Raw genomic sequence first — 67,336 nt, 5'->3', positions numbered from 1 at the left:
CGCACATGCATACGCTGGGACTGCCTCTATCCTGTGACAGTGATGAAAATCTTAAAGGAAGGCCATGAGTCCCCCAAAGCCCCAAATACTCGTTCTCTAGACCCACCAGCGCTTCCCAGGGAACATAAGGTCCAGCACCATGGACAGCGCTCCAGCCGCCCTGTCATTGAAACTGGGATCGTCATTGAAATTGAAATTGAAATCTGAGATCTGTGCCTGGGATTGACATTGTCACCAAGAGAGATCCTTGGCCCAGAGTGGTCAGACTCAGGAAAGAGTCAGGCTTTTTGTTTTGATGTTTTTTTTTTTTTCTTTCTCCTAGTCCTTTTGAGTATTGGAAGACAGGCGGATACCCTGTACTTAGTTTGAACATCAGCGTGTTTCTTATTTCCCTGGGTGTGAGTGGGTGGTGGGAGGTCAAAGTGCTTGCCTGTAATTGGCACCTGCCAAGCCATCATCCTCACTCCATCCTGAGTTCTCTGCCCTCTCCCACTCTCAGCCCAGGGTATGGAATAGTGTTGACCCTGTAGATGAACACTGACCCAGGCTTATCCAGGTAGTATAACACACTAGATGTGATGTTTCCCATGGGTAATGCCAGCACTCGGGAGATGGAGACCGGGCAAGTAGGAGTTCAAAGTCACCTTAAGTTACATAGCAAGTTAAATCTAGTCTGGGCTATATGAAGTCCTGTCTCAAAACAAAATCTCCAAAACCAATTGGTATATTCTATCATGTCTTAGTGCTTGGCTCAGCAACAGGTGTGTGTGGCCAAAAGCAGACCAGTGTATGCCTGCACCGTGCATTGGGAACTACCTGGAAAAGAGTCATTCTCTTTCTTTGAAGATTTCAAATCTAACAGGATGGAAAGCTGGCTCTACCAGGAGATGTTTAGGGGAGAAATTCTGAGTCTAGTTGTGCCCGAAGACAATTCTAGCATTAGCTTTTCAGCTGAGCGGATCAAAGACATCCTTCCTCAGACCAGCGAGATGGCTCGGTGGGTGAAGGCACACATCATGAAAGTCTGGTGGTTTCCACAGAATTGTCCTATGACATTGGCATGTGCATCATGCATGCCCATCCATATATACACAAAATGCATGCACACATGACATTAAAAAAAACTAGCTCTTTTTTGTTGTTGTTTTTCAAGACAGGGTTTCTCTATAGCTTTTGAGCCCACCCTGGTACTAGCTCTTGTAGACCAGGCTGGTCTCAAACTCACAGAGATCCGCCTGCCTCTACCTCCCAAGGGCTGGGATTAAAGGCATGCACCACCACTGTCCGACAAAAAAAAAAAATTCTTAAAAATGCTTTCTTTCTAGCAACTTAACCAGTGTGGTGGAGATGGCTAATGGTCCAAGGAAACACATCCCTTCCTTCTCCCACAGTGTCAGAACTGTAGACAACAGCTCCCAGTCTCTGTGGCTAGACACAGCCATGTGATCATGTTCCCGCCAATCAGAAGAGAGCAGAGGGGAGGGTGGCCATTTCTGGGTCTCTCTGGTGCCTTCTTTCTCTGTCTTTCTCTAGCTGGTTGATCCCCCACCCCCGCTAAGCTGACCTAAGCCTGCAGACCCAAGTAATGGGTATATTAGAAAGTGACAGGAATCCAGGAAGAGAACCCTGGGTTCTAAGTCACTGGGTACAGTGGGACTCTACTTGGGCAGCTGCATAAGAAAGACCTCAGCCTTTTCCTTGGAGAAGATAGACTCCCACTATGTGGTCAAGGCTGGCCTTATACTCCCTACCCCACCTTCCTCCTCTCTGGCATGCACCATCATTCCTGGGTCAAGGTGTATCACTTTGGCTCCTCCTTCCACTGCATTGAGGCTGGGTCTCTTTGTCACAGCTGTGTATCCTAACTGATACGCACAGTAGGAGGTGGGTTTTCAGCCCAGGCAACCTGGTGATAATCTCCTCACCATTTGGACTTCATCTTAGAGGGGTCCCCAGACCCCAGCAGGGCCATAGGCTCTCTCCACCTCATTGTACTTGTGTCCAGGGAAAGCTGTGTCTTCATCTTCAATACCTGTGAAGGCTGGAGTTGGCAGACATTAGTATTGGGGAGGGAAAGTTCCCCTCAAAGGCTCATATGTTGGGGTTTAAGCAACGGTTAGTGGTGCTAGTCTGGGAGATATTGGAAACTTTCAGTGGAGGGAATGCCTGGCTGGACGAAGCAGGTCACAGGGATGTGTCCTTGGGGGGAGGGCTCTCTTGCCTCTGGTCCCCTTCCTGTCTGGCTCACTCTGCTTCCTGTCCACCATGAAATGAGCAGCTATCCTGGGCCACACAAACATGTAGCCAAGCAGCCATGGAGAGAACCCTCTGAAGTGAGGCAATAGAAACCTGGCCTCCTCGGCTGTCCTCTGAGGTATTTTGGTCATAATATACAGAAGTAGCTAACAGAGCTTGGAAGGAAAAGATATCAGAGGGCCAAGCTCAGATGTCAGGGTACCTGGAAACGGGGAGTCCTGGTGTGGTCATGACTCACCTTGGTGATAAGACACCTCTTCCAGTGTGGGGGGAAGCTGGGGGCTGAAGTCCCTCATGTAGTGGTAATGTGGTTCCACTTCTGTGCTAACCTGTCACACATACACATGCACACGCATGAACACACATGCACGAACACAAACATACACATGAACACACACATGAACACACATGAACACGCACACGCGAACACACACAAACACATACATGTGCGTGCACACACGCCCCGCAAACAAATACATGAGCACACACATGAACACACATACGAATACACGCATGTACATGCATGAACACATGCACACACATGAAAACACATGTACATGCATGAACTTGCACATGTGAACATGCACACATGCAATGCAATGCACAAACACATATATGAGCCACACATGAACATACAGACACACACAAACACATGCACACACGAACATGAACACATGCATGCACACACATGAATACATGCATGAGCATACATGCACACACATACACACAAACATGCACACATGAACATGCGTGCCCATGCACGCACACACATGAACACACACGAGCACACACATGAGCACACATGAACACAAGACACCTGAAAACACATGTGCAGACATTAACACATGCATGAACACACATGAACACACAAAACCAGGAAACAAGGTCATTTCCCTTGACTTGCTGGTTCCAGGAGATGACAGTGATTAGCTGAGCTGAGCTGGAGGCTGCCGGGCCACCCTCACTCACCATGGAGCTTCTTGTGTCCCGGTCCCCAGTCCACTGACTCTCCTCATACTCATTCCTAATTCGGTCTTCCTCCGACCTTCCAGGACGAAAGTGTAGGTGAAAATGGGCACTGAGTCTGCCACCCGTCCACACTCCTGAGCTCTCCCGCTTACCCCGCCTCTGTCTTCTCTGAGATCTCTGAAACAGGAAAAGGGGGCCTCAGAGACTCTGCTCATGCCCACGGACCTGCCTGGGCAGAGCTGTGCTGTCCCACCCATCGGGTCTCCAGCTTGGCAATTGGGGGGCCCTCTCCTCACCCTCAGCAAGGCGCCTCAATCTCCGCCGCCAGAGGAGTCCCCCGGCACAGGAGGCGCTGGACAGCAGTAGAAGACCACCAGCCGCAAACAGCACGGGCAGCAGGGGCAGCGTCAGGGGTCCTGGGAGTGAAAGATGCGCTTGTGAACCCCAACACCTGGATGCAGGGTTCTGAGAAAGCTGGTCCCTGACTGAAGGACCATCAGCGTTAACCTCCAGAAGATGGGTGCAGCAGAGCACTTTGGGGTGACAGCACTGTGTAATGGGTTAACTGAGGGGGGAGCCAGGCCTAGGTGTGTGTGGCACCATGCCCCCGGGCTGGGAACACAGAGAATCAGTAGAGGAAGGAGGAAGCTGCCCTGAGCATGGACATTCTTTCTCCCTTTGCTTTTTGTCCACCATGGTGCGAACTGAGCTGTGCCCCATGGTGAACTGACACCTCCAAAACCGTGAGCTGAAGCAAATCCTTCCTTCTCCTGAGTCCTCCTGTCAGGTACTGTCAAGTGAGCACAGCAGTAACTCACTGCCACCAGCAGAGGTCTCCACGGTCAAAGAAGGCAGGTCCAGGACTCCTGCTCCACCCCATCAAAAATGATCTGTTTGTGATGTGTGGGAGTGTATGCATGAGCGCATGTGCACTGTCCACGTGTGGGAGTGGAGGTCCGTGTTGGGTGTTTTCCTCTACTGCCCTCTGCCTTATTTTTAAAAAATATACACATACATAGATATACATACACACATACGTGCACAATACACATATACATACACATGTCATATACATATATACACACATAGCATATGCATACACACATACACATAACATATACACATATGTATACCCATATATACATATATACGTAAGCATATATATGTCAGATCAATTTATTTATTTCATATGTTTAAATGTTTTGCCTGCACATGTGTATGTGCATCATGAGTGTGTGTCATGTGCCTGAGGTCAGGAGAAGGCATCAGACTCCCTAGAACTGGAGTAATGGATTATAGTGAGCCACCATGTGAGTGGTTCTGGAAGAATAGCCAGTGGTCTTACCACAGAGCCATCTCTTCAGCTCCTAGTTTAGTTTTTTTTTCCCATTTATTTATTATATATAGTGTTCTGCTTGCAGGTATGCCTGCACAACAGAAGAGGGCACCAGATCTCATTATAGATGGTTATGAGCCACCAGTTGGTTGCTGGGAATTGAACTCAGGACCTCTGGAAGAGCAGTCAGTGCTCTTCACCTCTGAGCCATCTCTCCAGCCCCCCCCCCAGTTAGTTTTTAAGAGTTATTTATTTTTGTTTTATGTGGATGAGTATTTTGCCTGTGTGTAAGTGTGTACACAATGTGTGTGCAGTGCCCACAGGAGGCCAGAAGAGGGCACTGGATCCCATGGAACTGGAGCTATGGATGACTGTGAGCCACCTGATGTGGGACCAGGAACTGAACTTGGATTCTTTACTGTCTCCCTGGCTCCTGTCTTGTTTCTTTGGGACAGCGTCTCACTGAGGTTGAGAGCCACTGCTTTAGCTAAGCTGGATAGCCAGCAAGCCTTTGGGGTCTCCTGTCTCTGTTCCCCAGGCCCAGGTTACAGCTGTGCAGCCATGTCAGGATTTCACGCAGCTGCTAGCGATCTGGACAGCAGGTGCTTTACCCACCGAGCCATCCCCCAGTCCCTGCACCCTTCTTTCCATCCAAGGCAGGTGGCTTCTTCCTCAAGTCGAGCTGTTAGCAGTGGGTCCTTGCTCCAGTGGAGCCCTTCTGTGACAGGAATCCCCTGCACACCGGTCCATGTTAAGGCATGCCATTTGCCAGTGGGGGAGAGTGGCTAAAGGGCCGGAATTCAAAGCATGAGATAGCAGAGCTTGCCTTTCTTGCTGTTCTTGGAGCCCGTGACTATCTCCATGTGAGCACTCCAAGGAACAATTACCTCCATTGTCCCAACCATGAGGCAGATGACTGCTACACCCATGAGAATGGATCCATCTGAGATCAGTCACAGTCTAGAGGTCAGCTGACCATAGAGATGATTTAAGCGAGCCCAGGCCAGAACTATCCCAGCAGACTCATAGAATCATGGGAAATAATGTATGTTGCCAAGCTCCTCCATGTTTGGGCTAGTATGTTACACAGCTGAAGCTAACTGATACAGCCACCTCACAGAGAGAGCATGGATGTAGCCAGTTCTTTTTGGTTGTTTGCTTTTGGAGGTGGAAGTGTCTCTCTATGCAGCCCAGACTGACTTCAAGCTTGTGGTTCTCCTGTGAGCCTCTGGAGTGCAGGGATATGGGTGAGGACCAGCTAGCTGATGGCTTTAGAACTAAGACAAGGCTGGGAAGATGGTTCAGGAGTAAGAGCACAAGATTCAAACCCAAGTTTGAATCTCCAGCATCCACACAAAAGCTGGCTATGATGTCTGTGTGTGTGTGTGTGTGTTAGAGACAGAGAATATGTGCACGTGTGTGAGTGTGCCTTTAATCCTAATACTCAGGGAGACAAAGGCAGACAAATCTCTGTGATTTCAAGGCCAGCCTGGTCTATATAGCGAGTTCCAGGACAGCCAGAAATATGCTGAGAAACCCTGTCTCAAAGAAACAAAAGAAAAAAGAAAACAGCTATCTCTAGATTCACAGACCCTGTCTCAGGGGACCAAGGCAGAGAGTGATAGAGAACTTCCAATGTCGTCCTTGAGCGTCTGCCAGAGGACATTCTCTCTCTCTCTCTCTCTCTCTCTCTCTCTCTCTCTCTCTCTCTCTCTCTCTCTTTCTCTCTCACGCACGCATGCAAGCACACACCTGTGAGCCTATGCACAGACAGCATTAAACTAAATTATGCCAGGCACGAGGGTTCATACTTGTAAATCCAGCGTTGGAAGACTGGGGTAAGATTACTACAAATTCATGGCAAGACCCTGTCTCAAAAACAAAAAGAAACTGGGACTGGGGCTACACTGCAATGTGGTTGCGGTTGTGTGCAGGCACGGCACTAGGTTTGATCCCAGCGTTGCACAAAAAGAGCTAAACCAGCTTACAAAAGAAGAGTAGAAAGGGACCTGTGGGGACCTGCAGAGGGTCAGCTAAGTCTTTGGCAGTGATGGGCACAAGGGAGGAGGACGGGGGAGGGAGCACTTGCCTGGAGGCTGCTCTGTGGGTAGCTGGTGGTCTGTGTCTTCAAGAGTCTCGTCCAAGCCTGCGGTGGAGAGAGATTAAATTAATACCGGGAATCGGATCAGCCTGAAGGATCCTCTGCTTCCTAAGCTCTTCAGCTGACTTAAAAGATCATGGGAATGGCATGTGACTTCTTAGGGACGTTTTATTTTATTGCTTTTTTAAAAGATTTGTTTTTTATGTGTATCAGTGTTGTGCTTACGTGCATGTATATGTACCATGTGCATGTCTGGTGCTCAGATGGTTGTGAGTCACCATGTGGACCAAACCCAGACTCTCTGCAAGAGTAACAGGTGCTATTATTGATTGAATCAACTCCCCTGCCCTCTCAGTGACGTTTTAAAGACAACACACTACAGCAGTCCTGTGCCAATAATCACAGTGAATTATTAATTAGTGTTTTATAGTGAGCATGTTCCTTTAATGTGAATTACCAATTTGTCGAGTTAATAAAAAAGGGTGCTGGGAGAGGGGGAGATGGCTCAGTGGAGCGCTGTGCATTCTAGGCCAGCCTGGTCTACAGAGTGAATTCTGGGTTAGCCAGAGGTACACAGTTAGACCCTGTTTGAAAACAAAACAAGTATCTCCCTATTTTCCCATTCTCCAGTCGTTACAGACCAGTGGCTAAAAGTTGGTCCTAGAGCCCTTCCCTGCCTGAGTTCAAGGCTTTCATCTCCAGCTCCTCCTAGCCGTGTGACCTTGGCCCATTTGCTTAACTGCCCTGGGTCTCAGTTCTTTGATTTGTGAGTAGGAGAAATAACAGCTTCTACTTTGCTATACCTTCCCCAAAGTTGTCCAAAAACCCACAAAACTTTCCCCTGCTCAGGACTGCCTCTTCCCACCTGGGGTAGTGATGGAGACCTGGATCCCTTTGTCAGTCAATCCACTGTCGCCAAGGGCATTGCTGGCCAACAGCCAGATCCTGTACCGCGTAGAAGGCTTCAGTCCAGTCAGCGTGAAGGTGGTGGCCTGGGGTGGCAGGACATCCACTTAGAGGAAGCCTGGCGTCTCGAGGGCCTCATACCTGTGTGGGGGAACCGGTCAGCCAAGCGTCTCTCTCCACTGTCTGGCCCGCGTCTCCTGCCTCGGTGGAGGCCCCACCTGATCTGGAACCGCTGAGGCAGACCCCCGTCAAAGCCAGGCTTCCACTCCAGCCCTACGGAGTGAGGGGTTGTGCTCACCACCTTCAGTCCCCAAGGAGGGTCAGGGCGGCCTGGGAAAGAGGGGATTGTTAGGGGGTACAAAAGGAGTCTAGAAGCCTCCTTCCAGAGTCTCACAACCACCTGTAACTCTACAGTTACCTGGCACACAAGTAGTTCACAATATACATGGATACACAACACTCACACACAGAGAATTAAAACAAATGAACTTTAAAAAAATCACCTTGAACACTGAATCCAAAAACCCCAAGTTTTGCTTCCAGCCAAGTGCGTGGGGAAGGCAATCCTCCCCACCACATTTTCTTCCCTCCTTGTTTGTTTGTTTGTTTGAGACAGGGTCTCCCTCTGTAGCCCTGGCTGACCTGGAACTCACAGAGATCCACCTGCCTTTGTCTCCCCAGTGCTGGGATTAAAGGTGTGTGCCACCACACTCAGATTCAAACAATTTTTTTATTATATTCTATGTATTTCTCTCTCTCTCTCTCTCTCTCTCTCTCTCTCTCTCTCTCTCTCTCTTGTGGAGATCAGAGGACTATTTGTGGGAGTCAGTCCTCTTCTGTCACCATGAGGGCTCCAGTGGTGGAACTTGGGTCAGCAGCCTTGATAACAGAAAGCTTTTCCTACTGAGCCATCTCACTGGCCCAGGTGATTTTTAAAATTTTTCAATTTATTTGTGTACCTTTTAAAAAATATTTATTTATTTGTTATATATACAATATTCTGTCTGTGTGTATGCCTGCAGGCCAGAAGAGGGCACCAGACCCCATTACAGATGGTTGTGAGCCACCATGTGGTTGCCGGGAATCAAACTCAGGACCTTTGGAAGAGCAGGCAATGCTCTTAACCGCTGAGCCATCTCTCCAGCCCCCTATTTGTGTACTTTTTATGAGAGTGTTCTGTTTGCATGTACAGCTGCAAGCCAGAAAAGGGCAGCAGATCCCATTGTAGATGACTGTGAGCCACCACGTAGGTGCTGGGGATTGAACTCAGTTCCTCTGGAAAAGCAGTCAATGCTCTTACCCACTGGGCCATCTCTCCAGCTCCCCAACTGTTTTTTAAACTTCTATCTATCTATCTATCTATCTATCTATCTATCTATCTATCTATCTATCTATCGACAGGTCTATAGGCAGAGGTCTATAGATAGGGTCTCCATAGGTAGCCTAGGTTAGCCTGGAACATTTTGATCCTCTGGCCTTAGCTTCTCTGCTTCTGGGATTACAGGTGTGTATCCTTATACTGGTTCCACTCATAAATTTTAATTTTATATATGTTTCTGGTTTTTAAACAAGCCATCTTATCTAGTATATATTGCTGATTCACTCCCACTGAAGATGTGGCCAGCTGGAAGCAAACATGTGGCTCTGTTGGCAGGGTGTTTTTTAACATCCATATATGTTGCAGAAAGCCGATCTCTGAGTTTGATCCCCAGCCCTTCATAAACTCAGAATGGTGGTGCCCATCTGCAATCCTACTACCCAGAGGTGGAGACAGAAGGACCAGGAATTCAAAGTCCATCTCTGGCACCCAGCCAGTGAGGCCGCCATCACTCTCACTTGCTCTTCAGCAAAGGTCAGTCAATGCAAATTAATTCCTCCTTGAGGTATGACATAACCTCTTTCCTCTTCTTTCCCTTTAAAGATTTGCTACTTATTTTTACTTTATGTGCATGGGTGCTTTGCCTGCGTGTATGTGTGTGCAGCACATGCATGCAGTTCCTGTAGAGACCTGAAGAGGGCGTTAGATCCCCTAGAACTAGAGTTACAGATGCTGTGAGCCACCCTGTGGATGCTGGGAATTGAACCCGGGGTTCTCTGTAAGAGCAACCAGTGCTCTTAACCACTCAGACATCTCTCAAGCCGCCCACAAACTTCTTGAATTTAGGAACATGACAAGCTATTTTAGCCTTCTTCATGGTGACCATTTTAAATTACAAAAAATACCAACAAAATGAAAAACCAAGACAAATCCCACAGCCCTAAGTAGGCCACATAAAGAACACACATTGACATCATGACCTCTAGGACAAGGCAGAATGTCACTGGTTCACCATCAATAAGAACATGCCCCTTAAGCTGGGCAGTGGTGGCACACACCTTTAATCCCAGCACTTGAAAGGCAGAGGCAGGTGGATCTCTGTGAGTTCAAGGCCAGCCTGGTCTACAAAAGTGAGTTTCAGAACAGCCAGGACTGTTACACAGAGAAACCTGTCTCAAAACAACAACAACAACAACAACAACAACAACAACGTGCCCACCAAGCCACCCACATTCCATCTCTCTGCAACAATGGCTTTTCATGACCACAAAAGAACCATTAGTATGGGACACCGGACGCACACCTTTAACCCAAGCACATGGGAGGCAGGGGCAGGCGGGTCTCTATGAGTCTGAGTATAGCCTGGGCTACATAGTGAGTTCCAGGCCAGCCAAGGCTATTTAGTGAGACTCTATCTCAAAAATTAAAAACAAACAAAAAGGACCATAAGTACTGATTTAGAAGTCATGGATAAGTTTTAGTGAGTAGAAGAGCACACACACTCACACACACATGGCTTTTGTTCTAACCTCACATCTTTGGTGATGACACCTGAATTACCTTCCCTTCCACACTCTCAAACCACATGCTTCCGATGGAAACTGCCTCCCTCCAGCGGGAGGGACATGTGACAAGGCTTGTCAATCAGTATGGAGTTGAAAGGAACCAGTGAGGTATAAATCTAATATCTACACAGTCGTTCGAGGAGAAAGAGCTGTATCCCCAGGTTAAGGGGTAGCTCAGCAATAAGGAACTTACCCAAGTTTCTTAAGGCCCTGGATCTTACATCCTGCACCCTCCCTGCCCACAATAGAACAAACCAGCTACACCTGGTGACTCTCTCAACTGTAATCCCAGCCCTTTGGGAGTTAAGTCAGAAGGATTGCTATTTTGAGGCAGGGTTGGCTACATAGCAAACCTGAGGTTTTCCTGGGCTACCTGGGTTAACCTGGGTCTGAAGTTAACCTGAGTTATATATCAAGACCTTGTTTCAACAAAGCAAAACTCCATTCTCACGCATGAACACCTTTCAGAGATCAGAAACACTTCCTGGCTCTGCTCAACCAGGAATTTGGCAAAGCGCGGTCCCCAGCACTGCCCAGCTGCTCCCATCCCAGCATCCCCCCCCCCCCCCCCCCCCCCCCCCCCCCCCCCCCCCCCCCCCCCCCCCCCCCCCCCCCCCCCCCCCCCCCGCCACTCCCATCCCAGCATCCCCCCAGCCGCTCCTATCATACTGATGCTGACGAGCTGGATGTTGGTGTGGTCCGAACCGAGGTCATTGGTGGCCGTGCAAGTGAAGAGGGCATAGTCCTGGGCTGCGGACACGTTAGCAATGGTCAAGAGGCTGCTGTGGACAACACCCTGGTGGTACCTGTGCTCTGTGTACCTGAAGAGAGGGCTGCAGTTGGACTCAGAAAGGAAAACCAGGGCTGGATGACCAGAGCCGGGGCACGACCTGGCTATCCCCAGGTTCACCTGGGATCTTGGAGATCCAGAGGGACCCCGTTTTTGGTCCAAGTGAAGTCGATGTTGGGGACACCTCGGGCCCGACAGTGGAGGGTCGCTGAGCTGGTGCTGTCCCCAGCTGCAGCCACTTTCGTCAGGGGAGTTGGATGATCCACCTGAGGAGCGACTAGGACAATTGAAGGATCAATGTGGGAACTGTGGAAGGGTGAGAATGGCGGGCCACGGGCAGACCTTGAAGTTACCCACATCTGACAACCAGACGGACCAGCCCTCTTGCCACGGGTGCCACCCCATTGTCCACAATGCACTGGTAAGCACCAGCCTGTGACAGTTTGGCCTGGTGAATCCGCAGACGCCCAGTGGATCCCTTTGACACCATCTCCACGTCATCCAGGCTCAGATCTTCCTCCTCTTCCCCCTAGCATCCCAAGATACAGGAGCTCGTTCCCAGTCTGTCCTCAGAACAGCCTCCTGAAACTGTATCCCGTCTGTATCTTCATTCTCCCAGCTACAATCTCCTTCCGCAAAGTCAATGAGGTGATGATGTTTCTTGTCATCCACACAACCACTAATATAGTCCATCCACTCATCCACCAGTTCAGCCAATCATCCACCCGTACATTTGTCTAAACACTCATCATACTTGGAACCAACTGTAGACTTGGGATGCAGTTTAGTTGGGAAGCATTTGCTTGGCAATGCTCAAAGCACTGGGTTCAGTCTCAAGCAGTAAAAAATAAATTGACTGAAGCCGGGCAGTGGTGGCGCACGCCTTTAATCCCAGCACTCGGGAGGCAGAGGCAGGTGAATCTCTGTGAGTTCGAGGCCAGCCTGGTCTACAGGAGCTAGTTCCAGGACAGGAACCAAAAAGCTACGGAGAAACCCTGTCTCGAAAAATCCTAAATAAATAAATAAATAAATAAATAAATAAATAAATAAATTGGCTGAGCTGCATGTGGTGGTTTACTCGCTTTTGGGAGGAAGAGGCAAGAGAATCCCAAGTTCAGAGCCAAGTTTAGAGCCAAGTTCTAGGACAGCTTAGACTACATATCAAGACCCTCTCTCAAATATATATGTTCTAGAATCGTAGCACGGGCTTGTTGTCCTAGCACTGAAGGCTGGAGGCAGGAAGGTCAGGAGTAATTCAAGCCTGAGCCTCATAGCAAGCTTGAGGCCAACATGGGTTACAGCACCAGTGATTCCCAACCTGGGGGTCAAATGACCCTTTCACAGGGGTCGCACATCATCCTGCACACCAGATATTTACACTAAGATTCACAACAGCAGCAGAATTACAGTGTGAAGTAGCAACAACATGTTATGACTGGGGGGGGGGGTGTCACCACAACATGAGGAGCTGTACTAAAGGGTCGCAGCATTAGGAAGCTGAGAACCTCTGCATGAAACCCCGTCTCAAAAACAATGAGTCAGCTGGGCGGTGGTGGCGCACGCCTTTAATCCCAGGACTCGGAGGCAGAGGCAGGTGGATCTCTGTGAGTTCGAGGCCAGCCTGGTCTACAGGAGCTAGTTCCAGGACTGGAACCAAAAAGCTATGGAGAAACCCTGTCTCAAAAATCAAAAAACAAAACAAACAAACAAACAAACAAAAAAAAAACAATGAGTCTTCGAGATAGCTCGGGGGTAAAGACACCTCAGGCTGAACCTAACAATGTGAATTTGCTTCCTGCGAGCCAGTTATTAGAAGACCACTGATTTTCACAAGTGTCTTCTGACCTTCACACGTGTACTACAGCCCATATTCACTGCACACACACAATACAAAAATTTAAAACAGCAACAACAAAACGAGCAAATGGCAAAACAGAAAACAGAATCCGCCTGCCCACTCGTTTATCTCCATCCACTCACTCGCCTGTTCCACAAACCATGTGTTCTCTTCCTTTACAATTTTAAACATTCTTCTTCTTTTTTTTTTTTAATCCCCCTGAGACAGGGTTTCTCTGTAGCTTTAGAGCCTGTCCTGGAACTTGCTCTGTAGATCAGGCTGGCCTCCGAACTCACAGAGGTCCACCTGCCTCTGCCTCCTGAGTGCTGGGATTAAAGGCGTGCGCCACCGCCGCCCGGTGTAAACATTCTTTATTATTCATTGTGGGTATGTATGCACGATGCAAGAGTATGAGTACAACAGCACACAAGTGAGTTGCTGTTGAGAGTCAGTTTGCTCCGTCCACCATGGGCTCTGGAAATTGAACGCACGCCACTATGCTTGCACTGCCCACCTCATCTGCCCAGGTCAAGCTATCCACCCTGCAGCTCTCTGTACATTCGTGACATCTTCCCCTCCGCTGTGTGCACATCATAAGTATGTGCGCCTGCTTACTTGTATATACCCGCCTTCCCATTGATGTCAGTGCAGTCGGCATTCTTCCTGACCACCCCCCTCCACTCCCCTCCTTTCTAATCCTGAATCAGTCAAGCATGGAGTCACCCATCATCACCCTCCCACTTTTGGTTCATCTGTGCACACAGACACACAGACACACATACACATGCCATTCTCTCATTCACCTGACATTCACCAAAACCAGTTCTTTAAAGAGACCCTGACCGGCATAGTCACATACGGCTTCGCACGTGTGGCATCCCCTCCTAAGGCGCTCATAACCAAGAGGCTACACCGTCCTAGCTCCATGTCCAGTCGCCAAAGGCGAGGTACTTACCAGTCTCTCCCAGCTGAACATCTCTGGGAGCACGGGGTTGGCATCCACGGTACAGACTATGTCCACAGAACCCCCGACATTCACCTCGGTCGGGTCCCAGAGGGCACGGATGGTGGGAGCGTCTAGTGGGAGACAGGGACTTGGAGAAGGCACTTAGGCCCTGGCAGGTCCTGCTGAGGTGGGGGAGGACTCCGGGAGGAGTGGGTCTTAGAGGTGTCTGGAATGGTACGGAGGGGTACAGTTCTCAGAGTGATGAGGCTATCCTCACCCTAGTTGTGCCTTTGTGATTGAGTCTGGTGTGTGTGTGTGTGTGTGTGTGTGTGTGTGTGTGTGTAGGGGGTGGTGGTGTACCAGAACAGTGTTGGGATGGGGTTAGAGAGAACTTGGTTTCCTGGATGGAGGAACTCCCAAGTAAGTAGACCCCTCTCTCTATGCAGGTTCCACTTCGGGTCTCCCTAGCCTGCAAAGCAACAACTTTCCAAAGGGGAAGGCTCTAGGGTGGGTAGTTATCCCAGGTTGGGCGGGCCTTTCACAAGAAGGAGACTCCAGGTTGGGCAAGGTCCCCTGAGTGGGCGTGATTTTCACGTTAAGACCGGTTCCTGGAAACCCTGGGTTCCCAGGTTTCTGCGGGGGGGGGCTCACAATGCACGTCCAGCTTCAACAGCGCCTCGGCAGTGCCCTCAGAATTCTGGCAGTGTAGCTGATAGACGCCACCATCAGCTCGGGTCACATTCCACAGCTGTAGAGCTCCACCGGATAGGATGCGATGCCGGGGACCGCCAGCTGGGGAAGGCCAGCGTAAGGAGTGGAGCGTGGAAGGCCCGCCCATTCTCCCGAGTCAGCACCCTTCTCCAGGCCCACACCCCACCTGGGCTGAGGCGGTAGCCTCGGAAGGTCCAGTTGAAAGCCTCCGGCGCCGGGTTAGCAGACACCGACACAGGCAGTAGCGCCTGGCCCTGCTCCTCCACGGTCACTACCAGCACTTGCTCCCCCAGGAACTCTGGAGGGTCTTCAGAGGGGGCGCCCCAGGAAATCAAGAGTGTTGGTAAAGGGTTAAAGATAGGGTCGTGGCTAGGACTGAGGTAGCGGACAGGGTAACTGTTAGAGCTGAGATGCGAGACAGCTCTGGATAGAAGCCAAAACCTGGTGAGCCGGCTCAGCGGGGAACGGAGCTTGAGTTCAATACCCGGGAACCCCATGGTGGGAGGTGAGAACCAGCTAGCTTCCTTAACTTCCTCCACTTCTTCACTGTGGCACAGGCATGTGGGAACATATACACAACAATCAAATGTAATTATAAAAAAAAAATCCAAGCCGGATGAGGGGGTACATGCCTTCAATCTCAGCATTTGGGAGGCAGAGACAGGCGAATCTCGGTGAGTCCCAGGCCAGCCAGAGTTACACAGTGAGACCCCATCTCAAAAAACAAACAAGCAGGGGGCTGGAGAGATGGCTCAGAGGTTAAGAGCACTGGCTGCTCTTCCAGAGGTCCTTAGTTCAATTCCCAGCAACCACATGGTGGCTCACAACCATCTGTACTGAGATCTGGCGCCCTCCTCTGGCGTGCGGGCATACATCGAGGCAGAATGTTGTATACATAATAAATAGATAAATCTTTAAAAAACAAACAAACAAACAAACAAAAAAAACCCTGGATATCCTTAAAAAAAAACAAGCAAACAAAACCGACCTCTACCACAAAAAAAAAAAAAAAAAAAAAAAAAAAGCAAAAAATGTGCAGAACCAGACATGGTAGTTCAAGCCTGCAATCCCAACACTCCTGAGGCAGAGGTAGGAGGATTGCCGCGAGTTCATGGCCTTCCTATTCTACATATTGAGTTCCAGGTCAGCAAGGACTACATAATAAGAAATTTAAAAATTTTTAAATTGACAACTGAAGATCCAGTTTTGCAAAAAGAGCAGCTAGAATACAACTGAGGACGGAGAGCATGGATTGGAGCTCGGGCCAGCCTGAGGTAGGCATGAAGGTGGGGGAAGTTAGGACTCTGGGTAGAGGTAAAGGCTCCTTTAACTGGAGTCTGCAAGGGTGGGGCGGGAGGGGCGGTACCGGGCCTGCGCGCTTACACAGCACGTTGAGGCTGTAGAAGGAGCTCACGGTTTCACGAAGTGCAGCGCTGTGGGCTCGGCAGGTCACCCGGTGACCGTGGTCTCGGGATGACACCCGAAGGAAAACACTCCTGGATGCAGTGGAACCTTTGAACGGGGCGCTCTGGGGCGGGGCAGCCACGTCTTCCAACCTGTGCAAGGTTTGGAAGTCGGGTGAGGACCCGGAAGGGTCAGATGTGTGTTCAAGGCCCTTGGCCAATCGTTTAGGGCGCAGAGGGGAGAGGTTGGGAGGGGGAGACGATGGAACCCGGATGGGGTGGGGCCTCCTGTAAGCTCACCTCTCTCCCTCCTTGTCCCAAGACAAGTTAACTGGGGGATTGCTGCTAATGCTGACGCAGGTCAAGTTCAAGGCGTCACCTGGGCGCAGCGTCGAAGAGTTGGCCAGGATGGTCAGGTTGGTTGGAGGGACTTAATGGGTTAGAGATTCAGAGTTTGAGGAGCCTGGGTACAAGGCTGCGAGTCTATACCGCTCCCTCTGCACCCCCAACCAACCCCTGCCTGTGCGCTCACACTGCACCTCCAGCTGCCTGGAAGCACTGAGCTGACCCGCCTTGCATGAGAACTTGGCTCGATTGTCCGACGGTCCTATGACCAGCACCAGCTCGCGGGAGAAAGTGCTGCCAGACTTCTCCAGACTGCCCAACTGCACACGCCGGGGTTCCTGGGGCTGCCGAGGCTCGCTCACCGTGCGTGAGTCCTGAGGACCCAAAGAGCGTGGGTGGTTGCCAGCTCAGATAGGGCCGTTGTGTGATAAAGGCGCCTCCAAGAGCAAACACCCCATTACCTTAAAGGAGTGGGGACTGGAATTGAGCTTCCCCAGTCCTAGACTCTCCTGCCTGCCTTGATTGTTTGGGGACCCTGATCCCTATTGTGCACCCCTTCACCCCCCACACCTCCACCCTCGACCTCATCAGCCCACTCCCTGCTGCAGGCTCCACCCCTCCCCCCAACCTTACTGTGATATTTACAGAACGCTGTGTGCCAGGAAACTCCCTTGAAATTCCCAGACCCGGCGTAGGAGTCTTTCACTTTTCGTTGCCTCTGTTGTTTTTGCCTTGTTTTACATGAGACAGGATCCCTTGTAGTCAGGGATGACCTCGAAGAGAGCCCTCTAGGTAGTCGAGGGCGACTTTGTACTCCTGATCCTCCAGCCTTCACCTCTCAAAAGCTAGGACTACCAGTGAGCCACCTCGCCCTGCAGGTTGTTTGTTTTTTATTTTTTTTTTAAATTTCCACTCTTGGGCTGCAGAGATGGCCTTGCAGTTAAGAATGCTGACTGCTCTTCCAGAGGACCTGGGTTCAATTCCCAGCACCCACATGGCAGCTCACAGCTGTCTGTAACTCCAGTTCCTGGGAATCTGACACCCTCTTCTGTCCTCAAGCGTGCCAGGCACGAATGTGGTTTGCAGACAAACACGCAGGCAAAATATCCAAAAAAGTAATAAAACTTCAAAATTTCTAAAACTTTCCACTCTCCCCCTAAATTTCTCTGACCTTTTCCCTAATTTCCAATATTACTCCTTAGGTCCCCTGCCTCTGTCTCTCCTCGCTCTCTCCCTTCCCCTTCATTCTTTATTTTTTAATATTAATTTTAATATGAATGAATTTTCTTTAATATGAATGGCACTATAATTGCTTTATCTCTAGAATTTTCCATCTTAATCCAAAGTTCCTTCTTTTATCTTGGAATTGTTTTTCCGGATTTTCCAGAACTTCCCTGGGTTTCATTAATTCTTATGACATTTGTGTCTTTTCATAATCTCTAGCATTTCCCCTAGATTTTGGGTTTCTCCATGTGTTGAGGGGGTGGAGGAGACAAGGGGACAAAAATCTCAAAGCTAGGCAGGGTTGGTGGCACACACCTCTAATACAGGCAGAGACAGGCAGATCTCTGAGTTTGAGGCCAGTCTGGTCTACAGAGTGAGTTCTAAGCCAGCCACGACTGTATAACACAGCCCTGTCTTGAACAAAAAAAAACAAAATTCAAGGCTGGCCTGGACTACATATCTTGTCTTAGGAAAGAAAATGGATCTAAGATAGACTTAGTTAGTAACGTGTGTGTGCTTCCTCTTGCACACTTTCTCACACTTGCACACACACTTTCACATACATATGAACAGATACACGGGGGAAAGGAAGCCAGGAAGGGAGGAAGGAAGGGAGGGACTCTTGCTTGGCACCTACCTTATACCAGGTGAGGGAGGGTTCTGGATTGCCTCCGATGGCCAAACACACCAGCCTTACCCGAGTCCCAGTACGAATGTACTGCCCCTCTTGGGGTCCTTCAATCCACAGCTTCTGGGCAGGGTCTAGTGAGAGACAGGGAAAGAGAAGACATTTTTGTCTGAATTGGAGCCTCAGGGTGAGGGTTCTCTGGGCTCTAGGCTAGAGCTCACATTTTACATTCAAGGTGAGTGATTTCTTGAAGGTCTCCTTGCTGAAGGCATCACTGAAGGCCTCACAGGTGAGGGACAAGCCATTGTCTTCCCTCCGCACCAAGAGTGTCAGATTGGACATGGAGATGTGGCCACCATGCAGGCCCTAGCAGGAGGAAACTTCAGATTTGGGGACTGCAAAGCCCCCAGCCATGGTAACAGAGGCTTGAGTCCACCAGACCCCAGCAGGGGCACATGAGGCAATCCCACCCTCTTCTTTCAGACCCAGGAGTTGGACCCTCAGTCTGGGCTCCTCAGGGTCCAGGGCCTCAAGGGATTACCAAACCATCGTCTCCCACGGCCTCACATCCATGACTGTCTCATCCGTGGGCAGCAGCTGCCGTCCACCCAGCCACCATCGCAGCAGGACCCGGGGGCGACTGGACTTCGTAAGGCAGCAAAGGGTCACGTTCTTGTTCTCAGATTGGGATGCAGATCCCAGGATGGTGATGGCACTGGGGGGAACTGAACGACAGATGCATCAACATAAGACCGGGGTCCAGGCTGGAGTCTTCACAGACCAGCTCAGGCAGATGGGGGCAGGGGACTGACAGACGTGAAGGCACAGAGGTCGCTCTGGTTATGGGCTGAGGCAGAGAGCTGGACTCACAGGTGACCTGCAGTGTGATGCTTCGCTCCTGGGTCCCTGTAGACACGCTGTTGTAGGACAGACAGCTGAGCTGGGCTCCATGGTCTTCAGGTCGCACAGCCATCACTAACACACTGCGGGCCACAGCCTGAGCATGCTCTGTGCCCCAAGCTATGGACACTGGTTTACCATTCTGGACACAGAAGTCAATCTAGTTATCTCAGCACTAACTCCTGGTCCCTGTCCCCCCACCACCCCATGTCAGCCTCCACCCTCACCTTCAGCCACTGCAGGGTAGCAGGTGGATTTCCACCTCGGGCCATGCAGGGCAGCTCCAGGTTCTGCCCTGCCCGTACATGCCCCTCATCCAAGCCTGGCCAGTCAATGACAGGAGGTCCTGGGGGGACTGGGGATCAGGGACCACTCAGTGGGCCTGGGAGGCCCATCTATTCTCTCTGGGCCCCATAGCCTTCTTTCAGTTTCCTCCCGTGGGTGAGGGAGATGACTCAGGAGAACCTGACTTCCATTCCTGGAACCTACATGGCAGAAGAGGACTAACTCCTGAGAGATGTTCTCTGACTTCTCCACTTGGCATGCCCATGCATGCACATGCGCACAGAGACACAATAACCACCACCACAACCACCACCACCATAATAATAAAATAATATAATAAAAATAAAAATCTTAAATTTCTCTCGAATGCCTGCTTTTTGTTTTCAGTGCGGAGTCTGAAATCTGGGTCATTGCACATCTGGGGCTCGGTTCTCCCAATGAGCTGCAATGCCCAGCCCTCAACAACCCAGGCTAGCCTTACCTTCTTTCTGCTTCCTCCCCTCCAAGGCTGGGATTATAGGCACACTGCAACAGCATGGCTGGTGATAATGCCTGAAACTTCTGCCATTCTTGAATCCCCCGTGCTCCCAAATCCCGCTGGGATGTCCATCCTCCATGCCCACAACTATCCCTACCCTCACTTACACAGAATATTCATGGTGAAGGAAGCCTTGATGGGAATGTCCAAAGCTGGGCTGGAACCCTCACAGAATAGTAACTGCCCATTATCTGAGCTCTGGGGTGTCACCCTGGCTTGGAAAAATAGAGATTTCTGCAGTCAGTCATCACCTGAAATTTAAGGAGCCAGGATAAAGAGGAGAGCATCCCAAACTCCCACACTTGGCCAAGTCTCCATACTGATTTATTCTAAGTGCTGGACTCCCCTGGGAGAGATTTGGAGGGTCAACAATGAGAATAGGGGCGCCCAAGGTCTTCACCCGAACTAAATATTTTTACTCAACACCTACAAACTGGGGTTACCATCAAGAAGCTTTGAGAGTCAGGGTGAAGAGTAAGGTCCCAGGTATTTCCACAACTCAAGTTTCCAAACTTGCATCATTAGGTTCTGTAACTCATGTGGGAAAACCTGGAGATCGGGGGGGGGGGGACAGAGAGAAAACCCCAGCTTGCACACCTGGCTTCAGCTTCTGCAATGAAGAGCTTCTCCTCGGATCCATCGTTCACATTATAGGAGACGTCCAGGACCGTGTGTCCACCTTGGGGCAACAGAAAGCTGGCTAGAGAGATACTGGGCTTTCTCCATGCCCTGGAAGTCCTCAGGATGGACATAGCTCTCCCTTAATATTGGTTCTGGAGGACAAGAAGCTGGGGTGCCTGTTCTGTCCTCCCACACACTCAGGATCCCCTGAACTCTGCGGTTCTTAGGACTGCATCAGGGTCCTTTCTCTCTCCTCACCCTGTCCCACCAGGGGTTTCTTATTCCTGCATAGCCATTGGCACCCCTAGCTTACCTGTGTGCTCACACCTTCTCCCTACCCCAGATCAGCCTTGCATTCTCCTGGAAAGCGTTCCTTTCTCATCCGTGTTGGCCTCGTTTCCTGGGGTGGTACTCAGGGGTGACATATTTTGGGGGACCCTAGGCAGGAACACCCCCTTCCCATTTCAGCGGCATTGTGCTGTCCCACACTCACCCTGGATGAAGGTGATGTGCGGGGCTGGTTTGGCATCTCCAGACACACAAGTGACCACATACTCCTGCCCAGCCACCCAGGTAACTGTGCTTCCTGCCTCGGGGGTCAGCTGGAGCACCTTAGGGGGAACTAGCGAGAAAGGGCATGGGGTTAGCCACTACTGAGAGGTGAATAAGACAGTTTGGGCCAAGAGTTTAAGAAATGAGACTACCCAGGGCCCAAAGTGGAGGGGCTTGGGAGCTTGGAACTCTGGGTCCGTGGAAAGAAGAGGGCTGGAGCCCAAGTTGGTGGGTCCCGGAGGGGAGTCTCTCACCCATACCTAGGATGGAGAGGATTACTTTGGGAGACACGAGCTCAGGACCCATCTCTGAGCGGCTGACTTGGCATTCATACTCCGCATCGTCACTGAGGTCACAGGTTTCGATACGCAGGTGGAATTCACCTGGAGATGGAGCGCTTGTGGTCAGGGCCCCAGTTTCTGCTAGCGGCTCAAGATCTCAGGCTCTGGTCTCTCACCTTTAGCAGGATCTCCTTCCAGGCTGTACCTCGGGAAGCCTGGGATCCCGGGGTTTGGACCCAGAAGTAACCCATCCTTAGCCCACTGCACCACACTGCCAGGGGCTCTGACCCCACACCTCAGTTTAACTGTGGCCCCTTCCACTGCCGTCAGGTTTTCAGACAGAGTCCAAAAGCCTCGAGAAACCGAGGTGGGGATTGGTGACTGGACCAGGCCTGGAGACACAAGGGGATTGATAATAAGAGACAGAGGTGGCACTTGAGGGCCTGTGGGCTACAAGTCCAGCCTTTCTACTCACCTGTGGTCAGCATTCCCATGAGCAGCAAGGGAGTCAAGCTGGAAGTCCTGTGTATTGTGGTCACCCCAGGACCTCTGAGGGCAACTTCCCTGGTGCCCATCACCAGCCACATGGTTTGATGTCTTGTCTGAGCCTCTCTCTCTCTCTCTCTCTCTCTCTCTCTCTCTCTCTTGACTCTCCTCTCTGTGTCTGACTGTCCTAGTCTTTCTTTCTGTCTCCTTTCTGCCCTTAGCTAGCCCTGCCAAAGGTTCTTTCTCTGAGTTCCAACCCCAAGCACTCAAAAATGCATGCTTTCTCTTTTTCTCCCCGACAGCCTCTGTTTCTCTTTATCTATGACTATCTCCCGCTCACCCACTCACCCACTACCGCTGGGGGTGGGGGTGGGGGTTCAGCAAGCTCACGAACCCAGAAAGCCAACGCAGTCAGTCACAGCGTGGAGCCATTTCTTGGACCCAGTGTGAGCACATCCCGCTGCTTCCTTCCCCTCAAGTCCTTCCTGAGTCTGCCCAGCAGAGCAGTGAAATCCCCCGTCAGCACATGCCACGAATATTCTTTGGTGACTCCCCAGCCCCAGTGACCCCAAGGCCCTGCCTGGGAGAGCAGGTCTGACCAGGGCTATCTCCCAGCTTGAGTTGGCAGACAGATCTGGGCCTGTGTGGGTGGGTAGGACACCCCCCCACCCAGACCCCCACCACTGCCACAGCTGTTCCGGACCGTCACAAGTTCCTTCTTTTTCTTGGTGGCATCATACACTTCTGCTGGCGAACGCACAGGAGTGTGTTTGAAACGGTGAAACTGTGGGAGAGAGGGAAGCTAACTGTGTGTGGGTGTGAGAGCGTGGGTATTCCAGGAGAAGTGAGAGTGGATTCCATCTGTGAACAGTTTTGGAATGTCTGGTACTGGGACGGCAAGTAGGACCAGGTCCACAGACCCCAGTGTGTGTAAACCTGGTGAGCTCAGATACAGTTAGACACAGAGTGGGGGTCTCTGGGAGCTGGAACATCTGAGTCCTGAGACTGTGTGAGAGTCCTTCGGTTCTCAACTTCCCCTTTCTCTCTCCGTGTGTCTCTCTCCAGCCAGGGTGATTTGTCTTCTCCATCTCTTTGATTCTTTCTCCCCTCCGCCTCCTCCTTTCTCCCCCTCCCCTTCTTATTTCTGTCACTCTTACTGCCATCCCCCACTGTCACTCAGTAACAGGAACTCAGTATATTCTGCTCCTCAGTCAGCCCGTCTCTGGGCCTTTCCCATGCAGTTCCCTGCTCTAGACCTGATTCTGACCCTGGAAGTTTTGAACCATATGTTGGCTGGCCTGCCTTCCAAAACCGGGTGCACAGCTGCATTTGCCTAGGATAAGCCCGTTCTGCCTGCTTATCTCCTGCAGGAATTGCAACTGTTCCCACCCCCACTCGCCCTACAAACCTCCCGCCCAGCTGCTGCTCTTCCTCCAGGGGGCAGTCCAGGCATCTGGCCCGAGACCCCCTCAGCTCTCTACCAAGGCTGAGCCCTCCGGTCTTTCTCTCCCCCCACCCCCATTATTGATTCATTACCCTCCTTCCACACTCCCTTCTCTAACCCCCTTAAGACCTCCTGGGAAACGGATTGCTTGTAGACCTAACGCATGGAGGCTCTGCCGTGGGGGCCTTTACCAGATGGTACCGTCGGAGGCCAAGGTGTAGGGCTGTCAGTTGCTGGAACCTTTAATTAGTGCAAACCTACACTCTAACTTGGCTGTTTTCCTTCTCCGAATGCCCTGGGGACTCCAGGCTCTCCATTTTTCCATGCTGGTGGCCCCAGGGTGCCAGGAAGGGAAGCTATGTCAAGTGTCTGGAAAAACACCTCATCACCTGACTTCCTTCCCAAGACTCAGGAGTACTGGGCTCAAGCCTGTCCTATTTCAAAACAGAGAATCTGAAGCCGGGAGTTCAGATGCTCCAGAGCTCAGCGCACGACCTCCCAGGACCTTCTTTTCCAGCCTCCTGTCTCCCCCCACTCCCTCTTATACGATCAGCACAGCTGTTAGTTTTCCAGTCCTCCTGGGCCGGTGGGGGTGAGTGAGATTGGTTGGTAAATCCAGTAGCTCTAAGATTTAAGACCAGATATTCCGAACCTGGCCCAACTGCTCCATACTACAGGCTGCAAGGTCCGCCAGCTTCTCAGCCCGCAGAGATCTGAACCACGCCCTCCCTGGAAATCCAACCCTCTGAGCCCAGAATGTCGCTTAATTCGGATAGCTCCAGGAATGTCAGACCCGGGGTCCCAGCCCCCCTCTCCCAGCTCCTTCAGTAGGCTCAGGGTCCCTCCCACCTGCCCTGCCAGCTGCGCAGCGTGGGAACGCCCCAGCTGGGCTGCACGGGAGCTGTCAGGACAAGCTGTGCGGTTCCCAGCCTCCCTGCCTGCCAGAGCCAGGGAGCCGCTGCCTCCTAGCCGTCGCCTGGCAACCACTCGGAGGGGCCCGGGACAGCTAGGCGGAGAGAGGGGATGGTTGGGTACTGCCGAGTTCTGGGAAAGAAGGAACTCGGGGCGGGAAGGGGAGGGCGGGGGCTGGATTCCTACAACTTAGGGTGTGTTAGGCCTTTCAGAGATAACAAGGCAGCAGGGATGTGTTTGGGGAAGTGGGGGGCTGAATCCTTCTTTTCTCATGACTCCCAAATAGTCCTTCAGGACCTGTGTGCCCTCTCCCCGACCCGCAGGCCCACGGGAGCCTGGGCCCCGCCTCCCCAGGGCGCGAAAACTGGTGAAGTCTCAGGGGTTCCCATTTATAGCTCCGTTTCCACTCAGCTCAGTCCCTCCTGGGTCCGTGCTGAGCAAGTTTCTTCCACTATCTTCTTTCCTCCTCCTCAGGCGCGCCTCCCCTTCAACCTCAGCAGGGCGCAGATGTCCAACACGAGCAGAGCCCCCTCCTTGGACCCAGGTGTTACAGCTCTCAGACCCCCTGATAACGCAGGGGTGCCCTCCTGCTGCGCGAACCGGGACCCGGAGCGCCCATAGTCTTGGCACGCACGCCGCCCGAGTTTCTCAATGGGAAGAGGGCGGGTAACCAGGGGGCGGGGCGAGTAGGATCCCGCCCTCCCGCGGGTCTCTCGCACACCCAGGGTGTGCAACCCGCGAGCGGTACAGAGCATCGGAGGCTGCGGATCAGCCAGATTTCGGGGACTCCAGGCCAGACGTAGAATCCTCCAGACTGGAGTGGGGGCGGGGGGAACTGGGGTACAGAGAGGGGTTCCAGTCCAGCGTGGTGAGAGGCGTGCTGTCGAGGAAGAAGTTGGAGAGAAATCAGTGCAACCCAAAGTCTACGGGATCTTGGGGTGCACGCACAAACACACACGGGATGCTGGGCCCCGCCCTCCTCGTCCTCCTCTGCAGCTTCAGAGGACTTGCAGGTACCCCCGAAGGGCGCAAAGAGGGTTATTTGTCCGTTCCCGCCTTGTTTGGGAAAAATAGACTAAGGACTCCTAGTCCTGGGTGAGAGAGAGAATTCTGGAGGCTAGAGCTTCTAATCGGAGGAAGGAGGGCTTTGAACTGGACCTCCCGGGCCTTGCATAAGGGAATTCTTGACTTAATCTCAGCTCTTCTGTCCCTCTTCTCCTAGGCCCATTGCCCCATTTTCTGCAACAGCCAGAGGACATGGTGGTGCTGCTGGGGGCTGAAGCCCGGCTGCCCTGCGCTCTGGGAGCATACCGGGGGCTCGTTCAGTGGACTAAGGATGGGTTGGCTCTAGGGGGCGAAAGAGACCTTCCAGGTGAGTCTGGGCTGCATCTGACGCTTTCAACTTTCGAGACTGGTGGGCTCCCAGTGAATATTTGGGAATCCCAAGTTTTAAAACGATTGTTTTTGGGGACGGGGATGTAATTCCTTGTGTTTGGAGACTTATTTTTATTCTAAAGCATCATATAAAAGCATAAACAGTTTGCCAATAATTACAGTCATATAGTTATTGCGCAGGCTATTGCGAGCTTCTCAGAAGCCCTGGCCCTTTAACGTTCCTCTACGGTGGGCAAAAGGTAGTGTTTTATCTAATTTTTTTTGGCTATTTGTTTTGTTTTGTTTTGTTTTGTTTTGATGTTTGAGTTGGGGTCTCCCTTTGCAGCCTAGGCTTGCCTCAAATTCGAAATCCTCCTGCCTCAGTCTTGAGTGCTGAAATTACAAGCATGCACCACCCACATCTGGCTTAACCTAACTTTGATGGGAATTGTTTTCCTGTATTCCTTTCTGACTTCTTTTTTTAAAGATTTATTTATTTATTTATACATACGTACATACATACAGTATCCTGCCTGCAGGCCAGAAGAGGGCACCAAATCTCTTTACAGGTGGTTGTGGGCCACCATGTGGTGGCTGGGAATTAAACTCAGGACCTCTGGAAGAGCAGTCAGTGCTCTTAACTGCTGAGCCATCTCTCCAGCCCTTCCTGACTTTTTAACTCACAAATTTGTGGTGACTATAAATTGACAGGAGGTTTAGAATCTCTCTGAACCCAGCACTTTCTCTCTCTCTCTCTCTCTCTCTCTCTCTCTCTCTTTTCTTTTCTTTTTTTTTTTTCCTTTGACAATGTCTCACTGTGTAGTCCTGGCCAGCCTGATTTCCTATATAGATCAGAATAGCCTCAAACTCAGAGAGGTGTGCCTGCCCATGCTTGAATTTAAAGGTGTGCTCCACCACACCTGGCCCCAGCACATGTTTGTTTGGTTGGCTGGTTTTGGGGTTTTCAAGACAGGGTTTCTCTGTGGCTTTGGAACTTGTCCTGGAACCAGCTCTTGTAGACCAGGCTGGCCTCGAACTCACAGAGATCCGGCTGCCTCTGCCTCCCTAGTCCTAATGTAAAAGGTGTGCGCCACCACTGCCCGGCCTCAGCATGCATGTTTTGATAGTGTTTTAGCATCAAATGTGTGGCTCTTATTTGCTCCCTGGAGTGGGATTCTTGGAGATAAAGACTTGAGACCAGGAGTTCAGAATTTTTTATGGTCTCTCTGTCTTCAGGGTGGTCCCGGTACTGGATATCAGGGAATGCAGCCAGTGGCCAGCATGACCTCCACATTAAACCTGTGGAACTGGAAGACGAAGCATCATATGAGTGTCAGGCTTCACAAGCAGGCCTCCGATCACGACCTGCCCAACTGCGTGTGATGGGTGAGGATGGGTGAGGACCCAGTCCATTTGGGCTTTGGGAGCTAGAGGTGGGGAGTGGGGCAGTTAGGACTGCTCCTGAGTGGTAGAATCTAAGAACCCTGGGGGACTGGTAGGTGGAGCTGAGAGGATCAGAGGCTCTGCTTCCAGGATGCAATTCTGACTCCAGTTCTGCCATGCAGTCCCCCCAGAAGCCCCCCAGATACTAGGCGGCCCTTCTGTGTCTCTGGTTGCTGGAGTTCCTGGGAATCTGACCTGTCGGAGTCGAGGGGATGCGCAACCTGCCCCTGAACTGCTGTGGTTCCGAGATGGGGTCCGGCTGGATGGAGCCACCTTCCACCAGGTTGGGTTTAAATCTTTTTGCCATTTTTTGTTCATTCAGCGAGACTTGGGGTCCACCTTGATCTCAGGCTCATCTAGAGGGAATGGCAGGCATTCAGGGTTGAACTATGATTCAGATCAAGAGCGAGGCTTCCTGGTTCAGTCCGTTGCTAATTACTTCCTCCTGTATATGGCGTTTAACCTCTCTCTGTCCCTCGTTTTCTTTATCTATACAGGGGGAAAAATAGTAGGGTTATTTCATAGGGTAATATAGAGAATTAAACATGTGAATGTCTAAAAATATCCAATACATTGTAAACACTACCTATGTAAGCTATAGATAAAATCATTGTTAGTATGGGGTGTGGTACACACCTATAACCCCAGCACTCAGGAGACTGAAGCAGGAGGGTCATGAGTTCAAAGCCAGCCTTGGCTTCAGCGTGAGACCCTGTCCTAAAAAGAAAAAAAAGTGTCATCTATCTATCACCTCCAGACCACGCTGAAGGACAAGACCACTGGGGCAGTGGAAAACACCTTATTCCTGACCCCTTCCAGTCACGATGATGGAGCCACCTTGATCTGCAGAGCCCGGAGCCAGGTCCTGCCCACGGGGAAGGACACAGCGGTGACATTAATCCTGCAGTGTGAGTGCCCTTGGTCCTGGAAAGACCAGGGTGGGCCTGGACTCCTGGTCTGACACAACCGGAGGGGGATTGGGCGGGGACTGAAAGCCCAGCTCTCCTGCCTTACCCTCACAGATCCCCCCGTGGTGACTCTGTCTGCTGAGCCCCAGACTGTGCAGGAGGGAGAGAAGGCGACTTTCCTGTGTCAAGCCACTGCCCACCCTCCTGTCACCGGCTACAGGTGACCAGAAACGCCCCTTGTCTCTAGCAAAGTTCCGGGAGCTTGAGGAAGGGTAGGGCGACATTAATATCGCCACTGTCTCCGCAGTTGGGCGAAAGGGGGATCCCCGGTGCTCGGGGCACGTGGGCCAAGGTTGGAGGTCGTAGCAGACGCTACGTTCCTGACTGAGCCAGTGTCCTGCGAAGTCAGCAACGCGGTGGGAAGCGCCAACCGAAGCACCGCGCTGGAAGTGCTGTGTGAGCAGGGGCGGGGCCGTGGGTGTGGTCGAGGTGGGAGTGGCTGCCTGGAAGGCGGGGCTAGAGCAGGTAGTTGGGAGAGGTTTGGCTGGGTCAGATGAACCTGGGGGGGGGGGAAGGGTGGGGTTTGTGGTAGCGGACTCTAAGTGGCGGGTGTTGCCTGGATACCCACACTTGTACCTAGCAGCTGGTCCTGTGTCAGGGGCTCATTCTAACCCATTCCTCTCTCTCCTGCAGATGGACCTATTCTGCCGGCAAAACCGAAGCCTGTGTCCGTGGACGTGGGGAAAGACGCCTCCTTCAGCTGTGCCTGGCGAGGGAACCCACTTCCACGGATTACCTGGACGCGCCTCGGTAGCTCTCAGGTGAAGTTCGATCTGGGGCCTGGGACGTTAGTTAGCTGGAAGTGGTCCGGGCTGCCTCCCCGAGTGTTGTCTCTGATACCCCTTCCTTGTGCCAGGTGCTGAGCTCGGGGCCCACGTTGCGTCTTCCATCCGTGGCGTTGGAGGATGCGGGTGACTATGTGTGTAGGGCTGAGCCTCGGCGCTCGGGTTTAGGAGGCGGCACGGCGCAGGCGAGGTTGACGGTGAACGGTGAGAGACCCCGAGGGTCTTGGGGTAGGGGGTGGACCGAGAGGGCGTGTCCCTGGAAAGGAAGTTATAGGCTGAGAAGTAGAGCGGGACCTGTTGAAGGAGAGAGACTCTACAGACTGTTATGGCCTGGTTTCTCAGTGGTGAAACCACAGTGACCACGTCTGACCTTGCCTCATTCAGAACTGGTTTTGGAGAGGTGGAGACCTCTGCTTCATGGTCTATGGTTTCCATTCCAGCTCCCCCGGTAGTGAAGGCCCTGATTCCTGCGCCTGCCTTCCTGAGGGGCCCTGCTCGACTCCAGTGTGTGGTGTTTGCTTCCCCTGCCCCGGACTCCGTGGTAAGGAAAGGAACCCTCACCCCTCTGACACATCAGTCGTGATCCCTGTCCCCCACGCCTGACACTGACATCTCCCACATCCTACCAGCCCCTCTCTGCTTCCTCGGGCTCCGAGTTGATACCCTTTTCTTTTGTTTTCTAGGTTTGGTCTTGGGACGAGGGCTTCCTGGAGGCAGGTTCGCTAGGCAGATTCCTGGTGGAGACCTTCTCAGCCCCTGAAGAGGAGGGAGGACAGGGCCCAGGCCTTATTTCTGTGTTACACATTTCCGGGACCCAGGAATCTGACTTTACCAGGGGCTTTAACTGCAGTGCCAGGAACCGGCTGGGTGAGGGACGAACCCAGGTCCACCTGGGTCGTAGAGGTGAGTTACTGACCCAAAGACCCTGAAACCTGGGGATTCCAAACCCCACAAACACAGCGATTCCCAAGATTGAAGCCACCGAACTATAAGGTCCCCAAATGCAAAGACTCCCCAAATCTCAGCACTATGGCAGTGAGATGGCTCACCAGGTAAAGGCACTTGCCACCAGGCCTGATGACCCCAGTTCAGCCCTCAGAACCCACATGGTGGGAGAGGACCAATACCCAAAAGTTGTTCTCTGACCTCTGTTCCCACACTATAATATACACTCCCACACACATATAAATACATACAATAGCATTTGAAATGTAATAAAAATAAGTGGGGGTTGGAGAGGTGGCTCAGCAGTTAAGAGCACTGGTTGTTCTTCCAAAGGACCTGGGTTCAATTCCTAGCACCCACATGGAGGCTCAGAGCTGTCTGTAACTCCAGTTCCAGGAGACCTGGCACCCTCCCACCAATGCATATAAAATATTTTTTTTTTAAAAAAAATGATAAGTTTTTTCTAAAAAAGTATGACTCTCTTGAATCACAGGACCCCAAATCAATAATTCTCTCAAATACAGAGCCCTAAGTGGGAAGGCCATTCCCTACCTGGATGCCACAAACCTGGGAGGTTGAAACAGAAGACTTTCAAGTTCTGAGCAGCCCTAAAGTTAGGGTGTTTGTTTGTTTATGGGGGCACACTCCCGTCACAGTGCACATGTGGAAGCCAGAGGACAACTTTGTAGGACTCCGTTCTCTTTCCATTTTGTGGGTCCCCAGGATTGAACTCAGGCCCTGGTAGTAAGCACCGTTTTCCACTGGACTATCTTGCCAGTCCTGTTTGTTTATTATTGGTGTTTTGGTTTTGGAGACAGAGTCTCTGATAGCCCATGCTGAACTTACGGGCTGGGGTTACAGGTGCGGCTCGCCCAGGGAATTTAAACTCTCAAACTGTGAATCCCCAGGCCCGGAGAGATGGCTCAGAGGTTAAGAGCACTGCTCTTCCAGAGGTCCTGAGTTCAATTCCCAGCAACCGCATGATGGCTCACAGCCATATATAATGAGATCTGGTGCCCTCTTCTGGTGTAGAAGCATACATGCAGACAGAATACTGTATACACAATAAATAAATAAATCTAAAAAAAAAAAAACCCTCAAAAACATATGAATGCCCAAATGTCCTCAGACAACCAAATATAGCACACTGTAAATCTTGGGAAATCCCAAACCTGGCAGCCTTTTGAACCATGGAACCCAAGCCCTGAGCCCATTTCCCGGTTACTCCGTCTTCAGACCAGCCTTCTCAGGAGACCCCATATGCTCTACAGACTTGCTGCCCACTGTACGGATTGTGGCTGGAGCAGTCTCTGCAGCCACCGCTCTCTTTATGGTCATCACTGGAGTGATTCTCTGCTGCTGGCGTCATGGCAAGTATCAGCCTTGGGACCAGGCTCCATTCCGGGCCGCTAAGTTCCCTCCCTAGCCCTGACTCGGTTTCCTCAGGGTCTTCCCATCTCCTTTCCGTCACCTCCTGGCCATGGTTCTCCTTGGTTTCCAGCCTTCCTAGCCCATTTTACCCAGTCAGTTCTGTTCCCAAGTCTTGGTCATCACAAAATATGACCTTGCTTGTGGCTCACCTCTCACCTTCCTGGGCCTCAGGCTCTTTCTCTAAGCAAAAGAACTTGGTCCGGATCCCAGGAAGCAGTGATGGCTCCAGTTCACGCGGCCCTGAGGAGGAGGCAGGTGGCAGTGAGGAACGGGTAAGATACAAGTTTCCCTAGATCTGTACTTCCAGACCGAGATAATAACCTAGTCTAACCCACCCTCAAACTCAAGTATGAGCCTAGACTTTTTGTTATTGTTTGAGACAAGGTTTCTCTATGTAGCCCTGGCTGTCCTACAACTTGCAGAGTAGACGAGGTTGACGTTTTAGAACAAGCAAGGTCTGGATGAGTTGGGGAGAGGAGGAGGAGGCAAAGAGGGAGGGTGGGGTCAGGTCGAGAGACAAGCATGATCAAGCACGGACAAGAGGCCCTAACTGGGGCTAGGACTGTGGCAGGTGGTGGACTGCTTGGCTAGCATGCTCAAGGCCCCCCAGGAGCTCGATTTCGAGCTCTACATAATCTCCAAATCGGAGCTCCTCCAGTCTGCCTCCTGAATGCTGAGATTAAAAGTGTGTGCCATTATCCCAGCTTGGTCCCAGTCTTAAACATGATGACCCTGGACCCACAGGATCCTCACAAATGCAAATACTCACTATGTCCCTATAGCCTTCTTTACTGTCTTAAGTCCAGCCTCCAGGCCTCTCCTTCAGCCTGACCTCCAAAGGAAGGCCCTTGGGATCTGGCAGCAGGATAGGGTGATCTTCTGAACACTGCCTCTCATTTTTCCCCTCCCTCAGGGTCCCATTGTGCACCCCGACCAGGGTGACTTGATTCTTGATGAGAAGGAGGCCCTGGAGGCAGCGGTGAGTACTGGGGAGGAACCGACTATTGGTCACTCAGTCTCCACCTCTCCCCAATTGCGTGCTTAAAAAAAGCTTTCTGGAGACAGGTGCCACACTGTAGCTGGCTTTGCACTCCCAGCAGGCTTTCTCCTGCAGCTTCTGGATGCTGGGGTTACAAACTAGAACTTCAGATCTGGGCACCACACTTGGCTGTTTCCCTGCTTCAGTCTCCTTCTTTGGTTTCTGTCACCTTAAGACCTTTGTTTCCAAGGTGGTGATGCACGCCTTTAATCCCAGCACTCAGGAGGCAGAGGCTCTGAGTTGAGGGCAGCCTGGTCTACAGAGCGAGTTCCAGGACAGCCAGGGCTACACGGAACCCTGTCTAGAAAAGAAAAAAGAAACAAAAAAGCTACAAAAAAAATCTACTTTTAGCTTCTCCTGGGACAGGTCACCACTCACACTCTCTGCAGCCTCTTCTTATCTTATTTATCATTTCACTTTGGTCTCCAGGCCTTCTTTCCCCATCAGCCACGTTTCCTGCCTCTAGGTGTCTTTTTGGCTGTTCTCTACCAGCCAGGAGCCTTACTCCCACTAGGTTCCACCCAAACATCACATTTCCCAAAGATGGTCCTGCTTTGAAATCCTACCTTAGGTTAGATGCATCGGTTCCAACCCTGGTTCCCATTCTAAAGCCCCGCTCCCTGACTTTTCTTTGAGGAAGACCCTTGTATATCTCAGCTAGCCTCAAACTGAGTCTGTAGCCAAGAATGATCTTGAGCTCCTGATTATCCTCCCGAGTGCTGTGATTAAAACATGTGCCACCACATTGAGTTTATGTAGAGCTGGGAATCGAACTGATGGCCTTGAGCATGCTAGCCAAGCACTCTACTGACTGAACTACATCCCTAACCCAGCTAAAGCCTCTTGTCTATACTTGATCATGCTTTTCTCTTGACCTGAAGCCCACCTTCCCACATTCCCTCCCTCCCTCCCTCCCTCTCCCCAACTTTAGTCAGACCTTGCTTGTTCTAGGAAGCCAGCACTTCCCCTATCTCTGCCATCTATGTGCCTAGCTCTCTCTGCCTCTGCTGTTTCTCCTTTCTGCTATCACACCTCTCTCTAGGTCTGGCTGTAGGTCAGTGTGTCTCTCCACCCACGATCCCTGCCTTCCTGTACCCTCACGTTCCTTACCAAGTCTCAACTGCTCCCCAGGATCCAACCAACGGTTACTACAAGGTTCGAGGAGTCAGTGTGAGCCTTAGCCTTGGGGAAGCCCCCGGAGGAGGCCTCTTCTTGCCACCCCCCTCTCCAATTGGATTTCCAGGAGCTCCTACTTACTATGACTTCAAGCCACACCTGGACTTAGTGCCCCCCTGCAGACTGTACAGAGCGCGGGCCGGCTATCTCACCACACCCCATCCCCGTGCTTTCACAAGCTATCTGAACCCCACATCCTTTGGACCCCCAGATTTAAGCTCTGGGACTCCCCCTTTCCCCTACGCTACCTTGTCTCCACCCAGCCACCAGCGTCTCCAGACTCACGTGTGAAGAAGTCTCTGATCGAAGAGTCTCAAGAGCGTCAACTTGCCGTCATGTGCTGTCTAGCGTTCTGAGGAATCAAAACAAGTTGATGACCTACTCCTCCAAAACTGAACACCAGAGGAGGGAAACAACCGCCAGGATTGTTGACGTGTGGTTGGCTCAGCCAAAGGGGATGCTCCAAGAGGGAGCAATACGACCACTATACCCACTTACTCTCCTGTGAGAAAGACATTCAAGTTTTAATGAAAGACAGTCAAATTCTTTGCAGAAGGACAAAGACAGGAGGTGATGGGAGTCAGGGCCATGGATGGGAGGCTTTTCTAACTAGCAGATAAGATATCTGCACCAAAAATATGATAGCAAAAGACAAATCAAGATGAATGAAATAACCCCCCCACCAATTCCTGGCTTTCCCAGGAAAGGGAACTTTGGCCAATAAAAGTATAGCCAATATGGCCGTTGATTCTATGAGAACTCAAAATGACCACTATCTTGATTCCTTCCTTAAAACCATGAAAGAACTGAATCCAAGGACTGGGGATGGCGTGAGAATAAAAGCAACAAAAGGTGTGTGTGTGTCTGTGTATGTGTGTGTGTGTGAAGGAGGAGGCATCAGTGTGTGGGTGGGTGGGTGAGTGGCTGCTCTTCCAGAGGTTTTGAGTTCTATTCCCAGCAACCACATGGTGGCTCACAACTATCAGTAATAAGATCTGGTGCCCATTTCTGGCCTGCAGGCATGAATGTAGGCAGGACACTGTGTACATAACAAATAGATTTTTAAAAATAAATAAAGAATAAATAAATAAATAAAGAGATGAAGGGGATTCTTGGGCTAGAAATATTTGTTTAATTAGAAAAAAAGGCAAACGTGTTTGTAGAGTCTTCTTGAGTTTTCCACAAATGAAGAGGTCCATGACAATTGTCCCATCCCCCTACCCTAGCCTAGGCTGTCATAGGAGTTAACTCCTCAGTCCTTTCTCCGCCTCTTGCTACCTGCTTGCTCCTGTAGGCCATTTCATTTCTTTTTTTAAAAGAAGGTTTATTCTTTTTGTCTTACATGTGTGGGTGTTTTGCCTGCATATATTTCTGTGCACCACATATGTGTCTGGTCCCCCCGGCCAGAAGAGGCAATGGGTCCCCTGAAACGAGTTACAGACAGTGTGGGTGCTGGGAATGGAACCCGGGTCTTCTGGAAGAGCAGCCAGTATTTATAACCATCAAAGCTTCTCTCAACAGAGTTTAGCTCTTGATCTTCCATCCTTAGCCCCTCTTGGGATTATAGGTCTACACCACCACCCCACTGTAGACTCCTTTAATAACATACCCCGGCCTCACCCACAGCCACACTGGCGCACACATAGTTGAAAACAAAAGACGGACAAATGTGGGCAGGTTCCCACAAGATGCACACCTGGAAGTCCACACAGAGCTGGGCTGCCTCAGTCGGCCAGGAAAAGGAGAATTTTCTACACTCACTGGAGAGACAAAATAGTGAGCCCTTCAGGGAGAAGACTCGAGCTGGCCCTTAGAGTGAGTGGAAATGAGGCTCCGCGGTCCTCAGGTGCTGGGTTGCACCTGACCTGAGTCATCGTTAAAGAACGGTTTTCTTTTTAAGATGGAGAATTTCAAGGTCCAGAGACCTGACAGTCAAGGCAGGAAGACTAAATTCCTAGGTCTGAGGATGAAAGGCAAGAGAGACTTGGTTAGAAGGCACCAGGCCTAAGTTCCTGCTTTGTCTTTTGAGACTGGGTCTCAGGCAGTGCAGGCTAGGCCCAAACTCCTCTCTTCCTGCCCCCATCTCTCAAGTGCAATGATTACAGGCTTGCTTTCACACTCCGCTTCTATGTTCTAGACTGGGGAAATTTTGGAGGCCTGTATTCCTAGGACCTCAACAGAGGAGTTTATGGAGGGGTGTCCCCCCCTACGCCCCTGCCACACACACATCCGATGGATCCTATTGCATCCTTGTAGGAGGACAAAGGTGATGGTGGGGTGTCTGCATTTGCCAGAAGAGAAGGCTAAGGGTGAAGTCCTAAAACTCCAAAACTGCTGAGCCCAAGGACTGAGCCTGGGCCTGGGCCTTAACGACGGGCGTGACACCAGGAATCTCGAGGGGCTAGGGCTTGGCGCAGGCTCCCTCCCGGGGTTCCCAAGCCGCTCAGTGCGCAGAGCCGCCACGCTATTGTCCTGGCCGGGAAGGCGGGGCCGGCGCGGGGCGGGGCTGGCGGCGCCGGCGCAGCCCGGGGGCGGCGGGAGGAGGAGGAGGCGGCGGCGGCGGTGGCGCTGGTAGCTCCTGTCACCGCTGGGGCCGGGCTGGGCCGGGCGGGAGCGCAGGGGACTTGAGGGCGCGAGGCCCGGACATGGGGCCCGCCAGCCCCGCCGCTCGCGGCCAGGGTCGCCGCCGGGGCCCGCCGCCGCTGCCGCTGCTGCTGCCACTGTCGCTGCTGCTTCTGCGCGCGCAGCTCGCCGTCGGGAGCCTGGCCGGTGGGAGCCCCAGCGCGGCCGAGGTGAGGCCCGGCCGGGTTCTGGGGATGGGGGGAAGGGGCGGGACCGGGCCTCTGGACCTGGACGTGGCGCGACCACCGCAGAAAGCGCTGTCCTTTTAGCCAGGTGGCCTGCTCCGTGAGCTCCAAACTCTAGGTTTTCCATCATCTGACATCCCTGCCCCCTCCCACCCGCATCGTTGGACCTGTCTTTCCTAGAGCCCCTGGTCCTAGAAATCCAGCTCACCCCTAGCCGACAAAGCCCAAGCCCTGCCCACCTGAACGTAGGACCCACCAGGCAGCAGGCGCTTGCATCTTAGAATCTAGGTCCCTTGTATCCCCTGGACCCACACAAGCCCCCTGCCCCCTAAACATCCAGGAGTCCAGGCCTCCACCCACCACTCAATCCGGATATTAGCTCCCTAGTTCTTACGGGCCTGATGTGCAGGCCTTCGGGGAAGCCAGGCCCTTTCGTCTTTGCACCCCCTCAATGGGAGCCCGAACTGGAGATGGGGGGAGGTGGGGCCAGAACGCCTAGATTGCCCCCCAACCCACGATTCAAGTTTAACCCCTTCGGGCTCCAGAGCCAAGACGCTGGGGCGGGGGCGGAGCCTGTCTTCTCAGCAACAAGGCCGCGAGAAACCCAAGGGAGGGGGACTGGGTTCACCATAGCAACGGGAGAGCTGGGGCGCTCTCGCCCCACGGGATCTGTTTCCCGGGGAACGGTCCCTCTACCCAGGAGAGATTAGAAGGATGTGGTGCTAGGGGCAGGTGTCCATCTGGGTTTTAGGGAGCAAGGCACCAGATAACCCAGATGCCAACGTTCTCCGGGCCCTCACTGCTCCATCTGCCTCCACTCCCAGGCTCCGGGGTCAGCCCAAGTCGCTGGACTATGTGGGCGTCTAACCCTTCACCGGGACCTGCGCACCGGCCGCTGGGAACCAGACCCACAGCGATCACGACGCTGTCTCCTGGACCCGCAGCGTGTGCTGGAGTACTGCAGACAGGTGGGCGGGACCCATGGGTAGAGGCGTGGCCAGTGGTCCGTGGGTCCAAGCTGGGGCGGGGTCGCCCTTGAGGAAGCCAGACTTGAGAAAGGCCAAGACCAGGGAGGTGGGAGGATCTGGAAAGCCTAGGGAAGTTCGGGGTCTGTGGTCAGCGAGGAGGCGAGCCGGGTCTAGGGCAGAACCTATTTTGAGATATTAGGAGGGGAGAAAGCTGCAAAAACGTCGGCTAATCAAGATCGCCTGAAGAGTGGCAGGGCTTAGAAATCTGTGGAGCTATTTAGAAAAAGTGGGAGTGTGAGTGGGCGTGGCCAAACGAGAGGCTGGGCTTAGATAAAAAGACCTTTAAACCAACAAGCTGCGGGAAGCGACGAGCCCAATGAGAGTGGGTTCCAAGGAGGCGTGAAACGAAAAGGCGGGGCTAACTCCATGAGAAGAGTTACTTAGAAGCTAAACAGAAAGGCAGGGCAGGAGAGAAGGCGAGATATTTTAAGGAAGAAACCTGATGGGGCAGGGTGGCCCTGAGAAGTTGAGCTTCATGACCTGGCCTGGGGACCTTCACCAAGACCATCAGAGAATGGCGAACTTAAGGGACAGCACTAGGGGCATGACTAACGGGCACCCGAGGCTTAGCTACCTGTTAGTGCTATAGACAAGGGAGGAAAGCCCGGGAGATGTCCTTATGCATACTAGAAACTAGAAAAGGGAAGGACCAGTGAGCGTAGCGGTCCCAGCTGCTGGAGAGGCTAACGTAGAAGGAACGCAAATTGAAGGTTTTCTTAGGCTGCAAAATGTTCAAGGCCAGCTTAGGAAGCTTATTGAGACTTGGTTTCAAAATAGAGAGTAAAATGAGGGCTGGGCATGTAGCTCAGGGATAGAGTACTTGTTTGGCATGCAGGAGTCCCTGAGTTCAAACCCTAGGACTGCAAAAAACGAGAGAGCTGGGGTAGCCAGTGGGTTGATCTCCACTTCCTGGTCCGCACAGATGTACCCAGAACTACACATAGCCCGCGTGGAGCAGGCTGCACAGGCCATCCCAATGGAGCGCTGGTGTGGTGGTACCCGCAGCGGCAGATGTGCCCACCCCCACCACGAGGTTGTCCCCTTCCACTGCCTGCGTGAGTCACCTGTTGGGGGGTGGGAACTGAGGTGAAGTGGGGGTCTCTCAGAGATGAGCTTCTGAGCTTGACTCAGACCTACATGGGAAGTCTGGGTTTCAGGTAGGACCTCTGAGCTCTGAGGAGGCCAGGGCCGGGCTGTTAGGATTCTGGTGTCTCCCATTCCACAGCTGGTGAATTTGTGAGTGAAGCCCTGTTAGTGCCCGAAGGCTGTCGGTTCTTGCACCAGGAGCGCATGGACCAGTGTGAGAGCTCAGGCAAGAGGCATCAGGAGGCACAGGAGGTGAGACCCTGGCTCGCCGATCTAAACCTAGAACTCTAGGCCCTTCCTTCCAGGCCAGGACCCAAGCAATTCCATCCCTCATCCCCTCCTCCTGGAAGCCAGCATCCAGGCTCCCTGTCCACACCCTCCAACCAAGTCATTCTGGCCTCCGGGCCTCGTCTTCCTGCAGGCCTGCAGCTCCCAGGGTTTCATCCTGCATGGCTCCGGCATGCTTTTGCCCTGTGGCTCCGATCGGTTCCGAGGTGTGGAGTATGTGTGCTGCCCGCCTCCAGCAACCTCCAACCCTTCTGGGACAGCAGCTGGGTGAGTGGCAAGAGCCTCTCTGTACCCTTCCCGGAAGCCTGGGAACCTAGCCGGAGACCTTACTGCCTGAGTCTTCTCCTTCAGCGACCCCTCTACCCGGTCCTGGCCCCTGGGGGGCAGAGCAGAGGGAGGCGAGGATGAGGAAGAGGTGGACCCCTTCCCTCAGCCAGTAGATGATTACTTCGTGGAGCCCCCTCAGGCTGAAGAAGAGGAGGAGGAGGAAGAGAAACGGGTCCCACCCCCCAGCTCCCACACTCCGGTCATGATCAGCAAAGGTGATCTAGTCCCCCCGGCTCTCTTCACCATTTGTGGTTGGGGGGCCTGTGGGGGCCTGTGGGGGCCTGTGGGGGCATCTTCAGGAGTGACCTGGTGGGAGGGGCATGACGGGAGATGGAAGAGATGGCAGTGGCTTTGGATATGGTAGAGGTGGATTAGCCCATGAAGAACGAGGAGGGAGAGGCCCGCAAAGGGGCGATTGGAGAAGGGGGTCGTTCCATTTTTGGCAATGCTTTGAAGAAGATGGTGTGATAGGTTCCAGAATCTTGCCAACGCAGGTCAGGCCTAAACTGGATGCGTGCTGGTCTCTGGTACATCCTGGGAAATGTACTTCTCCTGGCGGAAAAATGACTTGCCCGCCTGATCCTTTGTCTTGCAGTGACGCCCACCCCAAGGCCCACTGATGGTGTGGATGTTTACTTTGGCATGCCTGGGGAAATCAGCGAGCACGACGGTTTCCTGAGGGCCAAGATGGACCTGGAGGAGCGAAGGATGCGCCAGATTAATGAGGTGATGCTACCAGGAAACCCAGGGAGACTCTTTTCTTTCTCTTCTTCTTCTTCTTCTTCTTCTTCTTCTTCTTCTTCTTCTTCTTCTTCTTCTTCTTCTTCTTCTTCTTCTTCTCCTTCTCCTTCTCCTTCTCCTTCTCCTTCTCCTTCTCCTTCTCCTTCTTCTTCTTCTTCTTGTTTTTAATTATTATTGCTTCAAACAGGGTTTCTCTATTTAGCCCTGTCTGTCCTGGAACTCACTCTGTAAACCAGGCTGGCCTTGAAAGGCAAGGGAAATTCTATCTTGACACTGCCTTGAAAGAGCACCCAAGCATCTGTCTACCTGAGCTCTCAACACCTCTCTCTAAGATAACACTGGATTCCCGACCACCTAGCAGATCGTTGAAATGTCACCAGCCGCTATAGAAACTCTGGTCTGTGGCACAGCCTGGGAGTTGGTTGAGCATAGTGGCTTGTGCCTTACTCCTGACACTTGAGAGGCTGGGGCCAGAGAATGAGAAGTTCAAGGCCAACCTCTAATGAAACAGAGTTTGAGACCAGCCTGGAAAAAAAAAATTCCTCTGGCTATTCCTTCTTGGGAATCCAAAGTCCAGTGGCCCTAGGTGCTTCATCCTCGTGAGCCTTGGAGATGGGTGGGGGACTCCCTGTGAGGACCGAGGTATCTCCTGGGATCCTGAAGCCCCCGTACTCACCCTCAGGTGATGCGAGAGTGGGCCATGGCTGACAACCAGTCGAAGAACTTGCCAAAAGCCGACAGACAGGCCCTGAACGAGGTAGGACGCCCTTCGCTGAGTTTCACTCACGCCCCTATCCACTTCCGGGGGCCGCTGCATCCATTTCAACCCCCTCCTACTCACCCTGGCCCCGCCCGTCCAGCCCCTATATTTGCTGCTGCCTGGAATTCAGGCCATGCCCGAAGCGTGCCGCTGAGCAAGCACTGCCCTCTGCTGGCTGACTTTGGAACCCCATCTCTCAAGTGGAGCCTGCCTAGCAAAGACGGTTTGCTAACTCTTGGCCTCAGCTCCTGCCTCTGTCGCCGCCTTTGTCTTTGTACAACCCTACCCATGTAGACTCCTCTAGATCAGCTCCCAGACCCGGGCCTCACCCCATCAGCTTTGTGGAGGCTCAGCCTGTTTTTTGCTTTAGAGATGCCCAAAACTTGCTTATACCTTAAGTTTTTATTTTTCAGATTGTTCCCACCTAATCTTACAGCCGACACCGTCAAACCAGGTCCCAGTAGGCCAGCCCTACCCCATCTCCATTGGACCTCCTTCCTTGCTGTCAGGAAGGAGACCCACCGAAGCCCACTCTGCTTGCCCTAGACTCTCACACACCCCCTTTCCTGCTTCTGTACCCCTCGCTAGCACTTCCAGTCCATTCTGCAGACCCTGGAGGAACAAGTGTCCGGTGAGCGACAGCGCCTGGTGGAGACCCACGCCACCAGAGTCGTTGCTCTGATCAACGACCAGCGGCGAGCTGCCCTGGAAGGTTTCCTGGCGGCGTTACAGGGCGATCCGCCTCAGGTATGGAGGTAGCGGTGGGGGCAAACAGGAGAGGAAGTCTTAGGATCAGCCGAGACAGTCTTGGTTCCCTCCCGCAGGCTGAGCGAGTTCTGGCGGCCCTGAGGCGCTACCTGCGGGCCGAGCAGAAGGAGCAGAGGCACACCCTGAGGCACTACCAGCACGTGGCCGCTGTGGACCCCGAGAAGGCCCAGCAGATGCGCTTTCAGGTACAGGCATGCTTCCGGGCCCAGACCCCTGCAAGCCCAGACTCCTCTCTCAGACTCTTCTCTCTCTCTCTCTCTCTAAAAAAATGTTTTGTGGATGAGGGTTTTGCTTGCGTGTGTGTCTGTCCATCACTTCGTACCTGGTCCTTGGGGAGGCCAGAAGAGGGTGTTGAGGCTCCTGGAGCTGGCGTTACAGACAGTTGTGAGCCCCATGCAGGTGGGGGGAATTAAACCTGAGCTGCCTCCCCAGGCCCCAGATTCTCCCCTTGACCCTTACTCTCAGTTTAGATCCCTTCGGTCCGCCTGGAACTTCCCTTTCAGGCCCCCAAACCTTTCCAGTCCCTTCATTCCTATTCCCCAAATCCCATATTTTTGATGGTGGAACACTGCCCCTAACAACACACACACACACACACACACACACACACACACACATTCATGCTGTGCTTTTGACTCTCTTCTTGTCCCCAGGATTCCCGCTTCCTGTCCTTTGGAATCCTCTGTCCTGTCTCTTGGATTCCTTCTTCCTACCCCTGGGACTTTATTTCCTTTCCCAGAATCCTTTTTCTTAAGCCTGGAGTTTGTCCTTTAGTGTTCAGCCTTCCTCCCCTGCCCTACCTGTTTTCCCTACAGCCCCTGCTATATACCCTGAGATTCTAATTCTGCTCTCTTGACCATTCTCTTCTGGTGCACAGGTCCTCTCCTCTGTGCTCTGGAATGTTAACTCTTACCCTGAGCCTGTCCTCTGTACCAGTTCCTGTTCTCACAACAGTCTGTAATCCATTCCTCTAGCCCTGCTTTCTCCCTCCGACCCACGTATCTACTTTCTTCATCTGTACCATCTCTCTCTTTCTTTCTTTTGTTTTTTGTTTGTTTGCTTGCTTGCTTGCTTTTCTGTCTGTTTTTGGAGCGAAGGTCTCACTGTGTAGTCCAGGCTGCCTGGCCTGGAGCTCACTATGGCCTCGGACCCTCCGCCTCCACGCACTGCTATCAAAGAGGCCTGTGCCACAGCACCCAGCTCTAGATCCTGTTTTTCTAATCCTGCCCTCGTCTTGTCTCCGGTACCCTGCTTTTCCTGGGGCCACCCTTTTTCCAAGCCTTCAACTTCTGGTCTTATACATAGTTCTTCCTTCTCTTTGGACCCTCCTCTCCTTCCTCAGTTTCCCCCGTGGCTGCATGTCTGACCCTTGTGTCCCACTTTCTGCCTGTTCTCCATGTTCTGTTTCCTTGGATCCTATTGAGCCCCTCCTTCCCCTCCCCCTCCCCGGGCTGCGTGGCTTGCCTCACCCTCCCTCCACACTTACTCCCCACAGGTCCAGACCCACCTTCAGGTGATTGAAGAACGAATGAACCAGAGCCTGGGGCTGCTTGACCAGAACCCTCCCCTGGCTCAGGAACTGCGGCCCCAGATCCGTGAGTGCTCATTGCTTTTGTCCTGAGTTTCCGTTCTCTGAGGGCAAACTTTGACTCCCAACCCTCAATCTCTCATTCTTCATGTAAATCTCTCCAGAACTTGGCGGTTCTAATGAAGAACCATCTTCCTTTTGGTGGTAAGGCTACTAGTCAATTGTACAGTTTGATTTTTTTTTTTTTTTTTTTGAGACAGGGTCTTACTTTGTAGCCCTGACTGATCTGAAACTCACTTTGTAGATCAGGTTGGCCTTGAACTTTGAGCAGTCCTCTTGCCTCTGCCTACCAAGTGCTGGGGTTGTGCCCCCATACCTGGCTAGGTTTTTGGTTTTAGGGGTTTTTTTTTAGTATGATATTGGGATGGAACCCAGCTAGGCAAATGCTCTCCCATAACTCAGATCACCAGCTTTTGGCTTTTTTGTTTGTTGTTTGTTTTTTGGAGAAGTGTTTCTCTGTGTAGTCTTTCATGACTGTCCTGAAGCTAGCTCCATAGATCAGACTGGCCTCAAACTCACAGAGATCCACCTGCCACTGCCTCCTGAGTGCTAGAATTGAAGGTGTGCACCGCCATCAACTAGTGGCTTTTTAAGACAATGTTTTGCTCTGTAACTGAGGCTGGCTTAGAATTCACCGTGTAGCCCAGGGCTCATAGTCTCAGTCCTCCTGCCTCTGTTTCTCCAATGTTGGGATACAGGCATGCATTGGCCATACCCACCTCAAAAACTGGATAGTTCCCAGTGTGGTGGCACACACCTTTAATCCCAACACTTGAGGCAGAGGCAGGCAAATCTCTGAGTCTGAGGCTAGCCTGATCTACAGAACCAGTTCTAGGACAGCCAGAGTACACAACCAACTAACTAATTGGATAATACTTAGGATGGAACCCAGGGCCTTTTATATACCAGGCATGTGCACCACTACGCTACTCCCCTGGATTATTGAGTCAATATTCTATTGTTAGAACAAGTCACAAGTCATATCCAGATTCACAAGAGCAAAAGGACCAGAGAGTATATCCCTGCACAGCCCTCAGTTTGCCGTGACTTCCTTCTGGATGTCCCAGGCCTAGCTCTAACTTCCCTGATATTTAAAGAGGTGTGGTATTGCAAATTTAGCCTCCATCTTTCCTGCTGGGGGCACATCTCCCCAGCTCCCCATCTTGCAGGTCACCCTTAGGGTTGTTGGCCTGGAGCCGTCTCTGTTGTCTCCCCTACCCCCCCCCCATTTCACTACGCGGGTGCCCTGTGCCTGTGCACTGTAGTGTCTTACACTCACCTTCGCCCTGCGCCTGTGCGCTGTAGTGTCTTACTCTCACCCTCGCCGTCTCTCCCTGTGTTTCCTCAGAGGAGCTTCTCCACTCTGAACACCTGGGGCCCAGCGAACTGGAAGCCTCTGTGCCTGGGAGCAGCAGTGAGGACAAGGGTGGGCTTCAGCCTGCGGAATCCAAGGATGGTGAGTGAGCCTGAATATAGAACACCCACCTTTGGGAGTCAAGCCTCATTTCCTTTGCAGTGTTGGAGTCCTTGGCCTGAAGGAAGGAGTGGTGAGGAACCCAGGGCTCTGTGTGTGTGTGCTGAGCAAGAGTTCTTCCTCTCAGGGCTGGCCCCCGCCAGACAGTCTGGGGCTGGAGAGATGGCGCAGCGGTTAGAGCACCATGAGGTGACTCACAACCATATTTAGTGGGATCTGATGCCCTCATCTGGTGTAGAGGTGTACATGCAGATAGAGCACTCATATACATAAATCAATAAATCTTTAAAAAAAACAAACAAACTGGAGCCAGAGGTAGGCGGATCTCTGAGTTCGAAGCCAGCTTGATCTACAAGAGCTAGTTCCAGGACAGGCTCCAAAGCTACAGAGAAAAACCCTGTCTCAAAAAACCAACCAACCAACCAAACAAACAAACAAACAAACAAACAAACAAACAAACAGAAAAGACAGTCTAAGTTGCCTGGGTAGGCCTTGGACTTCTGATCCTACCACTTCAGCTCAGATTATAGGTCATGAGGCCCCACTCAGTTCTTGATTGATACAGGGTCTCACTCTGTAGCTCAGGCTGACCTAGACCTCACTGTTTAGCCTAAGCTGGCCTCAAATTCATGGTCTTGTCTTAGCTTTGCAAGCGCTGGAGTTGCAGAAGTGTGCACCATCAGACCCAGCATGCAACCTTCTTTCTAATTCTCCAAGGTCTTGGGTGTCTGTGCCACACGATGGCAGGAAGGAATAAGGAAGGATAGCTGGGGCTGCAGGGCCTCTATGGGGTTCTTGGTCCTGGGGGTGGGGTTCTCTACTCTTTCTCTCATGGCCTCCTCTCTTGACTGTTTCTCCCATCTTCTTGTCCCCCTCCTGCTAGCAGACACCCCAGTGACCCTTCCAAAAGGTAAGTGTCACACGCCAGACACCCCAGCCCTAAATCCTACTGAACCCTAAGTCAGGAAGGGGAAGGACTGTGTACAGCAAAAAGCCCAGGCCTGCTGGGGTGGAGTGTGGTGCCTTTTCTGACCCCTCTGGAGGTGTCTGACCCTTGAGAGTGAGAGGTGACTTGTGCTCCGTAGGGTCCACAGATCAAGACTCTTCCTCCTCTGGCAAAGAGAAGTTGTCCCCCCTGGAGCAGTATGAGCAAAAGGTGAGTGGGGCCTCGGGCTCCAACGACAATAAGGGTTTGAACCCTCGGTGGAGGGAAGGTTCTGGAAGCTCGCTGGGGACGTGGACTCAGTGTACCTTAGGGTACCTCTGGGCCTTGGGGCCATAAATCAGGGTCGGTGACGTCTCCTGCTCCCCCAGGTGAACGCATCTGTCCCAAGGGGTTTTCCCTTCCACGCATCAGATATCCAGCGGGATGAACTGGTAAGAGGACGCTGAACCTTGGGGGAGAGGTCAGAGGTCAGTGTCCAGTCTGTGGCCTTCAGTGCTGCCCTGGATCCTGGTGGGCCTTGATAATGATGCTCTTGGTCTCAACGCCTCTCCCCATAGGCACCAGCTGGGACTGGAGTGTCCCGAGAGGCTGTGTCGGGTCTGCTGATCATGGGAGCTGGAGGGGGCTCCCTCATTGTTCTATCCTTGCTGCTTCTGCGCAAGAAGAAACCCTATGGGACTATCAGCCATGGAGTGGTGGAGGTGAGCGGTGCAGACATCGCGGTGGGGGTAGGAGTAAGCAGTGAACTCGCTCCCGCCCGCAGCGTCCCCTCCCCGCCCCTGTACCCTGAGCCCTCCCTTGGTCCTGTTGCAGGTGGACCCCATGTTGACCCTGGAGGAGCAGCAACTCCGGGAACTTCAGCGGCATGGCTATGAGAACCCCACCTACCGCTTCCTGGAGGAACGACCCTGACCCCGCCCCAGCAGCCTTCAGCTGAGCCCAGACCGCTCCTCTTCCTGGCCCTCAGTCCCAACTCCCAGCCTCCGGTGGGGGAGGGAGATCTTGACAAATTCATTCTTATTTCCCCTTCCCAGTTCCAAATTCCACCCCTTTAGGAATTCCCAGCTGCTGCTCTAAAAGGGACCGCCTCACTTTAATTTATTTTATCTTCATTTATTGCTCCTTAAGGTGACCACTGCCTGGGTCCCAGTGTATGTCGCTCCCTGGAATTCACCGTCCCATGTTTCTTCACTAACATCCCAATAAAGTCGTCTTCCCCACCACCAGCCGTCCCCGTTTCTATTGGAGAATCGTTGTTCATCTTTTTCAGCCCAGGCTTCTTTAAACTGGGTGAAGGGTGGGTGTGGTGGCGCACAATTTAGGAGGTGGAGGGAGGCGGATAGATTTCCGTGAGAGTTCCAGGACTCCCTGGAATACATAGAGAGGCTCTGTCTCAGACAAAACCAAACCAAAACCAAACCAAATAAACCTAGTTGAGGGTGCTTTAAATCTGGGTGGGGCCTGTGGGAAAATTACCGTGTAGGGGGGCGGGACCCAGAGGCCTGGGCTGGGCTTTTCCCAGGCCGGCCAGGGAGCTTTCCGTGGTGCTGAATGTGTCGCTACTCCAAGTTCAGAGTCGTCAGGGTGGACCATCCGCCTCGCCCCTCTCCCTTCCCTCTTCCTCTTGCTTTTTTTCCTCTCTAAACTTTAAAAAAAAGAATGTTGGGGCGGGGCGGGGAATACGTGCCACGCTGTGTGAGTGGTGGTGAGAGATAACGTGCAGGAATTGCCTTCCACGCGTGGATCCTGGGGACACAACTCAGGGCTTGGGGTTGGAGGCAAGCACCTCCCTCCCCGCCGCCGCCACCCCTCCCCCCCGCCGTAGGCCAGCCTATATGGGTTAGGCTTGCCTCGAACTCATAGAGGTCCACTTGCCTCTTCCTCCTAAGAGGATATCCCAAGGAGTAGCCTTGCATGCTCGTCAGGTACTCTGCCACGAAGCCACACTCCCAGCCCCTGGCAATCCCACACCAGTGTCCCAAAGATAGATATTTAACACCAGCGGCACGTGCTGAGCTCTCACACCCAGCTTGTGACTTGTTAGGATTAGCCCTCGCCCATGCTGTTACCTGTGCCAAGACAGCTGTTAGGAGGCGTCCAGGACTATATGTGGAGGTATTTTAACAGTTTTTGTTCAGTGACTTTTAAAACATTAGGAAGACAATGGGGCTATAGCTCAGCCTCTCAATGCTTACTCATGCATCGAAGCCCAGAGTTCAACCCTCATTGCTGTATAAAGTGGATATGGCAGAACCTGCCTGTAATCCCAGCACGCAGGAGGCAAAGGATCACAAGTCCAGCGTTAGTGTGTGACAGTGAGAAAAGGTGCTTGCTGCTAAGCCTGATGACCTGAGTTCTATCCCCTCAGAACTACATGGTAGAGAGAGAATCACTCTCACAAACTGGCTTCTAACACCCCCACTCCCTCTACATGCTCGCACACAAATAAGCAAATACATACATAAATAAATGTAACAGTAAGGTGAAGTTCAGGATGGTGCACGCCTTTGACCCCAGCCCTCTGGAGGCAGAGGCAGCAGGAACTCTGTGAGTTCAAGGTCAGCCTGGTCTACAGAGAAAAGTCCAGAACAGCCAGGGCTACACAGAGTCTTTCTCAAACAGAGAGAGAGAGAGAGAGAGAGAGAGAGAGAGAGAGAGAGAGAGAGAGAGAGAGAGAGAGAGAGNGAGAGAGAGAGAGAGAGAGAGAGAGAGAGAGAGAGAGAGAGAGAGAGAGAGAGAGAGGTGTCAAAGTCAACCTCAGCTACATAGCAACTTCCAGGCCAATTGAGAGTACATGAAACCCCAGATCAAATATTTATTTATTTTTATTTTATTTGTATGAGTCTTTGCCTGCACATTTGTATGGGAACCACATTTGTGCCTGGTGCTGCAGAGGCCAGGAAACGGCACTGGATCACTGGGAACTGGGGTTACAGATGGTCAGGAGCCACCATGTAGGAGCTGGGAGCCAGACACAGCTCCTTTGCAAGAACAGCCAGTGCTCTTAATCACCAAGCCAGCTCTTTAATTCCAATAAAAATTCTCTTTAGATTCAGCATCATTCCCTACTACATAATGAGTTTGATAATAACCTGCACTTCATGAGACCCTATCTCAAAACACATTAAAAAAACCCAAACTACCCAAACCATGTTTTAGAAACAAATACTTGTGGTACTCACCCTGTGCCGGGCTTCAATTTTAAAAGTAAATAAGTAAACAAACAAACATATAAACAGGCATGGCCAAATTCCAGGCTTTTCTCTTGGACTAGATAAATTTCCCTTTCTAACACAACTGCCCAGCAGGGGGCAGTCATGCACCAAATGCTAACTTAGCGATGCCCGCTTTTCTGACAGATGGCTTGGGGAGGGAATACCTATTTCTAACTCTCCCAAAGGCCTCATGAGCAAGCAGAATCTCTTCATAAAATATCCATGTCAATACAGGTCTTGTATATTAAATAGACACAAGTTAAGTGCAAAAGGGAGTCCCCTGGATAATGTGAGTTACATACCACACCACGGCGCATTAGAGGCTTGGTTTGTATCATCATCCTATAGTGGTCACAGCTTTCTTAAGCCCAGGGGAGGCAGACACACATTCCCCACTAATGCAAAGAGGGGAAAAACTCACTACCACACATGATGTAATAAAATTCACATTCTAAGCCTGGTGTGGTGGCACACACCTTTGATCCCAGCACTTGGGAGGCAGAACTAGGGTGAACTCTGTGAGTTCAAGGCCAGCCTGGTCTACATAGCAAGTTCCAGGCCAGCCCAGGTTACCTAGTGAGACTCTGTCTCTAATTAACTAACTAACTAATTAATTTTAAATTCAAATGGCAATGTTTGATTTTTTTTTCATGTGTGCATGTGAAGTTTGAGGGGTCAATTCTCTCCTTCCCTGCTGTGGGTCCTGGGTGTGGAACTCAAAGTCATCAGACCTGACAGCAAGCCCCTTTACTGGCTGAGCCATCTCACCAGCCCTGCTTATGACTTTTTTTTTTTTTTGACAGGGACTCACTGTGTAGACTAGACTGGCCTCAAACTCACAGAGATCTGCCTGCCCCTGTTTCCTGAGTGCTGGAATCAAAGGCACGTGACACCATGCTGGACCTCTGTTTATTAATTTTAAAATACTGTTATTAGGGGCTGGAGAGATGACAAAGCTGTTAAGAGCACTTCTTGTCCTTCTAGAAGACTCATGTCTGGTTCTCAACACCCATGTTAGGAAACTCACAGCCTCCTGTAACTCCAGCTCCAGGGGATCTGATGCCCTCTTCTGGCCTCCATAGGCATCCATACTCTCTCACACACATATATTTAAAAACATTAAATTCTAAACAACAGTGTCTTAGGGTTTCTATTGCTGTGAAGGCACACCATGACCACAGCAACTCTTATAAGAGAAAAACATTTAATTGTTTTTCTTACAGTTTCAGAGGTTCAGTCCATTATCATCATGGCGGGAGCATGGCGGCTTGCAGGCAGACATTAGCTGAGAGTCCTAAATCTTGCGGGCAACAGGAAGTTGACTGAGACACTGGGTCATATCCTGAGCAAAAGAAACCTTAAAGCCCACCCCTATGGTGACACACTTCCTCCAACGAGGCCATACTCACTCCAACAAAGCCACACCTCCTAATAGTACCACTTCCTAAGAGATTTTGGTGGCCAATTACATTCAAACTACCACAAATACCATCAGATATTAAAATAACTGCCACTCTTGATAATTTGTACCCCTGAAACAGCCTTCTTCTTAAACTGAAGATTTCTTTTTTGAAACAGGGTCCTTAAACTGTATCATACGATCAATTGTACAAGAAATTCCCAATGGCAGGTAAGTTCTTATGTGAAGTATAACATATTCATTTGAAATTTTCTTGGGCCAGCCACAATACTACCACATGCAGGATCACACACTGGCGTGAGGCAGCTGCCTGGGAGACAACATTTGGCCCTGGGAACTCTGCCTCCCAGTTTTTATTTTCTTCTATTTCCTTGAATTCCCGAATCTCCTGCCTCAGTCTGGAGCTGGGATGACAGGAGCATACCACCACACCTGATTTGGTCATGTGACTTTGATCAAAGGGATATCAGCAAGTCGGAGTCAGCAGGAATGTTTCCTTTCAAGATGCTACAATCTCTTGGAGCCCTTACTGTGCTGGCTACTTTTAAGTCAACTTGACACAAGCTAGAGTCTTCTGAGAGGAGGGAACTTCAGCTGAGAAAACGTCTCCATAAGATTGGGCTGTAGGCAAGCCTGTAGAGCATTTTCTTAGTGATTGATGGGGTAGGGTCGAGCCCATGGTGAGTGGTGCCATCCCTGGGCACCATAAGAAAGCAGGCTGAGCAAGCTGGAAAGAGCAAGCCAGTAAGCATCACTCCTCCCTTGCCTCTGCATCAGCTCCTGCCTTTAGGTTCCTGCTTTGCTTGAGTTCCTGTCCTGACTTCCTTCTGTGGTGAACAGGGACGTGGAAGTGGAAGCCAAATGAACCCTTTTCCCCGCTATGTTGCTTTTGGTCATGCATGGGCATTTCATCACAGCAATAGGAACTCATTGTAGAGACCCCCTATCCTCCTGGACTAAACAAAGAGATTCTTGGTTCACCCAACCATTGCCAGTACTCAGCTGAGTTATCATACCTGTGACTGATTTAGTATTTGGGTTCCAGCATAAGCTCCCAGCTGACCTCAGCCATCAGAGTGACCAAAGCAAGATGCTTCCAGGGGAGCCCAGTCCAGGCTTCCAGCAGAGCCACAGGCAGTGGTGAGGTAAGCATTCGAAGCCCCCTGCTGGGTTGCACTGGCCCTAAGATGCACTAATGTGGTGTAGTACTTATTTCTCTTCTGTGGCCTGTGAGAAACAACTAAGGGAAGTGTTTGGCTCACGGTTTCAGAGGATTTGGTGCACAGACCCACTGTGACTCACAGCTGTCAAGGGACTAGGAGCACATGACAGAAAAGCTTCTTCGTAACTAACAGGGAGCTGGGAGAGGCATAGGAAGAGGCCCCAGGAGCCAGGAGTTTGTCTCCAAAGACCTAATTTGTCCAACTAGACTCCGCCTGACCTTTGGCCATCTCCCAGTAATGTCATATACTGGGAATCAATCAAAGGGCGTGCCTTTCCCTCCCTCAGGACCCTCACCACCTCATCTCTGGACACGCCCTCTCAGACACACCCAGAGATGTGCTTCACCTCCTACCTAAATGCTTCCTAATCCAGTCACGGCGACAGAACGAACTATTGCACATAGCTTGTTTGTGGTTCAAGACAGTCCAAGGCGAGAGACTCTGGTGGGCAAAGGGCTATCTGGAGTGGGGACTCTGGGTAACTCAGTGGGGTAGACTGACCAATGGCTACAGGAAGAATCTGAGAAGGAGGGTTGGCAGAGGTCCTGTCTTGGTTTGAGTTTCTTTGGACAGATGCTGAGAATGCCTAAATGGCAAAGAAAACAGGTTGGGGGCTGGCGCAGCCACAGCCAGGGAAGGCCAGGGAAGAAAAGCTGTATTACCAAGTGCTTTGGGAGTCGGAGCTTCAGTCTGTTGAGGGCTTCAGGGAGCCGGAGAAAACATGCACTTCAGACTTTTAATGCGGTAATGTGGGGCCTGGGACATTTTACATATCACCTCCTGACTTCTTAGGTTAGAGCAGGAAGTGGGTATGATATTGACTTCCTTCCTTCCTCCCTTTTCTCTCCCTTTTTTCTTTTTGTTTTGTTTTTTTGTTTGTTTTTCGAGACAGGGTTTCTCTATAGTTTTAGTAAGTTCCAGGCTGGCCTCGAACTCACAAAGATCTGCCTGCCTCTGTCTCCCGAGTGCTGGGATTAAAGGTATGTGCCACCACTGCCCGGCTGCTCTTCCTCCTTTTAATTTTAAAATTAAAAAAGATGGTGCCGGAGAGATGGCTCAGGAGTGAAGAACACAGGCTGCTCTTCCAGTGGACCTGGGTTCAGTTCCCAGCACCCACATGGCAGCTCACAACTGTCTGTAACTCCAGTTCCAGGGAATCTGACACCTTCACACCAATGCACATAAAATAAATATTAAAACTAAATTTAAAAAGAAATTGAGATTTTTTTTTCTTTCTAGTCCAGCCTCGACTCAAACTTGAATGGTGGAATTACATGACCATGCCATCACCCCCAAATTTTTTGCTTGGCTGTTTTTAGACAAGGCCTAATTATGTGTTTTGGGCTGTCCTAAAACTGGCTAGGAGCTGGGCGGTGGTGGCGCACGCCTTTAATCCCAGCACTGGGGAGGCAGAGGCAGGCGGATCTCTGTGAGTTCGAGGCCAGCCTGGTCTACAAGAGCTAGTTCCAGGACAGGAACCAAAAAGCTACGGAGAAACCCTGTCTCGAAAATAAAAAAAATAAAGAAATTAAAAAAAAAACCTGGCTAGGCAGCTGAGGGTGGCCTTGAACTCAGAGATCTGCCTGCCTTTGCTTCCTGTGCCACCATGCCTGCCAATAGAGGGGATTAGTCTGCCAATGAAGCACACCCCAGCCCTCCCTGGTGGGTTCCAGGCAAGGGCTCTACCACTAAGCCACAATGCCAGCCCCTCACTAGGGGATTTTAAGAAAGGACACTGGGGCTGAGCCACACCCCAGCCTGGGAAGCTGCAGCTTCCAAGTCTTCTACAGCCTTTGTTGCTGTCTTGTTTGAGACCAGGTCTCAGTATGCAGCTCTGGCTGTCCTCACTATGTAGACCAGGCTGGTCTTGAACTCACAGAGACCCGTTTGCCTCTGCTTCTCCTGTGCTGGGATTAAAGGTGTGCGCCACAACACTCAGCTTGTCTTCTCCTCACGTTTTACACAGAGGGCTGGGCACCAGCTGCCTGCAAATGTCAGTAGCAGGAAGGAACAGCCATCTCAAAACCAGACTCCAATACCTTCATCAGACATTAGATCTGATGGTACCTTGATCCTGGACTCCCCAGCCTTTACCCCATCCAAATGCGGCCCCGTTCCTGCACCCATGTCCCCTCTTTGAATGACACCATACAGTTTGAGACCAAATCGAGTTTTATTGGGAGCTACAATGACACACAGATCAAGGGGAACAATTCACTGGGAAGGCTGGGGGCTGGGCACTGAGTGCTAAATGACAATGCGGCCAGGACTTGGGGCACACTAATCTCAGGGGGACTTTCTGACATCCCAGGGGTGCGGGTCCTCGGAAGGAGCCCTGATGGGATGGTCCTGGAATGCCTCAAACCCCACGGAGGCTCCACTGGAACTTCTAGGGGTATAAGATGGAGTCCATGGAGGTGGTACTGTCTGATCCAAGTAGGAGAGATTTAAGATTTCTAGGGTGTTTCACAGAAACAGACAAGTGGGCTCGATTTCACAGAAATCATCCAGATAGCCCCTTGTAGGGGAGGAGGGATCACATGACCCCAAATATTGGGGACTGCTCACCTCTCCCAGTGCCACTTTGGGGTTTTAATGTAAGACCCTAATGGCAGGATATTCCACATATATTATCACGAATTTGCGACATGAGCATACGCTGACTGTCCCACGGGACGGTGGGGACTGGAAAAATCAGTCCAGGTTCTGGATTTCAGTCCTAAGAGGACAAGCCTGGGGGTGCCGCACGGCTCCTCTTCAACAGCTGCCGGAGCTAGGAACAAATGAGGCAGAGTGAGGTATGTGGGAGGCTGGGGTTACATACGGGAAGCTGAGGGGTGCCTAGGCAGGGGTTACTGACAAGGAGAAACTGAGCAGGGTCAGTTGGGTTGGAAGGTCACTGATCATGTGTGGTCCATGCCTATCATCCCACTACTTGGGGTGGCTGAGGCAGGAGAAGTGGGAGTCAGGGGTCATCCTGGACTATACACTGAAACCCATGTGGGGTTTGGGGTGAACCTGGTAGACAGTCAGAAGTCAGAAAGATTTCGCTAGATGGGGTTCCCATCTTGGACTCAGTATTGCACGGGAGTGAAAGGGCAGAGTCAAGGGTCAGAAATCACATCTAAGGTCAGGACCCAGGGCTGGGGACAGCAATGCAGAGGTCTCACTGGGGACCAAAGGCCACAGTCTCAGCTCAAGATTCAGGGTTGAAAGTACAAAGGAAGCCAGAAGGAGGCGCCACGTTGAAGGAGGGGGATACTTAAGGTCAGAGGTCACTGTTTGTTTGTTTTCTTTTTGAGACTGTGTAGTCCAGGCTAGCTCAAATTCTCACTCTTCCTGCCTTAGTGTCCCAAGAGTTGGGATTATAGGAGGACAGCACTCGACATAGGTCACTCTTAGTGAAGAATGGAGAGGGACTAAATCAGTGTTGGGTGCAGTTGGGGGACCCCAATTAGCTCAGAAGTCAGGCCAGCGCTTACCCCCTCAGGGCCCGGCCCAGGTCGCAACAAGTGAACGGGTTGCTCATTTTCCAGGTTGCGCAGTGTGGGGTCTGCTCCAGCGGCCAGCAAATGCCTCACAATGGCCTCCTGGGGTGGTCCAGGGGGCAGGGCCGCTGCCATGTGGAGGGCTGTGTTCCCATGGGCCTGGAACCGCAAAGGGGGGCCTGGATCTCCGGATCCCGCCACATCCATAGCTCCCAACACCCTGCACAGCCACCCTCCACCCACCCTCCACATTGTCCCCTCGACAGTCACAGCTCACAGGACTCAATGCTGTCCCCTGTGACTGAATTCAAACCGCCCACTGCACACCTCAGCCTATGTCCTACCTTCATGTTGACAAAGGCCCGCAGGTCCCCCCTTGGCAGCCCCAGGAGCAACTGAACCAGGGTAGGGTTGGCAGCCTGTACAGCCAAGTGCAGAATGGTCTTGTTGCTCTTGATCTCCTAAGAAGAGAAGAACCGTAGAAGTCAGGCCGGTCTTCCATCTACAGCCCCCATCCCCGCCCCAAGGAGTGCCTTACACAGTTGTATGTTGTGTACTATGTAAGAACGTGGTTAAGGGAGGCCATTTGTAACATATGTGTCCTGTGTATATATGTCACGTTCAATATGACAATTTCCCAGTCTGCCAACTTTCTGAGCTAGGAGTTATCCTGGCCACCTGACATTCTGCTGTGCTGCGACAATGGTCTTTTATCCTGTCACTTGTATTATTTTAATAAAACGCTGATTGGCCAGTAGCCAGGCAGGAAGTAGAGGTGGGGGCGACAAGAACAGGAGAATTCTGGGGAGAGGAAAGAGTCAGTCTGCAGTCGTCACTCAGAGCCAGAGGAAGCAATGTGACTGCCTCACTGAGAAAGGCACCAAGCCACATGGCTAACACAGACAAGAATTATGGGCTAATGTAAGTTATAAGAGTTAATAAGAAGCTTGAGTTACGAGGCCAACCAGTTTATGATTAATGTAGACCTCTGTGTGTCTCTTTGGGATGAAACGGCTGTGGGTCTGGGCTCTGTCAACACTACAGTACACACTAAAATGCACCCTGTCTCGTATGGATTGCACTGTATCGTAAGTACTGCCGACAAACCTACATACAGCGCAACACTGGGCTTCCTACTTTCAGAGCACTGGTTCTCAACCTTCCTAATACTGCGACCTTTAACACAGTTCCACGTTGTGATGACTGTCCCATTCAGAAGACTGTCTTCACTGCTACTTCATAACTGTAATTTTGCTACTATGAATCATAATGTAAACATCTGACATGCGGAATATCTGACATAAACCTCCGAAGGGGTTGAGACCCCTAGGTTGAGAATTGCTGTTTTAGAGGGAGACGTTTTCTATAATGAAACTTCACTACAAGCTTTAAAGGAGCTTAGGGTCTCCAGCCTTTATGCCCTCTACTGGAACATTCTAGGCAAATGCTCTACCACTGAGCCACACCCCAGCCCCTCATTGGGGGATTCTAGGCAGGAGCTCTACCACTGAGCCACACCCCAGCCCCTCACTGGGGGATTCTAGGCAGGAGCTCTACCACTGAGCCACGCCCCAGCCCCTCACTGGGGAATTCCAGATAGGGGCTCTACCACTGTAATAAGCATGAGGAAGCTCTAGGTTCCACTCTCAGCATCAAAAGAAAAAAATAGAGGAAGGAAGAACAAACAGTTACGGAAATAATTACAGGTTCGTATTTGCTTAAAAACAGCGTAGCAGAGGGACTGGCTCCGGTGACCCAGCCAATCAGTCTGCACTTGGGAGGTGGAGGCAGAAGATGCTGAGTATGAGGTCAGTCTGGGCTATACAAATAGACTGTGCCTTACATAATAATAATAAAATAAATAATAATATAGGTTTGTGGAGAGCTTTCCTAGCCTGCACTAGACCCTGGGTGAAATCCCCACCACCAGCAAAACTTCAAACTAGAAGGAAAGCGGGCGAGGACGGGACAGTGGCCGCGGCTGCGACGGCTGAGCCCTGATGGAGCGCTGGCTCACAGGGCACCGTACGACAGCCTCTGCATGTCATCCACGTTCACATCTGCTTATTAAATATGGGGCAAGGGGTGGTGGGCTGGACAGTAGCCACAGTACCACCTCCATCTCTTGCTCAAAACCCTTGAACTAGAAACCGAATGTTTAAAATGAGATGATATTGAATTCCTTCAGCCTTCCTACGAAGACACCACTACCAAGGGACAGGGAGAGTTAAATATATAATTAGGAGCCGAGTTCTAAGGTCAGATCCACCCCCCCAGCTTGATTCTAAGTCCTTTTCCAGTACAGAAGCTGTAGGACATCTGAACCCTCGGGCCTCTGACTTCTCATCAGTAAAATATAGAAAACAGGAGTGCATGCCTAAAGGAGTGGGGGGACAAAGGGAGGCAAAAGACTGATCAGGTCACTTCGTGGTTGAGAAATCTAAGCTAAGGTCAGTAATACCCACGTGGATGAGGGCCTCAGAGAAGTGGGGGAACATATTCGGGGTTACACAGGAAGACGAGGCCAAGTCAGCATGTGTTTTAGTGCCCTGGACGTCCAGGCGATACCCTGCACATGCCTGCCCATCCCCCATCACCCAAGCTCACCTGGCTGGTATGACTGGCACCCATCTGCAGCAACATCTGCACACAAGCCAGTCTGTCTCGGGCTTGGGGACTCAGCATCCTCGGACAGACGCTAGGTAGTGGCATAGCAGCGTTGAGAGCCAGGGTGGCCGTGTGGAGGGGGGTGAGGCCTGTGAAACAGAATAGTGAGGGAGCTGCACCTGGGCATCCACCCTGACCAGTCCCCTGCCTGCCAGCCACACCAGCCCTGGCCACGACCAGCTCACCTTCGAAGTCTCTGGCTTCCAGGTCCACTGGAATGCCCGATTTAAACACAGCCTGGAAGGAGACGAGGAAGAGAGCTGTGGAAGGGTCCCCCAAAACCTTGTCCTGGAAACTTGATCTGGATAACCAGCCCATCCCATACATCCCGGATCTGCCAGCTGACCTTACCGAAAGGACTCCTGGGAGCCCGTAGGTGGCAGCCACATGCAAGACAGATCGGCCTTGATGGTCAGTAGCGTTCGCCTCCGCTCCCAGGCTCAGCAGGTCCTCCACAATCAGGGGCTGGTTGGCAGCAGCTGCCACCAGGAGCGGCGTCTGTAAGTCACAATCAAATCAGCCTGGACTCCCAGAGTCCTCCCCTCTGAAAGTCAGGTGCCCTCTTCCGCAGGTGGAGAAGTCTGGACTCCTGGCCCTTACCTTGCCTTTATGCTCACGAATATCCAGCTGTCGGTACATCTGTAACACCTCTGCCGCAGCATACGCTGCCCAGCGCAGTCCCCGAGCAGCAAACAGGTGCAAGAGCCTGAGGACAGGTTGGGGTGGGGGCAGTGTTGAGAACAACCCCCCCCCCGAAGGCAAGCCAGGAGTCTGCAGGTCATCCTGTCCCCCTAATACTTACGTGTCTCCTTCCTCATCCTGGGCCAGCAGCTGCTGTGGCCCCAAAGCCAGTATGTGAGCTCGGGCTGTCTCCAGGGAGGGTCCAGTGGATGGAGGCAACTGTGGGGATCCTGGGGGGACGCTAGAGACTCTCCAGGGTCCTACCTGTGACAGGGGAGGTTCTGGATACAGCCGGGTATCCAGAGAGTCCTGGGGAATTGGGGTGGGGGGGTCAGTCAGCTGAGAATCCTCATCACACAACACACAGCCCCTGGTCAAATGGGTGAGACCAGGAGCCTACATTTGCCAGTTGACTTTGAACCTTGGGACTTCCGGTTTGCGACAATGAAGAAGGAATCTTTTTTTTTTTTTCTTCAATTCTCTTGCCCCAGCAGTCTGACTGCTGAGATCATGAGCATGTACTGCGAAGCCTAGCTTGTTTTCCTTTCTGCTTTGCTATACAGCCTAGACTGGCTTCTAACTCATAACTAGTCGCCCCAAAATGGTGAGCCTCTTGCTTCTGCCCCCCAGGAGCAGAGACTACAAGCATAAGCAGTACACCCGGCTGGGGATGGGATCTTAACCAGTCCCTGAGATCACAGAATACTGCATGGATGTAACCAAGCTTCTCCACTGCCCATCCCTGCCCATCCCTGCCCCACAGAGAACCCATGGCCTCAGGCACGCACTCACGCATGCATGCACGCTAGGGGAGAGCTTGACCACGGAGTAATACTCCCAGCGCTCTTTGTCTTTCACTTCTTATTTAGAGATGAGGTCTTACCAAGGCGCCTAGGGCAACCTTGAACTCATTATGTAGCCCAGGCAGGTCTTGCCGTCTTCCTGCCTCTGCCTCCCGAGTAGCTGGGATGAGAGGCCTACACCACTAGGCTTGGCACAACTGAGACCTTTTTAGGGGACCCTTAAGCGTCTGTCCCCTCTATAGTTTACCTCCATCCCCAGAGGAAATGGGCCTGAGCGCCCCGGGTCTGACGGTGGGTAGAAGTCAGGAGTCAGGAAGCCTTCGGCAGCAGAGTACGGGCAAGAGCTGTCTGTGTAGGCAGCATGGCTGCTAGGGTCCCAGTCTGGAAAGCCTGAAGGAGGAGGAGCCAGGTTGCCAGGTCCTGAATCCACAGTCTCTTCGAAGGTCGGGAAGTGAGTATGGCCTGGAAGTGAGAGGATGGGCAGGGACCAACCTGTTATCAGAGACTGGGAGACACGGCCAGGGATGGTGAACCTGGACTGTCCCAAGGGACTGTGAGCTAGGACTTTGGAGACACTGAGGAGTTGGGTCCTCCAGACCTGGGAAATCAACAAGTTGGTCCAAAGCAACTGGGATCTGGACTCCTGGAATCACAAAACTCTGGGTCCTTAAGGACTATACACACAGACTGCTGGGCTACTGAAAACCAATGTGAAATTGCAGGGGTTTCTGTTTTGTTTTCTTTTTGGAGACGTGTCTGAGATGGTTCTAGGTGCCTAGAACTCACTAGTAAACATTATGACCTCAAACCCAACGACAATCTTCCCTGCTCAACTTCTGGACTACTGGGAATATAGGTTGTGCTACTATGGCAGGCTGTCCATCAGAACTTCCCCTGTGTCTCAACCATAATGAGGGCTGGACTCCTCGGTCCCCAAAGTTCTAAGAGCTGAAGTGTCTAAGTGTCTAAGAGAAGTTGGGGCTGGGAATTTTCTGTTCTTACCTGCCTCTGCCTCCTTCACAGATGGGGTCAGTGGCTGGGCCAGGGGAGGGGAGAAGTGTCCCTACAGTGTACAGAAAATACAAACATGAGTGAATTTATGTATCTGGAATTTAAGGTCTGTTCCCCGCCTGTAGAACATCAGAGTTAGGACTACAGCTCCCATATCCCCAAGCGCACATGGCTTCATGTCTGGTCCTATAGAGGAGGACTTGCAGAGACTCACCGGTACCCCACCAGCCTCAGGTTGCTGCTGACGGCGCCTCTGTTCTTCCAAGAGCTTCTTCACCGTCTGGGTTGGACAGTGGCTGCGCTCAGTCCGACTCACTGTGTGGGGGAAGACAGACGGAAGTCATCAGGAATGTTTAAGTCACACAAATGTACCCTTAGCGGCAGCGGTGGGCGGAGAAGAGTAGATGTGGGCGCCCTTCTTTCCCTCCCGCGCGGAAAAACATTGATGCCGCCGGAGAACTACAAAGCCAATAGAAGCTGTTGAGTGCAGGGCCCGCCTCCGCCACTTCCTTCCTTTTACTCCACGCTTTTCCTCTGCCCCAACTTTCCACCAGCGTAGTGGAAACTGAGGAAGTGGGGAGGCTAGCACTCCTCTGAAGCATCTGTTTCCTCCTCGTCCCACTCCTCTGAAGCATGGCCACATCCGTAAAAAATCCCAACCTAGGGTATCGGATCCTGAGGCTTGGATTGGAGGGTTGGGGGTCCTGCTTATCTCTACTTCCTGAAAAAGCACATACAGGTTCCTAATGTCTCTGTTTTAAATTAGGAGTGGCGGTTCTCCCGCTGTCCCAGCATTCTCGAGGTGGTGGCAGGAGCATCAGATGCTCAAGGCCAGTCTCATCTACATAATAAGTTAGGGGTCAGCCTGAGTTATCTGAGACCCTGTCTCAAAACAACAACAAATTATTTTTCTGTTCTAGTATCTGACTTGTGGGGTTGGGGGCGTGGCTCCGTGGGTTAGGTATCAGCACGGAAGAAGGGAGCTGCTAATCTGGGGACCACCACTCTTGTCTCATCCTCTCTGCCAGGATCTACGAAATCAATAGCCACTAGCTCCTCAGGAACCCAGGGATCTGGAGTGGCAAAGTTCCCGCCCCCCCCCCCCAGAAGTTGCGGGAACCCACCATCCCGCAGATGGCCATGCATCCCATAGATGCGGCATCCTCTCATCCAGAACTCAGGAGTTCGGATCCTCAGTCTCCTTCTCGGGGACCTGGAAGTCCGGTTCCCACGACCCAAGAGAAAATCCCCCAGCTCAGGTTTCCGAGCTTAGACTCCGGAGCGAGAAGGGTTAAGCCGCCGATCGACTCGGAAACCTTTGAGACGGGTCGCCACGCGCTGACGTCACCGCGCTCACGCAAGGGAATCTTCCACCTCCCAGTTCCTCTCCAGACTCGCGCTGCAGGTGTCCCGCTCGGAGGCGGGGCGCTCAGCGAAGCGCTGCGCCCGTGGAATCCCCGCTCACGGGGAATTCCTGTCCAGCCCGGGCACCCTGCACCGGCCGTGCTCTGGGAAATCCCAGGGCGGGGCAGGTCCCGTCCAGAATGGACCCCTCAGGTCCAGTGCCGGACCTTCGGAACCCAAATCTGCAACCATAACTGTACCTCAACGTTGCAGTGCCACCCCCTCCTTGGAGGAAAACTCCGGGTCCCTTCGTCCTCTTACAGGACCCCAGGATCAGGCCTCCCAGCCCTTGCATCCCAACCTCCAAGATTCCAGATCGCTCTCTTAATTTCCAACACTCCCAAGACTCAGGAGTCCAGAATCTTCAGCCAGCTCCCTTAAACATTGAGAACAATCCTACTCTCAGGGCCCAGTTTCAAGGCTCCAGTCAACCCTCAAGCGCTCAGAAAGTCGCGTGCCTCGCTTTACCCCCATCCTTACCTCGCGGATTCTTGGGTCCAGATTGCGGGCCCCCAGGGCCGCGACCTCGGCGCTGCGCCAGCCTCGCTGCTTCTCCCGCGGAGCCGCCGCCGGGTCCCCGATCTAAAGCCAGGATCCCCGCGAGTTTTTAAATTGGGGTTTTGACCACGCCCAGTTCAAGGAGGACCCCGCCCACAGTCCTTGGGAGTCCCCGGTTTCTCGCTAGAGCGAACTTATTCTCTGAATGGGAGGGGCTGACCTTGAAGGGTCTGATCACCTTGTCTCCTGGGAAGGAGGATGTTAGGGGTCCTGCCTCCAGGAAAAAGGGGACATTGGGTGCCCGGAATTTCTAGTCTGTGGCCAAGGGGATGCTGGAGGCCTTGACTTGGTTGTGCATAGGCAGGGCAGTGCTGTTCGGTCCTGGGGGAGAGTCCGGACCCCATGGTCTCCTGGAGAAGTTTTCAGGCAAGGGTCCTTTAGGCGGTTTAAATCTCTACCTCTTTGCACGTGGCCTTTCCCTTCTTTAGAGTCAACTTTCATTTATGACTCCCCCTCCCCGCCCTTGGTTTCAGTTTTGATTTGTGTGTGTGTGGGGGGGGGGGGTTGTACAGAGAGGTAAAGGTTCCTGTAACCCAGGCTGGCCTAGAACTCTAGGTGACTGAAGATAATCTTGAACTCGGCTTGACCCTCTTGCTCTCATCTCCCAAATGTCAGATTACAGATGTAGGCTACCACATCCAACTACCAATATTTAAGTGTTTTTGTTTTGTTTTGTTTTGAGACAGAATCTCATTATGTAGCTCTAGTTGTTTCGAAACTCATTCTGTAGACCAGGCTGGCCTTGAACTCACAGAGATCTGCCTGCTTCTGTCTCCCAAATGCTAGGATTAAAAGGTGTGAGCCACTATATATGGCTCTAATATTTGCTTTTAAAAAATTGGTGTGTGTGTGTGTGTGTATGTGTTTGCATGTGTGTGTATGTGTGTGCAGGTATATGTGTGTGTGTGTGAGCTCCCTGGAGGTCAAAGAACACATATACTCTGAAGTCTACTGTAGAAATGCTTCCTTGTTCTATGGATTCTGGGGCTCTAACATAGGTCAAGTACCTTCATCTGCTGAACCATCTCCCTAGGATCTTCCTATATAGCCATGGTTAGCCTGGCACTTGCTAAATCAGCCAGGATGGCCTTGAACTCTGAGCCATCTTCCCCCACGGTCTGCCTAGTGCTGAAATGACAGGCTTGGACCATCCTGCCAAGCTCGTTTATTCATCTTAAAAACTTTTAGCATAGAGGAGACACTTTGCTGGGCGCTTGGGATAGAGAGCTGTGAACCAAACAGGAATTCCCAGCCCACCAAGGGACGGACATTCTCAGTTCCCACTTGGTGACCTTCCTTGACACTTAACTGTAATGTTAAATGTCTCTCCTGATTTCAACATTCTGCCCAGCCCTGGTCTCTCCCTCCCGCAGCTTCCTTAGCAGCTTCCTTAGCAGATTGCTGGTTCCCTCTCTCTCCTCTGGCAGTGCGTGTGTGCGTGTGTGTGTGTATGTGTGTGTGTGCGTGCACATATGTGCATATGTGTATATGTGCGTGTGTGTATGAGTGTGTATATATGTGTACACTTCTCTAATGAGCTCACGCAGTCTGAGGGCTTTAAATGCTGTGTTTTAGCCATCAGCCCTCTCAGATTTACATGCCAGGACCCAACTGTGGACATTCACATCTCCAGAGAGCTCGTTCAGGATTTCCAGCTCAGTGAGCCCACAAGCAGGCAACCCTCTCTCCCTCCTAAACCAGCTCTTCCGAAACTTCTGTCACCCTCTCTCCATCTTTCTAATCTACTCAGGTCAGAAGCTTCAGTCACCCTGGTCCCCTTTCTAACACACACCCTCTCCAGCCCCAAATGTTATTGGCTTTGCTTCCAAAATATTTCCAGAATCTCACTCATGCCCACACTATGGTCCACCTGCCACTCCCACCCTGATCATGACAGAAGCTTCTCTGGGTGGTCTGACTCCCCCAAATTTGTTACCCAAAGGAAGTCTTAAGGACACACATGTACCCACACACAGGAAGTAGGTAGTATAGTCACCAGCAGTGTGACATCCGTTCTAGATACCTCTCTTTCTCTTCTACTGTTCTGAGGACTTCTCTGGACCACAGTCTTTGGCCAGATCCCTTCAGGCCCCAGTCCACCATGACCCCTCCAGGCTACCTCCTCGTGTTCCTGCTTCTGCTCCAAGGTGAAGCCAGCAGTTGGGGATTGAGGGGACAGAAAGGCTGTCATTTGATGTTGGGGTGCAGAGAGCAAGCCCTTCTCCTTGTGCCCTTTTCTTTCTTGAGAACCACTGGGTCTCAAGGTCTGGGTCCTTGAGGGTGGGGGTGGGGTTCTGGAGCTGTGCGCTCCTCTCATCGCTGGGTGACTTCTAGTTCCCTTTTCTGGTCACTGTCTGTGCTCCAGGAAAGCCCCATTTCCCCTTTACCTCTCCAGTGTGGAGCTCAGGTCTCAAGCATCCCACCCGCCCTGCGATCGTGTTGGGGACTTCTCCCCCCACCCCTATCCACCTTCTCTGTCTTTCCACAGTGGCTGCAAGTCAGACGCCAGCAGGTGAGGAATGAACTTCGACAGCTGCCTCCAATCCTGAAGTCTGGTCCGCAGCACTCCCCTGTCTAGTGACATCTCCCAATCCCAGCCCTTTCCGGTCCATCTCGTCTCTTTACCACCCAATTGAAGTGATGGAAACAGAGACTCTTCTTAACAGATTCCTAGTGTGCCCAGGGTAGAGCCCTCGGGGTTCTGTGACTCCCCAGCCCCTCTAATCTCGCTCCCTCTCTCATTTCACTCCCTAATCCCAAAGAATCTGGAATCTACCCTCTCTCCGGGATCTTGCTGGGAGGAGGAAGGCTGGGGGGAGTGGGGGAGGACCGACCGACGACGACGACGGGACAACATGACTCTCTGTGGGCAAAGAGAAAGGTCTCAGCTGCCTGCAGGTCTGGGCTCTAACCCGCAGGTTCCTGCTCCGGATGTGGGCCTCTGTCCCTGCCACTCCTGGCAGGCCTGGTGGCTGCAGATGCGGTCTTGTCCCTCCTGATCGTGGGAGTGGTGTTTGTATGTCTGCGCCAACACAACAGGCCTGCCCACGGTGAGCAAACTCTGGGGTGGGGCCTGGAGAGTAGGTAGCAGTCCCCAGGGAAGAAGGGGGTCCCACAAAGGCAGTCCCCGGGGAAGCCCTGGAGGAGGTGCTTGGGAAACCCTGGGGGAGGTATCTGGGGAACCCCTGAGGAAGCCCCTGGTGCAGGGGGTCTCCCAGGAAGGTGATGTGGGAAGGGTGGTGGGTGGTCATGCTTCATGCTCCCTCTACCCCACCCACCAGACGAAGGCAGAGTCTACATCAACATGCCTGGCAGAGGCTGACCTCTGCAACTTCTGACCCGCCCCAGCCTGGATCACGTGGGGGTACCTGGGAACACACTCCTTCCAGACTGGAATAAAGCTTTCAAATACCTCTCTAGTCTTGTTCTTCCCAGCGTCTGACTTTTTCCCAGGGAGCTGTTTTCCTGGGAACATTCTCGGGGCTCCACTGTTACCCAACGCCCCACTACAACATAGCAGAACTCAGTCATGGTTTTTTATTTGGGGACTGAAGTGGGGAGAGGTCAGACATCTCATGGGGGGGCACTGTGTGGATCTGCATCCCAGCAGTCCTGCTCCTAGGAAGGGCATGTTGAGCAGGCATCAGGAATGACTGGATCCAGGCATCAGGTTGCTGACCAGCATAGGGTGGGCTCATTTGTAATACTGCCTCTGTGTGTTAAGGTCACTGTAGACGTCTGGCCTCTGGCCCTGAAGCTCCTAAAAAGACAGAAGCCATCATTGGAGTGGTCTTCGCAAGTAAAAAAAAAAATCTAACCTCCTAATGACCTTCGTTCGAGGTCCCTGGCAGCTTCTTTAAACTTGGGATCATGAAAGAGATCCCAATTTTATTTAAATTTGCCCTGCATTCCCCTTGCTTCCCTGCCCCAACACCAGGGCCTTTGCGCGTGCAATTCCCTCTACCTGGAGCACCAACTCCCTAGATCTTCAACTCCTCCTTGCCTGTCTTTCTTGGACATTTCTCGTTTTCTTCATCTTTAGTCTCTTTCCCAACCCCACCATTTTCATATTGGCCTGCTTTATTCTCTCCATAATGTTCTCCCAAAATGATTTTGTTAATTGCTTCAAATTAGTCTCTCCAATTAGGATGCTGGGCGGACCCATGTAGGTCTCAACCAATCCACCGAAGGCTAAATAAATCAGGCCGACACTCTGCCCTAAAATTTTCTGACTCTAAGGGACTGGACAGTCTTCGAAGTCTTCTGGGCTTTCAGGGGTCAAACTCAAGGATTTCTGTTTGTTTGTTTTGCTTGTCTCTCTGACACAGGGTTTCTCTTTGTAGCCCTAGCCTACCTAGAACTCACTATAGACCAGGCTGGCTTCGAACTCAGAGATCCTTCTGCCTCTGCCTCCAGGGTGCTGAAATTAAAGGTGTGCACCACCCACACCAGGCACCGAACTTTAGATTCTTACACTCTGCAAAGAAAACTTTCTCCAGCAGGGAGGTGTGAATGGGCCAAAGTGGCTGCAGGCAGGGAGGTAGAGAGCCTTGTCTATGGCTCCAAGGACAGACTTTCTGGTGCCAGGACCAGTCTGCATGTGTGTTTCTCTCAAGAAGGAGTTTTCTGCCCCTCACTCACATCCCAGAGGCCAGGAAGGAGTCCTGAGGCTGGTGGGACGGCTCAGTGGGTAAATCACGTGCTATGAACCCTGACAACCAGTTAGAGTTCTGAGACCCACAAGGTGGAAGGAGGGAACGGACTCGCACGGGCTGTCTTCTGATGTCCACATGGCTGCCAAAGCAGATGCATCCCACCACCCCCAAACACCCACAAATAAGATAAATAAATACTAAAATGAATGTGATTTTAAAAATAGGAAAAGACTTGATGTCCTCCTATGGCCTTCCTACACACACACCACACACACATACACCACATACACATCACACACCACATACACACTATACATATGCTACACATACAAACCACATACAACCACCACACACACACCACACATACATACACAACATACACATCACACACCACACACACACTACACATATGCTACACATACACACCACACACACACTACACATATGCTACACATACACACCACACACAACCACCACACACACAAACACACACACACACACACGAGTCTTGACAGGGAGGGAGCGGACATGACTGATGACATTATGGAATTTAGGAGTGAATTCAATGACAGCCTGCACTGTCCCTACCTTACACGTATAACTTTGACTTATTTTACTTTGACTTAATTGTTTTTTATTTCCTGGGTTGAATCCAGGGCCTCGTACATGCTAGATGAGCATAGACGGAGCCACATTCCCATCTTACTCCACTTTGAGCTTATTTTTCTCTTTTAAAAGACAAGATAGGGTTTCATGCTGCCTCCCTGGCTGGTCTGGAACTCTCTAGGTAGACCAGGCTGGCCTCAAACTCACAAGGATCCACCTGCCTCTGTTTCCCCAATGCCGGCTTTAAAGGCGTGAGCCACCGTGCCCGGCTCTGGTT

At 51.9% G+C, this 67,336-nt stretch overlaps 6 protein-coding genes across 12 annotated transcripts in view; 3 read left to right on the top strand and 3 right to left on the bottom strand.

Annotated features, from left to right (window-relative positions):
* Positions 1–6,648: 6,648 nt before the first annotated feature.
* On the bottom strand, positions 6,649–22,570 carry Nphs1 (NPHS1 adhesion molecule, nephrin). Of its 5 annotated transcripts, XM_050119155.1 has the most exons (23): positions 21,988–22,565; positions 21,689–21,904; positions 21,492–21,614; positions 21,173–21,301; positions 20,656–20,737; positions 20,166–20,269; positions 19,463–19,590; positions 19,206–19,377; positions 18,903–19,060; positions 18,557–18,701; positions 18,345–18,469; positions 16,671–16,857; positions 16,439–16,568; positions 16,119–16,291; positions 14,902–15,042; positions 14,676–14,816; positions 14,034–14,155; positions 11,599–11,770; positions 11,362–11,518; positions 11,121–11,284; positions 7,787–7,898; positions 7,528–7,709; positions 6,649–6,707 (listed from the first exon to the last, which is right to left on the bottom strand). In XM_050119155.1, exons 1-22 carry the CDS (start codon positions 22,097–22,099, stop codon positions 7,676–7,678), a joined length of 3,027 nt encoding a protein of 1,008 aa, XP_049975112.1. In that variant the 5' UTR covers positions 22,100–22,565; the 3' UTR covers positions 6,649–6,707; positions 7,528–7,675. The 5 variants fall into 5 exon arrangements, with proteins under 5 accessions (XP_049975112.1, XP_049975115.1, XP_049975116.1 ...); XM_050119156.1 differs by lacking the exons at positions 6,649–6,707; positions 7,528–7,709 and having other exon boundaries at positions 11,362–11,507; positions 21,988–22,570; XM_050119157.1 differs by lacking the exons at positions 6,649–6,707; positions 7,528–7,709 and having other exon boundaries at positions 11,121–11,272; positions 11,362–11,507; positions 21,988–22,567.
* A 2,025-nt stretch (positions 22,571–24,595) lies between these two features.
* Kirrel2 (kirre like nephrin family adhesion molecule 2) lies at positions 24,596–34,370 on the top strand. Its single transcript, XM_050119169.1, has 15 exons — positions 24,596–25,367; positions 25,577–25,726; positions 26,965–27,114; positions 27,294–27,454; positions 27,929–28,079; positions 28,194–28,299; positions 28,387–28,535; positions 28,773–28,900; positions 28,996–29,128; positions 29,365–29,465; positions 29,608–29,827; positions 31,141–31,239; positions 31,472–31,572; positions 32,214–32,279; positions 33,471–34,370. The coding sequence occupies exons 1-15, from the start codon at positions 25,316–25,318 to the stop codon at positions 33,804–33,806; spliced, it is 2,103 nt and encodes a 700-aa protein (XP_049975126.1). The 5' UTR covers positions 24,596–25,315; the 3' UTR covers positions 33,807–34,370.
* Positions 34,371–36,058: 1,688 nt separating this feature from the next.
* On the top strand, positions 36,059–46,551 carry Aplp1 (amyloid beta precursor like protein 1). Of its 2 annotated transcripts, none has more exons than XM_050119174.1 (17): positions 36,059–36,307; positions 37,147–37,290; positions 38,273–38,405; positions 38,576–38,688; positions 38,858–38,991; positions 39,076–39,266; positions 39,647–39,777; positions 40,475–40,549; positions 41,141–41,299; positions 41,377–41,505; positions 42,816–42,915; positions 44,257–44,364; positions 45,269–45,292; positions 45,468–45,538; positions 45,697–45,759; positions 45,886–46,029; positions 46,142–46,551. In XM_050119174.1, the coding sequence occupies exons 1-17, from the start codon at positions 36,161–36,163 to the stop codon at positions 46,238–46,240; spliced, it is 1,965 nt and encodes a 654-aa protein (XP_049975131.1). In that variant the 5' UTR covers positions 36,059–36,160; the 3' UTR covers positions 46,241–46,551. The 2 variants fall into 2 exon arrangements, with proteins under 2 accessions (XP_049975131.1, XP_049975130.1); XM_050119173.1 differs by having other exon boundaries at positions 45,266–45,292.
* Positions 46,552–53,352: 6,801 nt separating this feature from the next.
* Nfkbid (NFKB inhibitor delta) lies at positions 53,353–61,103 on the bottom strand. Its single transcript, XM_050119205.1, has 12 exons — positions 60,961–61,103; positions 60,051–60,151; positions 59,828–59,888; positions 59,073–59,287; positions 58,144–58,331; positions 57,942–58,047; positions 57,693–57,839; positions 57,527–57,578; positions 57,282–57,430; positions 55,019–55,135; positions 54,669–54,833; positions 53,353–53,959 (listed from the first exon to the last, which is right to left on the bottom strand). Exons 1-12 carry the CDS (start codon positions 61,004–61,006, stop codon positions 53,906–53,908), a joined length of 1,401 nt encoding a protein of 466 aa, XP_049975162.1. The 5' UTR covers positions 61,007–61,103; the 3' UTR covers positions 53,353–53,905.
* Positions 61,104–63,818: 2,715 nt separating this feature from the next.
* Positions 63,819–65,214, top strand: Hcst (hematopoietic cell signal transducer). Its single transcript, XM_050119233.1, has 4 exons — positions 63,819–63,945; positions 64,287–64,310; positions 64,717–64,848; positions 65,080–65,214. The coding sequence occupies exons 1-4, from the start codon at positions 63,900–63,902 to the stop codon at positions 65,118–65,120; spliced, it is 243 nt and encodes an 80-aa protein (XP_049975190.1). The 5' UTR covers positions 63,819–63,899; the 3' UTR covers positions 65,121–65,214.
* Positions 65,215–65,321: 107 nt separating this feature from the next.
* Tyrobp (transmembrane immune signaling adaptor TYROBP) overlaps positions 65,322–67,336 on the bottom strand; it is a 4,466-nt gene continuing 2,451 nt past the window's right edge. For both annotated transcript variants that reach the window (XM_050119230.1, XM_050119231.1), the window contains one exon: positions 65,322–65,558. In XM_050119230.1, the coding sequence (XP_049975187.1) occupies positions 65,493–65,558 (66 nt within the window). In that variant the 3' untranslated portion in view covers positions 65,322–65,492. The remainder of the gene's footprint in view (positions 65,559–67,336) is intronic.

This window comes from Alexandromys fortis, unplaced genomic scaffold (genome assembly GCF_014885135.2).
Source record: "Alexandromys fortis isolate MF-2015 unplaced genomic scaffold, M_Fortis_MF-2015_v1.1 scaffold_140, whole genome shotgun sequence".
Lineage (NCBI taxonomy): Eukaryota > Metazoa > Chordata > Mammalia > Rodentia > Cricetidae > Alexandromys > Alexandromys fortis.
This window is presented reverse-complemented; position numbering and strand designations above follow the sequence as displayed.

Bases quoted from the DNA above. Each gene is read 5' to 3' on its own strand.
- Hcst (XM_050119233.1), top strand. From the start codon at position 63,900: ATGACCCCTCCAGGCTACCTCCTCGTGTTCCTGCTTCTGCTCCAAG. The intron at 63,946-64,286 runs GTGAAGCCAGCA...GTCTTTCCACAG, and splicing joins GTTCCTGCTTCTGCTCCAAG to TGGCTGCAAGTCAGACGCCA. The intron at 64,849-65,079 runs GTGAGCAAACTC...CCCACCCACCAG, and splicing joins ACACAACAGGCCTGCCCACG to ACGAAGGCAGAGTCTACATC.
- Nfkbid (XM_050119205.1), bottom strand. From the start codon at position 61,006: ATGAGAGGATGCCGCATCTATGGGATGCATGGCCATCTGCGGGATG. The intron at 58,332-59,072 runs GTAAACTATAGA...CCAATTCCCCAG, and splicing joins CATTTCCTCTGGGGATGGAG to GACTCTCTGGATACCCGGCT. The intron at 57,579-57,692 runs GTAAGGTCAGCT...GTCTCCTTCCAG, and splicing joins GGCTCCCAGGAGTCCTTTCG to GCTGTGTTTAAATCGGGCAT.
- Aplp1 (XM_050119173.1), top strand. From the start codon at position 36,161: ATGGGGCCCGCCAGCCCCGCCGCTCGCGGCCAGGGTCGCCGCCGGGGC. The intron at 37,291-38,272 runs GTGGGCGGGACC...TGGTCCGCACAG, and splicing joins TGCTGGAGTACTGCAGACAG to ATGTACCCAGAACTACACAT. The intron at 45,293-45,467 runs GTAAGTGTCACA...TGTGCTCCGTAG, and splicing joins CCCAGTGACCCTTCCAAAAG to GGTCCACAGATCAAGACTCT.
- Kirrel2 (XM_050119169.1), top strand. From the start codon at position 25,316: ATGCTGGGCCCCGCCCTCCTCGTCCTCCTCTGCAGCTTCAGAGGACTT. The intron at 25,368-25,576 runs GTACCCCCGAAG...CTCTTCTCCTAG, and splicing joins CAGCTTCAGAGGACTTGCAG to GCCCATTGCCCCATTTTCTG. The intron at 29,466-29,607 runs GTAAGGAAAGGA...TTTGTTTTCTAG, and splicing joins CCCCTGCCCCGGACTCCGTG to GTTTGGTCTTGGGACGAGGG.
- Nphs1 (XM_050119155.1), bottom strand. From the start codon at position 22,099: ATGTGGCTGGTGATGGGCACCAGGGAAGTTGCCCTCAGAGGTCCTGGG. The intron at 16,292-16,438 runs GTGAGCTTACAG...AACCTTGCACAG, and splicing joins TGGGACAAGGAGGGAGAGAG to GTTGGAAGACGTGGCTGCCC. The intron at 11,771-14,033 runs GTAAGTACCTCG...TTGGGATGCTAG, and splicing joins TGTTCAGCTGGGAGAGACTG to GGGGAAGAGGAGGAAGATCT.